Source organism: Miscanthus floridulus, chromosome 4 (assembly GCF_019320115.1).
Source record: "Miscanthus floridulus cultivar M001 chromosome 4, ASM1932011v1, whole genome shotgun sequence".
NCBI classification, from domain to species: domain Eukaryota; kingdom Viridiplantae; phylum Streptophyta; class Magnoliopsida; order Poales; family Poaceae; genus Miscanthus; species Miscanthus floridulus.
This window is the reverse complement of record NC_089583.1, coordinates 109024564-109096259: the sequence shown is the minus strand read 5'-3', so window position 1 is coordinate 109096259 and position 71696 is coordinate 109024564. Positions and strand designations below refer to the sequence as shown.

Sequence of the window (71696 nt, the reverse complement as noted above, 5' to 3'; positions counted from 1 at the left end):
TTTCCACGATTGAGAACTGAGAGTGGAAATAAATGGTTGATACCTCCATATCAATGACCGATTGCATGTACCCTGACATTTGTTACCTATCTGCATCGTATCATGCTTCATGCAAAAGAAACACACACCAAACTGCCACGAACATAGGAACCCTAGAGTATGAACCAATTAAATTGGAGGAGAAATCAGAGAAATCGAAAGTGAAATTAGAGGAGGTCCAAGTACCTGCGAGGCTGAGGGGGCGCCTGCCTCTGGAAAGGTCGTTGGGCTCAGTAAAGGACAGGGTGGAGGGAAGAAGATGCAGCTAGGGTTTCGCGGGGAACAGTAGCAGGCGCGAAACGGCGGGAGGAGGCAGCGCCGGGGGCGCAGGCTCGCCGGCGGCTACCAGCGGCGCCCGGACCGCGCGAGGTCGGCGACGGCGACAGCCGGCAGCTAGGGCCCGTGCTGCGGTGGCCCAGCCACGACAACGCGCCTCGCCAGCACCTCGCGTGATGAGCCGTCGGCGCTGGGAGAGGAGCGAGAGGGAGGAGATGTGGATTTGGAATGTGGAGCTAGGGTTTCAGCCGGTATATATTTGGCATGGGAAGAGCAGCAGCACCGTTGGATTGAGGATCTGACGCTCAGGAAAATTTTGAACGACGTGGCCACCTTGAGGCCACGCCGTGGCCACAACAAATTTACTCTTTAGATTGGGCTCCTCCCCGCTCGGACCGCTGCCGCCACGTCCGCGCCCCGTCGACCCGGTCGGCGGTCGCCCCTGCTCGCCACTTGTTTATTCCTCGTAGTGCGTGACCTAGCAGCTGGCATACGTCCTGCTGCACAAGTAAACAAGTCGCTCATAGCCAACCGCACAATTAATCCATGCACAAAGTCTAACCCAAACTATTAACAGAGGTCTACTCCATCCTCTAAACTATAAAACTGTATTTTATACCTTTAAACTTTCTAAAACCGGTCAAATAATCTCTAAATGGTTTTTAAAGGCGGTTTTGCTACAGTAACGGTGATTTTGTCTTTTTTTAATTTATTTTTGCTGAATCTTTGAAAAATCATAATAAATCATAAAAAATCATAAAATTAAAAATCTAATTTTGTTGGACTCGACATAAGTAGATCTACATAGTGAATATATAATATGGTATACTTTAGTACAAAGTTTTTGTTTTAGCTTTATATCTATGTTTTTCTATAATTAATTGGAATAATTCATAGCTGCAGCTTCTATGGTCTAATTGTGATGAAATTTTTATGGTGGGCTAATTATTATATGCTTCAATTGTAGTAAAAATTTTATACTTATTGGATCATGTATAACTTAGTTATAGATTTATTGAGGTTTATGCTTGTTAAATCTACGTTTTATCTATAACTAAGTTATACGTGATCCAATGAGTATAAAATTTTTACTACAATTCGAGCATACAATAATTAGCCCACCATAAAAATTTCACCATAATTGGACCATATAAGCTGCAGCTATGAATTATTTTATTTAAATACAAAAAATATAGATCTAAAACTATAATAAAAACTTTGTACTAAAGAATACCATATTATATGTTAACTGTGTAGATCTACTTTTGTGGAGTCCAACAAAATTAGATTTTCTATTTTATAATTTTTTTATGATTTATTATAATTTTTTAAAAAATTCAGCGGAAATAAATAAAAAAACAAAAAACAAAACCCCCGTCGCTGGGAGGTTATTCGATTGGTTTTGGAAAGTTCCAGGTAGAAAATCTGATTTTAAAGTTTGAGGGTGAAATAGTTCAGCTGATTACGTAGATTTTTTCTATTAATCCGTTAATCAATCCGGAGTCACAGTAATCCAGCAGCGCCAACGACCGGACCGCAACACCAGCGAGCGAAAAGCAACGGCGTGGCACGGGCAGCGCGTCGGGCGCTGAGCCACTCGCCTCCCTCTCCTGATCTCCTCCCGCGCCCGCCGTCCCCGACCCCGAGAGCAGCCCCCCAGTCGTCTTCTTTCTCCGTGACTCGGAGCTGTCTGCCTCACCCTCACTGCCTCTGCCTCTGCCTCTGCGTGCGTGCGCCACTGCCGTGCCGCTGCGCCCGCTCGCCCGCTCCCGCAATAAATAAACTTGCCTCTCTCTCTCTCTCCCTCTCCCTCTCTCTCTCTCTTCTCCGTTCTCGGGCCTGTTCGCTTGACTTTTCACGTTGCGTTTGAGAGGTGCGGCTGATCTGCGATTCCTCTTCTCTCCACTCCACACCTGACCTGACCACCCGAGAGGGAATCCTCCTCCCTCTTGCGCGCGGCGGCGGCGGCGGCGGCGGCGGCATCTTTGGTCTCCGTGCGGGTGTTTCTGTCCGGCGTTTACTTGCCGGGCCAGCGCGGCATTGGAGGAGGAGGAGGAGGGAGATCGGAGTCGTGATCGATGGGGAACTGCGCGGCGAGCGGGGGCACGACGACGGTCACGGCGGCATCTGCTGCAGGGGAGGACGGGAGGCGGCGGGGGAGGAGGTGGAAGGCGCCGCGGGAGCAGCAGCTCGGTTCGGTCCCCGGCCGGATCTTCTCCAACGACGGCCGCAGCCGCACCGCCGCCGTGTTCACGCAGCAGGGCCGGAAGGGGATCAATCAGGACGCCATGCTCGTCTGGGATGTAAGCCACCGAATCTCTCGCCCATCCTGTTCCTCCCGCCGTCAATTTGTTCCACCGAGGATGGTGGTGGTAATGGTGGTGGAGTGTCTGTCGCCTTGGCAGGGGTTCGGCGGGGAGGACGACGTCGTGCTGTGTGGGGTGTTCGACGGGCACGGCCCGCATGGCCACCTGGTGGCGCGCAGGGTCCGCGATGCGCTGCCGCTGAAGCTCATGTCCGCGGTGCGCGCGTCCAAGGCTGGCCTGGACATGCCCGCCACCGCGTGGAGAAAGGCCTTTGCGAGCGCCTACAAGGCCATGGACAAGGATCTTCGCTCCCACGCCATCCTAGATTGCTTCTGCAGTGGCAGCACCGCCGTCACCGTCCTCAAGCTCGTACGTGCCACCGGACTTGACGCGAGAAAGCTATCCATCGATTCATCCTTGCTCGCACAAACATGTCAAATCAAATTCTGTTGGGATGTATGCGTTCAGCTGTACACAGTCCACTGACGAGCGGTTTCTGCACGCAGGGCTCGGATCTCTACATGGCCAACATTGGTGACTCACGCGCCGTGCTAGGCTCGAGGGACTGTGGCGGTGGCGGCGGCATGGTAGCCGTGCAACTGACTGTTGACCTCAAACCGGATGTTCCCAGTAGGCCTCCATATTCTCCCTCCTCCATTATTTCAGATTTATGGATGTGGTGCCGTGTTAGGAATTTGAGTGTTAATGCTACCTACTGTCATTTCAGGCGAGGCAGAACGGATCAAGAAGTGCAGGGGCAGGGTATTTGCTCTGCAGGACGAACCGGAGGTGCCGCGGGTCTGGCTGCCGTTCGATGACGCCCCAGGCCTGGCAATGGCCCGGGCGTTTGGGGACTTCTGCCTCAAGGATTATGGTGTCATTTCGGTTCCAGAGTTCTTCCACTGGTCGCTCACGGAGAAGGACCAGTTCGTCATCCTTGCATCAGATGGGGTAATTTTCTCTACCAAATGCTCCACTTTATTGTTCTCTGTTCGTTCTGGATATTTGCACTTGCACAGATATGAATTTGAGAGTATCTCTGCCCCCAGCAAAATCTTGCCCTTAGCTTTCATCATAACATGATTAGTTGCAATGTAATGTCAATCTGCGGCACTTTCGCATTCGTGATCTAAGTAGCCGCACATGGTGGGCCTTCAGGGTCCAGGATGTCCCGTGCATTTCATAGAAGCTAAAAGAGAATTCGTGATCATACCTACAAGTGATCCAGTCTTTTGACTTCAAAATGTTTTAGCTTTTAGGGGTCGGTTGATAAACTGTCATCATGGCAGGTGCAAGGATAATAATTTCTGCTATGGGTCCCCTTCCTGCCTGCTGCATAGATAATGATTAGCCAGCTTAACGCCCTTCTCCATTGCACCGTCACGGCCTGTTGTTATCTGCTGTCCTTCAGCTGTTAAATCTTCTCCATGTTCAACTTGAGAGGACCAATTGGTTTAGCCATTTGTGCAGGTGCACCTTCCTACTTCAACAATTTGGACATAGTGCATGTGGCTAGGGACTCCTCATTGCATTAGATAAAATTAAAATTATCAAGGGCTCTTCAATGCATTAGGGGAAATTAAGATTCTCATTGTCTAGTAACTTGCTTCCCCGTTGATGACATTTGCATCTGAACGATGTGGATTTCTGAGTAGTAGACGTACCTTGCACAATTTGCTGTCATTGAAAGACTGATATTCTTTCTTTAGACAACTTATTTATCACAGGTCAGTATGTCACTGTTATAAAGTTCAGGGACCAATCAAAATTAAGAGTGAAGTAATTAACCATACCGGTTGTTTTAATGAAACTGATTATCACTTGCCAGTAATGTACTGGTTCAAAATTCTCCTTTTGATCCATACATCCTCGCTTGAACGCTCTTTTGATTAGTGGGCCCACACTACATTTGCCTAAATAACATATACTATCAAAAGTGAGATTTTGTCCTGGTAGAACTTTGAGCCCTTTTTTGAAATGATTGTGGTTGGTGTCACCTGTTCGTTTATGCTGAAATTTAGCTTATGCTGAAATGTTGTGAGAGGAAAACAATGTTCTATGGCTGAAAAGTAGCTCAAGCGAAATGGGGTAGTTTATTTTTCAATATGTAATGGACTTCTCTGTCGCTTTTCAAACATTCCTTTAATGGATGACCAGTTGGGTCGATTTTTAAGTCACTGTCTGCGTACTAGTTAATTTTACCTTTTGCCACTGTTTCTTATTGCAATTTTCAAGGCATGCTACTTTAGCCCCTTTTAGCATCCGTGTTTTTTAAGGAAAAAAGGTTAAAGAGCATTCGTGTGGAATCAGCAAGAGTGTTTTTATTGGTCCGCTTATGGATGCGTTTTTTAATCTTATATTTGTCCTTCCGTCTTCTCTTGTTTGGCTCAGTTCCCCTGTTTCTATGTAGTTGTACTTAATGAAATTATATAAGATGCGCTGCCACTTGGCAGAATTGTGCTTGTATATATCTAATGCTAGTACAAATCATGCAGGTGTGGGATGTCCTTAGCAACCAGGAGGCTGTTGACATTGTGGCATCGTCCCCAAACCGATCTAAGGCCGCAAAATCCCTAGTCGAGGCCGCTACTCGTGAATGGAAAACCAAGTACCTGACATCAAAGATCGACGACTGTGCAGTGGTTTGCCTATATTTGGACGGCAAAATGGACCATGAACGTGACTCGACGGTCTCCATGGACAACATCAGCCTCGACGAAGGTTCAGTCGCAGACCCAAATGAAGCCCAGGACCAGGAGCCTAGCGCTGACCCGCAACTTCACGGTTAGGACAGTAGCCGGAAGCGCCCATGAGAAGGCACTGTCGGGGGCGGTAGATGCGGTTGTTGCTGGCGCAGCCCACGATCAGAATTGGTTGGGCCTTGATGGAGTAACGCGGGTGAACTCGCTCGTCCAGCTTCCCAGGTTCTCCGAGGAGAAGGCAATTGGCTGATGAACTGCAATTCTTTGTTTTTTAATTAACTTATTTTCTCCTGTTTGAAAGTTTAGTTTAGTTGCCCGTTGTTTGAGAGGAAAGGTAGAAACGAAATATGGTCTTGTGATTTGCATCGGCGCGTAGCTTGTGTTTGAGCCACACTGTGGTTAGGGTGTGAGCTGCGACTTTCAACACAGCAAAATTGTGCTTTCTGAAGTACAAAGGGTTCATCCTGCCTTGTGTTCTACCTTCGGGTATGATAAGCATGCCGGAAAGGTGAAACAGCCAGGGCACCTTTTGTTCAGGGCTTGCAATTTTGCTGTGTTTAAACAAACAGCTCATGCTCCTAACCACAGTGGGCGCAAACGCATGGCTAGGCGCCAGTCATCTGGGATGATGACGCTGTCGGGTGTACCTGTAAATTCCACCACCGTCCACCGGCACTTGGCTTTGTAAAGAGATGCGTCTGTCTGGGCTTTTCCCGGGCGTAGCTTTTGGGCCTCTTTGGCCGGGCTCCTGCGTGCTCCGACTTCTGCGCAGTGTATGAACAGTGCTTTTGCAGCGGGAGCCGGAGTCGTCCGGAGCCCGGCCAAACAGGCTCTTTGTTGACAGGGCGCGGAGCGCTGTGTGTGTCGGCTTTACGGATCATCCGATCGATCTGCATCTGCATGGTGCTTGACATGGTATTATGGTTATGGCACCCTGAGGCCGAGTCCCCTAACCTTACTGCCTTGCCATTTTCGCCCTTCTCGGTAGCCGTACGCCCTGCACCATGTAACCTGCCGAAATGTGCTGTAGAGCTGTACTGTGCAGCAGCACAACTGCACAAGTATGGTATCCGTGCGAGGTTTCACGGATCTAATCGCTTGCACCAGATTTATCAATTCCTTAGGTGCCATCTCTGCACTCCCCTACTATGACTGTTATTGCACGGTACGAGCTGTACATGACACTGATGGTAGTAGATGATACTGTACTGTACTCGGGGTACTTGATTACTTGAATAGAACAGGAATGTTCGCTTGAACTACTTCAGCCGTCTTTTTCATCAGAACGAACGACGTTTTTCTCTCAAACCAAATTTTAGCGAAACCAACCCTGCGAGAATTCTCGGTGAGGCGTCTGCAGGCTAGTACACCTCCGTGGAGGACGACACTGCCACAGTGAAGTGGAGTAGCAGGCACTTGTTGTACGGTAGCAGTATCATGAAATTATGGTACGTGCACGATGCGACCGAATTATTTTGTTTTTTACTCAATTTTTAAAAGAAAATTCACAAATGTCTCTGAAGGTATGCTTTTAAAATTTGAACCCTTAGTTCAGGCGTCATCGTTGGTGACGCCGAGCTTACACGTCTCGGCGCCATAGATTTTGACGTCTAGGTCTTGGGCTCCGCGCAGACGTGGCGGTGACTTGGCAGGCACCTTGGCGCCATAGATCTTGGCTGCCAAGCTCAGCGTCGTTGTTATTGGCGTCGAGAACGGCGCCAAAATCTATGGCGCCGAGGTGGTGTTTTAACCCGACGTCCAACCTTCCTACTCGAGCCTTTTTCCTCTTCTTTCTCCTTCCCTCTCGGGTTTTTGTCTCTCCCAACTTCGTCTTACCTCACGAATCGGCATATTGGACCTTGGAAACTTTGATTTGATCCATAGATTTTCGAGAGCAAGGTATCCTTGCTCCCTCCTAGTTTTTCTTTCAAATCGATTCGGTATATATTAGTCGGATTTTTCAACATAAGAATCGTCAATACTTAGGGTTTCATGCAATTTTAATATTTATATTATACAACCGTATGATGTCAAGACGTGGAAAAGCTACCAAACCAAGGTAACCTCAACGCACGTTGTTATGATATGTGAAAGGATCAAGATGCCCAAGAGGGGGGGTGAATTGGGCTAATTCTAAATTTTCTTGCAATAATCAAATCCTACGGATAGCCCAATTAATCCCTTGTGCCTAGAAAAATGTTTCTATCAAATTAACGCACAAAAGACTTATAACCTATGTTATAAACTTACTCTAGCATGGCAATTCTATGAATGTAAAGACAAGTATTGAATTGCTCAAAGTAAATACTTAAAGTAAATGCTCAAAGTAAATGGAGAGAGGAACGCGGCGATGTTTTGCCGAGGTATCGGAGAGTCGCCACTCCCCACTAGTCCTCGTTGGAGCACCCGTGCGAGGGTGTAGCTCCCCCTTGATCCGCGCAAGGATCAAGTGCTCTCTACGGGTTGATTCTTCGACACTCCGTCGCGGCGAATCACCCAAAGCCGCTCACAACTTGAGTTGGGTCACCCACAAGCTCCGCCGGGTGAACACCAAGCTCCCAATCACCACCAAGTCGTCTAGGTGATGGCGATCACCAAGAGTAACAAGCACAAACTCTCACTTGACCACGCGAAGCCTAATGAGAAGATGGATGCACACTTGTCTACTCTTGATTCACTAATGAGGTTTCACTCTTGGATTCTCAAATCACAAACACCTCACTAGGACCTTGCTCTTCTTGGCACTCACAAACGTGTTTCTCAACTGTTGAAATGAGCAAAAGTGACTCCACACACGAGTGGAGCTTCTATTTATAAGGCAGCCTGAAAAACGAACCGTTATGAGCTTCTACGGGGTGATCGGACGCTCCGGTCGTGTTGACCGGACACTCCGGTCAGTTCAACCCGCAAACCAGTAAAAATGAGTTGACCGGACGCTGGCAGGGTCCGGTCAGCACTGACCGGACGCGTCCGGTCGCATAAGACCTTTACTGGACTCGACCGGACACTGAACCCTCACGGTCTGGTCAGTACTGACCGGACGCGTTCGGTCACAGATTTCCTTCTCTGGAACCTTACTGGAGTCGACCGAACGCTGCCTTTCAGCGTCCGGTCACTTAACCGATCCAGCGTCTGGTCACACCGAACACTGTCTGCTTGATCAAATGAACTGACCGAACCCTGCGGCCAGTGTCCAGGTCGCACCGGAGCCAGCGTCCGGTCAGTATTTGACCCTCCATTCACTTCCAACTCTCGAACATATGTGAATGAAGTTTGCTCCAAAGGATCTTGGGCATTCATAGGAGCTACCTAGAGCTAGTTTTAACAAGTGTGCACCACACCTAACTCACTAGGCTTAACTAGGTCAAGCTACCCGTTCATACCCCCCTTAATAGTACGGCCAAAGGAAAAACAAAGTCCTAAACTACTCTAAGTGTCTCTCCAACTCCAATCGACACTTAGAACTAGTCATCCTTAACCTTGTCGTCAATCCTTTGAAAATCGAAACGATTTCCATTGTAGGGGGCATGACAACTTTGATTGGCCAATCGATCTTTATTACCATGACCTAACTTAATTGCCTCTGCAAAACACACGTTAGTCATAGTAATCTTGTATTGTCATTAATCACCGAAACCCAACTAGGGGCCTAGATGCTTTCAATCTCCCCCTTTTTGGTGATTGATGACAATACCACCTCGAGTATGTGAAAGAGTGAGGTTTTTGACGGGCTTGGTTCATATAAGCTTTTGTTGATAAGAACAAAAGTGTTAGTCAAGCTTATATGACCCAAGTCAACACAATGTACTCAAAGGATGTGAATTAAGCATGAGTACGAGTAACAAAGCTCATTTGCTTCGAAGTATAAACGCGGAAGCAAAGGCAAATGAGCATTACACAAGTGATATGACATTTAAATAATGCAAAGTAGAAAGCACACATGTCATATATCACAATCACATAGATAACACTATCACATAGATAGAATAATATGCGTGAAAGTAAACACACGAATGCAAAAGTAATAGTGTATCATACAAATAAAACTCCAAATGTATATAATAAGCTAATACTATATAACTAGCTCTCCCTAAATGTAGCTCCCCCTGAGTCTACATACTCGAACCCTCTCTTCCTTTGGCGTCAAACACCAAAACCTAGGGGTCGGTCGGCGGGGCTGCAGCGGACGAGTCGGGCGCTGAGGTGCGAGGAGCAAGCTGGAACTGGGTGCCATCATCATCTGACCCTGAGCTCTAAACTGACTGGACCCTCTAGTGGTAGGTAGTGTCACTGAAGCGGTCTAGGTCTGAGCTAGGATAGGTGCTGCCTGTGAAGCTGCTGGTACATCTGTAGGATCTGATGATGCGACTGAGCTAGGAAGCCTCTGAGTAGTCACTGCGACTGGGGCTGCTGTAGAAGGACCGGCAGCATACATATGAGGTGGTGTGGGCATGCCAGTCAGCTCGCTGAAAGATGCTCCAAGACTCCTGGAGACTAATGTGTCAGGCACAAATAGCGAGGGTGACTGCTCCGGTGTGAAGCCCGTCTAAAGTGGAGTGAACTGCGGGGCTACCACGGGTGAGGCTAACCACTGGGACACCTGTACAAGAGGTGAAGCAAACTAAGCTAGAGGTTGTCCCTGACTCTGGAGCCCACTGGGCTATACTACTGGAGTCGTCGAAGTGGTAGCAGGCTGAGCAAGCTGGGGCGAAGGCTGTGGCTGTGGGGTCCCAAGAGCTGTCACTACATGCTGCATGAAACCCATAAGCTGCTGCTGCAAGAGTATCTGCTGCTGATGCATCTACTGCTGCTACTACATGATCTGCTGCTGCCTCTGGAACTTGTCCTATCGAGCCTAAAACTGGGCAAAAGTAGCAGCTGTCTCCTGTGCCTGTCTATCCTGTGTCTGCTACATCCGCTCAAGAATAGCAATGAGAGCGGGGTCTGTCTGCGGAGCAGGTGGAGCAGAACTGGAGCTACCAGCCTCTGCATCGTGTCTACATGGAGGCATCTGAGGAATAGGCTGATAGTCATCATCAGAGCTGTCACTATACTCACTCACCTCCTGCTATGCCTCTAGCTCCTCCTCCTTAGTGGCTGCAATCCCTCTAATAATCTCATCCTGCTGAGCTGCGGACTCTGGCACGTCGGGACGACGGCTAAGCTATCTGGGTGCCTGAGGAGTGCTGTGTCTGATCCTTTGTGACAAGTTGTAAGTTGGGAACTCTGTGGTGGCACATGTATACTCATCCATCATACCTGGGGGCTTATCAAGCACTACTCTATGGATGAGAAACGTGATCCAGTGAGCATAGGGAAGCTGCCTGTGACCCTTGAATCCCTCAGCTATTGTATCCTCCATCTCTAAAAGAAGGAAGTCCCAGATATCAAATACTGTCTGCTACATCAGAGCATTGAAAAGCCAGAGCTATAAGCGAGTCAGGCCCTCCCTATATCCTAACCTGGGAAGCAGTGTCCTCCTGATAATGGCCTCTAGCACTCTCGCTGTAGGAGTCAAGTCACTGGGGTTCTTGCTCGACCCCTCACCAAAGGGCTCCTTGAAGCAATGTCGCACTAAATCTGTAGGGGGTACCAACCCTCCATGAGGACACCTAGGAGGCTCCTGTTGTCCATAACAAACCTCATGCATCCTGACAAGCTGATCCTATAGCCTCAGTATCTCTCTAGCCCTCCCACTCGTCACTCTGTAGTCTCTGCCTCTGAAAGCAAAGTGAATAAACCTGTGATGTGGATCGATGAAGAGTGAAGCATAAAATTGACGAACCCAAGATGGTACATATATTCCCGTCCGTCCAATCAAATCTGTCAACCCTGGCAAATATGATAAGTAAGGCCGAATGTGCTCTTCGGCTGCTGCCATAATAGACTCTATGCGGCAGACTCTCTGAGATCTGAACACTGCCCCACTGTTGAGATAAGCATTGTAGAAATCTTCCTGCAGTGGCGTGTAGAAACCCTCAGCTGCTCTCTCATCCCTCCTCGGAGGAAATCAAACCTCAAACTCTACAAATCGCAACTGCTGAACCTGTCTAGCCGTGGCGGCCCTCAAGTCGAGATGCACCACTAGAGGTGGACCCTGTGGTCTAGGTGGTGGATGTGATCCCCTCCGTTGTGTCGGTGGCCTCAGCGAGACTAGTACACGGGTCCGTCTAGAGTGGCGAAGCTGGGGTGCCGACTCTGTCCCCTCGGCCTCCTGGGTCTGCTATGCCTGCTCGCCCTCCTAAATCTGCTGAACTGGCTCCTGCTCTGCTGACTGACCCTCCTCAATGGCAACCCGTCGTCCTGCAAACATGGCAGTCCTAGCTAGACTACTGTGATGACGCTCAACCTCCTCAAGCGCAGCTCTCACTGCTGGTGAAATCAGCTGATCTGCAATGACAACTCCGCTATGGGCACCACCTCTCTCGGCATGGTCTGCTGCCTCTGCAACTACTGCTGCTCTGGCTGTCTCTCTATCTGGGTACTTCCTCTTCTTAGATGTAGTCTTCTTTGTTGCCTTGCCTTTTGGATCTATAGACCGGCGAGGCAGGGGCCTCCAATCATCGTCGCCTAGACCACCTCTGACATTCTTGGTGCAAGCCATTTGATATGATAAGATCATGAGCTGTCACTGACCAAGATTAACTGTCAAACTGCCGCTTTCGAGGCTTGGCCTCGGTCCATACTCGCGAGCTTGGCCCCACGTTATCTAACAACTGTCACACGAAACTCAACGACGCGACACGCTGCACGATAGAATAGATGGATATACAAATGAATACAATATATCTAATAGATACAAAACCCTAATAGAGAAAGCAATGTAGATACGAACTTGAATTGAATGGCTTTCTACCTGACGAACGGCGATCCGAGAAAAGATGAGATGTCACGCGGGGGATCCTCGGAACCGAGCTAGGGTTAGGGTAAGCAGTGAATCAATGGCCCTAACATAATGTGAAATCAATGCTTGATGAACTCAATCTAGGTCATGGGCAACTTAATGCGGGTTCAAAGGCACGTCCTTACCGAAGAAAACGACAGCGAGGAAGGCACTGCCTGGTGGTGACCTGGAGAGGCGGCGCTCTGCTCGGGCTAGGGCACGACGACTCTGACAAGAGGCGGAGTAGGGGAGTGGACAGGGCAGTGCAGCGGCGCAGAGGGCGCGGAGCTGCGGTGGCACGGTGGCGCGCGGGGAGGCTCGGGCGGAGCTTGCTGCGCGGCGACTGGCAGTGGAGGCAGGTGCTCGGCGCGGGCTGTGCGGTGGCGAGCTGTGGAGGCGCAGGAGGCGGCGGCAATGGCAGCTTGGGCAAGGTCACGGGGAAACAGGCATGGTACGGCCAAAATAAATAGATCCCCTGATGCGATAGAGAAGGAAACGGAAAAAAGAAAGAGTCCTGAAGCCGCGCGAGATCCACTGACCGGACGCTCCGGTGGTAGCGACCGGACGCTACCACCCAGTGTCCGATCGATTCTAGAGAGGTCCAAATCCTCTAGAATTGGGACCGGACGCGTTCGGTGGTCCATGACCGGACGCAGGCAGGGTCCGGTCAGTACAGCCTAATCTTCCTTCGATCGACCAGACGCTGGATCCCCTCCTGACCGGACACACAGACACAACGTCCGGTCACTCCTTCGGCAGCAGTTCACCTCCTATGAACTGACCGGACGCTGGACAGCAACGTCCGGTGCAGCATCCGGTGCACCTTTTCTAGCAAATCTTCAAGGTTCCTTTGCGCTGCCTGTTCCCAATCAAGTCCCAACTTGAATAAGATCCAAATAAGCACCGATTGGGACTGATGTGAGTGACCTCTCTCAAACCCTCATATTTTTCAAAATATTTTGCCTTAGGCTATAATTCTTTTTAAGAAAATAGGCAACAAGAGGGCAAATGGAACAAAATGACAGAACAACATTCATGCATATGCAATACTTGTAAGTAAATCTAGTTGCTTGTCAAGTTTGATCCAAGGTTAAGCTTCTTCACACGCTTTTCAGTGGGTATCTTAACCATGTTAGACAAGCCCTATATGCATTGCCGAAAATTAAGCATGTTGTATATTACAATGAATGCATGAGACAACACAAGCTCAATTTTTTTGTAAAGTTGCTAAAGTTAAGCACATTGAGCTCATTCCGCAATCTACAAAATGTAGCTTCATCTAGCGGTTTAGTGAAGATATCCACCAATTGATCTTCGGATCTTATACCTTCTAGTGATATATCATTTTTAGCAACATGATCTCTTAGAAAGTGATGGCGGATATCTATGTGCTTGGTGTGAGAGTGTTGAACCGGATTATTTGCAAGTTTTACTGCACTTTCATTGTCGCACAAAAGAGGTACCTTTTCTAGAACTACACCGTAGTCTAGCAAAGTTTGTTTCATATATAGTATTTGTGCACAACAAGCACCCATGGCAATGTATTCCGCTTCAGCGGTGGACAAAGCCACACTATTTTGTTTCTTAGAGGACCAAGACACAAGTGATCTACCAAGCAAATGGCACCCTCCGGATGTGCTCTTTCTATCAACTTTGCATCCGGCGTAATCCGAATCGAAATAGCCAATTAATTCAAATAAAGCTCCTTTGGGATACCAAAGGCCAATGCTTGGTGTGTGCTTAAGATACCTAAGGATTCTTTTTACAACAATTAAATGTGTTTCCTTAGGACTAGCTTGAAATCTAGCACACATACACACACTAAACATGATGTCGGGCCTAGATGTGGTTAAATATAACAAGCTACCAATCATAGAACGGTAGAAAGTTTGATCAACCGGGTTACCTCCCTCATCTAGGTCGAGATGTCTATTTGTAGGCATTGGTGTCTTGATTGGCTTACATTCATCCATCTTGAATCTCTTGAGAAGATCTTTTGTATATTTCTCTTGAGAGATGAAGATGCCTTCTTTCATTTGCTTGACTTGAAAACCAAGAAAGAATGTAAGCTCACTAATCATTGACATCTCAAACTCCTTCGATATCAATTCACCAAATTCTTTGCATGAGTCTTCATTTGATGATCCAAAGATGATATCATCAACATATACTTAACAAATGAAGATATGCCCATCAAGCTTCTTGGTGAATAGTGTAGTGTCGACCTTCCCAATGGTGAAGCCCTTCTCAATAAGAAAGTCCCGAAGGCGCTCATACCAAGCTCTTGGGGCTTGCTTAAGCCCATATAGTGCCTTGGACAACCTATAAACATGATTAGGATATCTAGGGTCTTCAAACCTAAGAGGTTGATCAACATAGACTAGTTCATTAATAAAGCCATTTAAAAATGCACTTTTCACATCCATTTGATATAGTTTCATTTCATGATGTGATGCATATGCAAGTAGGATACGAATGGCTTCTAATCTTGCAACCGGTGCAAAGGTCTCTCCAAAATCCAAGCCTTCAACTTGAGAGAACCCCTTTGCAACTAGTCTTGCCTTGTTCCTCACAACAACACCTTGATCATCTTGCTTGTTGCGAAACACCCACTTTGTTCCAATAACTCTTGCACCTTTTGGTCGCTCTTCAAGAGTCCAAACTTCATTGCGAGTGAAGTTGTTCAACTCTTCATGCATAGCATTGATCCAATCTGGATCTTTGAGCGCTTCTTCTACCTTGGTAGGCTCATAGCAAGAGACAAAAGAGTGATAAGCAATAAATGAAGCAAGTTTTTGAGATCTAGTCATCACTCCCTTTGATGGACTCCCTATGATGAGATCTTGTGGATGATCTTGTAGTAGAAGTGTATTTCTTCTATTGACCACTTGAGGAGGAGGTTGTGGAGCATCAACATCTTGTGCTTGTACCACTATTTGATCATGAGAGACATAAATATCTTCATTTTCTACTCTCCCATCTTTTTCATCATCTTGTGGCATGCTTGATGAAGAAGGTTGATCAATGACTTGTACATCATCTTCATCATCTTTAGGCTTGATGTCTCCCTTCGGAATGTTCTTCATAGCCTCCCTCAATGGTTCATCACCTACATCATCAAGATTCTCATGTGCTCCTTGGGAGCCGTTAGATTCATCAAATTCCACATCATATGTTTCTTCAACCAAGCCAGTGGCATGATTAAATACTCTATATGCTTTGGACTTTGATGAGTAACCAACAAGAAAACTAATATCACAATGTCTTTGGAACTTCCCTAGGTGTTGCCGCTTCTTGTAGATGTAGCATTTGCAACCAAACACCCTAAAGAAGGAGACGTCCGGCTTCTTCTCATTGAGCAACTCATAAGGTGTCTTGCTAAGGAACTTTTGGAGGAATAAGCAGTTTGATGCATAGCATGCGGTGTTGATTGCTTCCGCCCATAGAGCTTCGAAGGTGTTGTACTCATCTAGCATTGTCCTTGCAAGAGTGATCAAAGTTCGGTTCTTCCTCTCAACTACACCATTTTTTTGAGGAGTATAAGTTGCGGAGACTTCATGCTTAATCCCAACTTCATCATAATAGGCTTCAATGTTTGTGTTGTCAAATTCTTTGTCATTGTCACTTCTTATCTTCTTGAGCTTCACTTCAAATTCATTTTGAGCTCTCTTGGCAAACTTCTTGAAACAAGATGCAACTTCAAATTTATCATGAAGAAAGAATACCCATGTATACCTTGAATAGTCATCAACAATCACAAGACAATAGAGATTTCCTCCCAAACTCTTGTATGTTGTTGGTCCAAATAAATCCATGTGTAGGAGCTCTAGCACTCTTGTGGTTGACATGAAAGCTTTGGTTGGATGAGTATTTGCAACTTGCTTGCCAGCTTGACATGCACTACAAAGCTTGTCCTTCTCAAACTTCACATCCTTCAACTCTCTCACCAAGTTATTCTTCATAAGCTTCTTGAGTGAGCTCATCCCAACATGAGCAAGTCTTCTATGCCATAGCCACCCAAGTGTTGTTTTGGTGAATAGGCAAGTCTTCAAATTTGCATCTTCGGAGGTGAAGTCCACTAGATATAGGTTGTTGTATCTAAATCCATTGAATATCACTTGATTATCATCTACCTTGGATACAACAACCTCCTTCTCGGTGAACAAGCATTGGAAGCCAAGATCACACAATTGTCCAACGGATAGCAAGTTGAAGCTCAATGAAGCAACATAGAGCACATTGGAGATGGAATGATCATTTGATATTGCCACTTTGCCCAATCCTTTAACCTTGCCCTTTGAATTATCTCCAAATGTTATTTTCTCTTGTCCATCTACCTCTTCATCTAGTAAGGTGAACATACGAGGATCACCGGTCATATGTTGAGTGCAACCACTATCAATAACCCAATGACTTCTACCGGTCTTATAGTTCACCTACACACATGAGATTCAAACTTTAGGAATCCAAACTTGTTGAGGGCCCTTCACCTTCTCAACAAGTGACTTAGCCACCCAAATCTTCTTAGGCCTACTCTTGTTGGAGGGTCCTAAGAACATGACTTTCATCTTTCCACTAGAATCTTTTCTAAGCATGTAGTGAGCATTGAAAGCAAAGGGTCTACCATGCTTGGGCAAGGGTTGCGGTGGTGGAGTTTGACACTCATAAGCAAAGTGGCCTTCTTGTCCATACTCAAAACATCTCTTTGGCTTTGGCTTTGGCTTTGATTGTTGGTGTTGAGCTTGGGCCTTCTTCTTCTCTACACTTGCCATATATCCAATGACACTTCTATCCATCTTCATGACGGTATTCATAAGTAGCTCACTTTGGAGATGCTTGCCTCTAGCAAACTTGCTCAATCCCACCTTGAGATGCTCTTTCTCCATCTTGAGCTTCTTGTTCTCTTCCTTGAGAATATCATTGTTCTTCTCTTCCTTGAGTTTCTTGTTTTCTTCTTTGAGCTTTTCATTCTCAAGGATCAACTCTTTGTCATGATCAAGAGTTTCTAGCACAATGGTGTTGTGACTTTTCATCTCTTCAAGATCTTTCATGAGCTTCTCATTGTCACTCTTGAGCTTGACATACTCATCATAGTCATTGCACTCAACCACTTGCTTGCCTTTGCTACTAGATCCATGCTCAATGCTTTCATCAATTAAATCATCACATGAAGTAGCTATATCAATCTTAACAACATGGTTAGTAGCATCATGTGGCTCATTTGGTAAAAATTCTTGAGCAATAACAAGAGTATCATGATTAATCTTAAGAGTAGTGTATTCATCTTTTAGCTTGTTGTGGCTAGTGATGAGTTCATTATGCACCCACTCAAGTTTATCATGTTTATCTTTAAGCTCTTTCTTGGAGGATTTGAGCTCCTTGAGTTTGGATGATATAGCATCATTAGTTTCTCAAAGCTCATCATTAGCCTTTTCCAATGTATCACACTTAGCTAAGAGTGAATAATTTTTAGCATCAAGCTTTTCATTTGTAGCTCTACTCTTTCTAATGATCTTAGTGTATTTTCTTAATATTTTGACAAGATCATCATATGTAGGTGAGTCATCATCATCGCTATCGCTATCATCATCACTAGCATGTTCATCATCACTACTATCATCACTCTTAGTTACCTTGCGTTCACCTTTGGCTATAAGGCATAGGTGTGTAGAGGATGATGGCAATGATGGAGGTGAAGATGCAAGATCAATAGCAATGGCGGCCACCTTTTCATCGTCACTATCATCATTGGATGATCCACTTGATGAATCAATGTTCGTGAGCCAATCACCAATAATGTAGGCCTTTCCACCTTTCTTCTTCTTGTAGAAGTCCCTCTTTTTGCCATCTCTCTTCTTGTATGGCTTGTTCTTTTTCTTCTCATCTTCATCTTCATTGCTTGAGTCATCTTTCTTGTCCTTGTTCTTATTCTTGAACTTGTCTTTCTTGAGCTTTGTACATTGATGAGCTAGATAGCCAAGTTCGCCACAATTGTAGCAATCCATCTCGGAGATTGGCTTTCTTCTTGAGCTAGTGAAGAACTTCTTCTTCTTGCCGTCAAACTTGATGCCACTCTTGTTTAGCCTTTTTAGCATCTTGGCGGTCTTCTTCACCATAAGAGCAAGGCTTTCTTCATCATCTTCATCACTTGAGCTCTCATACTCAAGTCTTGCTTTGCCCTTATCTTGGCTAACTTTGAATGCTAAGTCCTTCTCTTTCTTCTTTGTAGAGGATGAGCCATCTTGTGGGGTGATGTGCATGTACATCTCATGAGCATTGATCTTTCCCAAGATTTGTGTCGGTGTAGCGGTGGAAAGATCACCTTGGTGTAGCATGGTCACAATATGGCCATATTTGTCAATGAGGAGGACACTCAAGATCTTTCTCACAACATCGGATGGCGACATTTGAGTAAGTCCAAGGCCATTGACTTCCTCTACAAGAATATTCAAACGTGAATACATCTCATTAGCACATTCTTTGGGAAGCATCTCAAATGAATTTAGCTTTTTAATCACAAGACGATAGCGTTCCTCACGCTCACTCTTAGTTCCCTCATGGAGCGCACAAATGTCCGACCATAGTGCATGGGCGTCTTTGTGGTTCCTTACGTGGTTGAACACATCTTTGCAAAGACCTCTAAAGATGGTGTTGCGAGCCTTTGCATTCCATTTTTCATAGTTCACTTCATCGCCTTGAAGTTGTGCGGGATTCTTAGGTGTTGGGAACCCTTGAGAGGCGGCTCTAAGTATTCCAATGTCTAGAGCTTCTAGGTATGCCTCCATGCAAATTTTCCAATATGGAAAATCATCCCCCTCGAAGATAGGAGTAGGTCCATCCCCGTGAGACATCTTACTCTAAGCGGTTAAGCTTAAAAACGTGAGCACGTGGCTCTGATACCAATTGAAAGGATCAAGATGCCCAAGAGGGGGGGTGAATTGGGCTAATTCTAAATTTTCTTGCAATAATCAAATCCTACGGATAGCCCAATTAACCCCTTGTGCCTAGAAAAATGTTTCTATCAAATTAACGCACAAAAGACTTACAACCTATGTTCCAAACTTACTCTAGCATGGCAATTCTATGAATGTAAAGACAAGTATTGAATTGCTCAAAGTAAATACTTAAAGTAAATGCTCAAAGTAAATGGAGAGAGGAACGCGGCGATATTTTGCCGAGGTATCAGAGAGTCGCCACTCCCCACTAGTCCTCGTTGGAGCACCCGCGCGAGGGTGTAGCTCCCCCTTGATCCGCGCAAGGATCAAGTGCTCTCTATGGGTTGATTCTTCGACACTCCATCGCGGCGAATCACCCAAAGCCGCTCACAACTTGAGTTGGGTCACCCACAAGCTCCGCCGGGTGAACACCAAGCTCCCAATCACCACCAAGCCATCTAGGTGATGGCGATCACCAAGAGTAACAAGCACGAACTCTCACTTGACCACGCGAAGCCTAAAGAGAAGATGGATGCACACTTGTCTACTCTTGATTCACTAATGAGGTTTCACTCTTGGATTCTCAAATCACAAACACCTCACTAGGACCTTGCTCTTCTTGGCACTCACAAACGTGTTTCTCAGCTGTTGAAATGAGCAAAAGTGACTCCACACACGAGTGGAGCTTCTATTTATAAGGCAGCCTGAAAAACGAACCGTTATGAGCTTCTGCGGGGTGACCGGATGCTCCGGTCGTGTTGACCGGACGCTCCGGTCAGTTCAACCCGTGAACTAGTAAAAATGAGTTGACTGGATGCTGGCAGGGTCCGGTCAGCACTGACCAAACGCGTCCGGTCGCATAAGACCTTTACTAGACCCTTACTGGACTCGACCAGACGCTAAACCCTCAAGGTCCGGTCAGTACTGACCGGACGCATCCGGTCACAGATTCCCTTCTCTGGAACCTTACTGGAGTCGATCGGATGCTGCCTTTCAGTGTCCGGTCACTTAACCGATCTAGCATCCGATCACACTGAACACTATCTGCTTGATCAAATGAACTGACCGGACCCTGCGGCCAGCGTCCGGTCACACTAGAGCCAGCGTCCGGTCAGTATTTGACCCTCCATTCACTTCCAACTCTCGAACATATGTGAATGAAGTTTGCTCCAAAGGATCTTGGGCATTCATAGGAGCTACCTAGAGCTAGTTTTAACAAGTGTGCACCACACCTAACTCACTAAGCTTAACTAGGTCAAGCTACCCGTTCATACCCCCTTAATAGTATGGCCAAAGGAAAAACAAAGTCCTAAACTACTCTAAGTGTCTCTCGAACTCCAATCGACACTTAGAACTAGTCATCCTTAACCTTGTCGTCAATCCTTTGAAAACCAAAACGATTTTCATCATAGGGGGCATGACAACCTTGATTGGCCAATCGATCTTCATTACCATGATCTAACTTAATTGCCTCTGCAAAACACACATTAGTCATAGTAATCTTGTATTGTCATTAATCACCGAAACCCAACTAGGGGCCTAGATGCTTTCAATATGGGTTCATCGTTGTGGATCAAATGGGAAACCCTAGGTGTAGAGTTTAATATTAATTGTTTTCGGTTCTTAGAACAAAAATGACTAAATTGTAGTTATGGTCAGATAACCAGAAATGCCTTTGACCCATTGCCTCTGCCTAGTGGTGTTCCAGTGCCCATGAGCTTTTGCGGCGATCCTTGCAAGGTAGCCAAGTCCGATGAAGAGGACACGCATAGGCAGAGGTATTGGACGTGTTCCAATTTTGTGTTTGAGCCTACACTTCGTCAGCGCCGCATTAACAAGATGGTGAGGAATTGATGTTTGTGTCATATGACATTTTGCATGATTTTTTTATTTTGTAACAATTGCATTTTTTGTAGACCCCTCCACCGCTCTATGATTTTGAGCAGTGGATCGACACTGAGATCAAGCCTGAAGATAAAGAATGGATGCAGAAACTATTGCGGTGTGAGGCAGAGGATAAGGAGATGATGGAGAAGAGACGCGGAGAGGAGGCTGCAAAAAAGGAGCACAAGGAAGAGGAGGAAAGGAGGCATGTTGCTGTGTACAGGGAGGAGAGGGAGAAGAAGCTTGAGCGTGCACGCCGAGCGAAAGCAGCGATGGAGGAGAATCCCGATGCCCTAAGAAAGGAAAAGTTGTCTCGTTGCACTCAGTAGTCTCCATTACTTGCTAGTTCTATGATTTATTCATGAACAATGTTGTCTACTGTTTAACTTTTGATTGTGTTGTCATGTAATGCACTTTAAGTATGGGCATGCTTAGGTCTTGTACCGCGTTATTTAGTTTATCGGCACATACTTCTAGTATTATTGTGTTGCTTTAATGTGTCATAGTGTCGGTGCAGAAAGTGACCAACAAGTAAATATTTGTAGTTTTGCCGTATGTTGTGATCGGAGGTGGCCTAGCACTCAATGACACAGGGTTTATACTAGTTCAGGCAACGTGCCCTATGTCTAGTTTGAGTCGGTCGGTGACTTTATTCCTGAGCCCTAGGTGCTCAAAGTTTGTAGTGGGGTTACAAACGAGAAGGAGAAAGATGGAGATACAAGAGATCTGGTTGGCTCCGGTCATAAGGGCTGAGAGTGACAGGAGCTCCACTATGAGCTAAGTGTTCAAGCGTGTGCTTAAGGTCTGAACCTAGCGGTTATGTGGTTGTGAGCTAGTGAACTTGATCGATCTGATGAATCTAGAAGCACTTGAATCGACCTGGATTAACTAAGTCTCTTGGGAGAGAGTGCATCCCCTTTTATAGACAAAGGGGATGGCCTTACAAGTGAGAGGAAGAGAGTACGTACACTTCTAAACCTTGCTGCCCACGCCGGCAGGTGTAGGATGATGGTAGGCGCCCACAACACTATTAGATGTCGGATGCACGTGGGAGGTTGCGTCGTTTTGTTTGGGTATGGCAGATGTTGTTACCTGCTATACTGTTGATGCCCAGAGGCATATGAGAGGTTTTACCATGTTCACTCGGTATGGTAAATGTCGACGCCCACAACACTGTCGATGCCTAGAGGCATATGGGGGAGCCTTACCGTATGGGAGTTAATGGCACCCACAATACTGTAGGGAAAAATATCAGCGCCTACAATACTGTTTGGGCTCTGTTGCGCTAGGGAGGCTGCAAGTGTATAGGGTATGGTTCATGGTATCATAGTTTGACTTGTGCGCCCTGCCTTACTTTCTCCGTCTGTTCCCTGGTCCCTACCGAGTGGGCGTCCCCGGTCGGTTGGCCCTAGTCAGCACTGATTGCGCCAGTCGAAGAAGAGCGGTGAGCAGGGCTTTTGCGTACCCCGGTTGGAGACGTAAGGTCAGAGTTAGAAGTAGTGTTTTGGCCAGGCCTTCTAGGTCGGAGAGGCCGTCCGGAGGCGGCTGGAGATCAAAGTGAGCGCTTCGGTCGGAGAGGAGGGCCGGAGTCAAAAAATGGGCACCGTTTCTTCTTGGCCAGGTCTTCCGGTCGGTGATTAGATCGCCCTCCTAGCCTGTCGTTCTAATACTTGGGCCGACCCAAGAGTTGCGTGTTGTCTGCTTAGGGCCGAGCCTTTGTTGGGAAGCCGGTCCGTGAGGGACCCCGGATTTATGAACCTGACAGGAGCCCCCGAGCCCTCGGGCGATTCGGGTAGAATCGTCTGGGGGATTTTTTGTCTTGATGGTGGGTGCGCACGAGCGTACCCGTGGGTGTAGCCCCTGAGCCCTCGGGTGATTCGGGCAGAATGGTCTAGGGGGGGTTTTGTGTTGCCAGCGGGGGAGGTTTTTTGTTTTGTCAGCGGGTGCGCGCTGAGCGCACCCGCAGGTGTAGCCCTCGAGCCCCCGGGTGATTCGGGCAGAATCATCTAGGGGTGTTTGTTAGCGGGCATGCATGCGTGTTTTTAGTTGAGACGGAATTGTCAACCAAGGCGTCGTTGCGCAGCCATGACGTTTAGTTTTTTAGGGATCGGGTGAGACGAAACTCGCGGATCCTAGCGTCAATGCGCGCCATGGGATCGGGCGAGGTAGTTATTCAAGGGATTGGACAAGACGGAGCTCGTGGGTCTTGGTGTTGGTGCTGCCTGTGTAGTTGAGGCGGTTTTAGTATAGGGATCGGACGAGACAGAGCTCATTGATCCTAGCGTCGGTGCGCGCCGTGGGATTGAATGAGTTAGAGTCGTGAATCCTGGCCTCGGTGCAGTCTGTGCAGCTGAGGTAGTTAGTTAGTTAGTTTAGGGATCGGTTGAGACAGAGCTCGCTAATCCTAGCGTCGGTGCACGCCGTGGGATCAGGCGAGTTGGAGTCGTGGATCCTGATGGGGCGAGTTTGAGGTCGTAGACCTAGGAAGTGTTGGAGTGTAGTCAAAGCATAGCCGAATGGGGCGAGTTTGGGGTCGTAGACCCAGGTAGTTTTGGAGTGCAGTCAAAGCGTAGCTGGATAGGGTAAGTTCAGGGTCGTAGACCTAGGTAGTTTTGGAGTGCAGTGGAAGCGTAGCCGGATGGGGTGAGTTTGGGGTCATAAAGCCAGGCGTTTTGTGTCTTGAGCCCCCGAGCCCCGTTGGGCTTTAGTAGGGGTTAGCTTGAGTTGTGTGTGTTATCCCGTCCTTGGTTCCTCACAACCGGAGGGGGTGAGTTTTGTCGCTTGTCCTGATTGCTTGAGCTCAAGTGACGCGCTTGGTGAGTTTGCTAACGGATATGATCAAGTGGAACCCGGGTCCTGTCATTCATGATAGGGTTGGCATAGCCCTCTTATGACATTTCACTGCTTCTTTACCTGCAACTCGACAGATGCCTAGGTCATTTCGGAGACCGACCTAGGTGGCCTAATGGCCTCCCCTCGATGGAGATTCTGTGGGCTTGGTAGAGGCTTAGGATTGAACGAGAAGGTTGAGATGACCCTGTCTGCCAGACTGGGCGAGGGCCGCACTGGGGCTCATCTACGTTTTTCTCCCCTGGCTCTATTTTACATGGGGCGGCCTCGAACCCTTCAGTGGGCCGGCCTTCGAACTCCGGTCGGTCATTGCTTATGTCGAATGAGGCAACTGCCGCTTCGTGATGCAACACAGAGCATTGTGATGCATTTTGCTACATGTGCGATGCTTAGTTCTCGAGCCCCTGGGCGGTTCAGGGCCCGAATCATCCGGAGGGCATGGGTGTATGGAATAAATGTGCGTATGGATGTATGAAATGATTTATAAAGAAATAGAGGGGGTCGGTAGTGTTACCTTGATGACTCGAGTGACGGGGTTTAAAGAGCTCCGGTCAAAAATGTTCGATCGGGGCCCGTGCTCATCAGTTCAAGATGGAGTCAGCATGGCCTACATGGGGCATCCCTTCGCTCCATACCTGTCTCTCGGTGTGTTTTTCTAAGCCGTTTGATCGACTTAGGAAGCCTGATGGTCTCTCCCGGTGGAGATCCTATTTTGGGCTTTTCCAAGTCCCACCTAGGGATGCGGAGAGCTTCCTGCATGTGGTGACGCTTCGGTTTTCATGCTTGGTCGTGCGATAGTGGAGGGCCATACCCAGGCCATGTCTCGTCTCACCAGGTGGCGTTTCGTCTGACTAGGTGTCATTCCGTCGGTCAACATGCGTCCCATCGGTCAGGGTGTGTCCCATCGTTTTCCATCCGCATTGAATGGGGGAAAGGGCGAGAGTTTTTTGCTCTGATCTTTTGCCCCTCTTCGGCTGCTACGTTTCTTTCTTAAATAGGGGGAGGGAGAGGGCTCTCTGTCGTAGTCCTTTGCCTATTCTCCAACTATCATCTTTCCTCCTTCTTCCTCACCAAGAGTGCATGCATGTCATGGCGGTTCCTAAGTGAGAAAGGGGGTGAGCGAGGGAGAGGACTTACAGATCCTTTTGTGAATCTAGAGCATGATGTCAAGCTAGAGGCTACCTAGGGCGGTGTTGGTCGTCTTTGCCTGAGAAGGGGCAGCTTCCGCCGAAGGGGGTGGCATGCTAGATTCATCTGCAAGGCCTTCTTCGGGATGGAGCCATGTGTGGACTTTCTCTGATGGATCTTCACTGGGCAAGCCTTGTTAGAGGGGAAGTTGCTCAGGATCATGCTGGTGGAGGGTTCCACGCATGTAGCTGCTCAGGTTGGCTAGTTCATAAAGTTTGATGAGATCTCTTCTAGCCATGGCGACCATACCTTGGTAGCGGCGTCCCTACCCACGAGCTACCTCGACTGCATGAGAAGGTCAGAAGCTCCATGCTCTTCTACTGAGCATCTATGGGTGCGACGCCCTTGAGGTACCCATTGCATTCGTCGAAGTCGAGGGGATAGAACCGGGCGGGTCCCTTGAGGTACCCGTTGTGCTCACCGAAGTCGAGGGAACGAAACCAGGTGGGTCCCTATAGTGTTGGCCATGTCTGGCAGCGTGTGTCGTGGTCTCTCCTTTGGCGTCCAGGCGATGTTGTCAAGCGACCGTAGTAGTGTTTGGAGTACTAGAAGAAAATGTAATAGTTGAGTTCATGGGTGAGTCCCCGTGTGAATAGTTTTTTGAATTAATGAATACATCAGTGCTGCTTTTGTGATAGAATCACTATCCGTTCCTTGTTTTTATCCTAGCATAGCTATTGTTTCTATCCTTTCTTTTTCATACCTGCCTGTTAGTTCCGTAGGCTATAGCTTTTTTAAGAACCTGGGCATGGCCCGTGGGGCTTGGCTGCTTGTAACCGTAGGTCATGGTAGGGTGCGTTCGGTTAGGAGTAAGAACAAAGTTACGTAGGAAAATCAAAGAAAAAGGAAAGTGCTTCTGTTTGGGGATGAAGTTGTTTACCATGTGACAGTAAAAAAGAGAGGCAATATTTAGTATTTGTACCCTCATGGAGCCCCCAAGCGATCTAGGCTAAAAGTGTTTCAGGCTGGGGTGCTTTATAGGGGCAAGTGTTGACTAAAAACGGTAAGGCCAAATTTAGGGTAAAAACGACATAGTTGTTTAATGTTTCAAGTGTTGGTGAGAACATTGCTGTTGTTGTCCTCTAGTCGGTAGGTGCTCGGTCGGATTACTTCGGTCACCGTATAGGGCCCTTCCCATGGTGGAGAGAGTTTATGTTGTTCCTTTGTTGATTGGGTCCTCCGGAGTACGAGATTGCCGACTTCGAGTATCCTCCCCCTAATCTTTCTTTTGTGGTACCTGCGTAGGGTTTGTTGGTAGCAGGGTGGAACGGATGATGGTCATCTCGTGGGCCTTCTTTGAATAGGTCGATCATGTCTTACTGAGCCTCCGTGGCTCGGTCATGGTCAAAAGCCTTCACTCTTGGGACACTGTGGTCAAGGTCGGAGGGCATGACTGCCTCAGCTCCATAGGCTAGGAAGAAGGGTGTGAACCCTATGGATTGATTTGGGGTCATTCTCAAACTCTAGAGGATCACTAGGACCTCTGCAACCCATCGCCCAATGTACTTGTTGAGTCAGTCGAAGATGCATGACTTAAGTCCTTGGAGGACCATGCCATTGGCATGATCGACCTGACCGTTAGTTCACGGATGTCCGACCGAGGCCCAGTCGATCCTGATGCTATATCCATCACTGAAGTCTAGGAATTTCTTTCTGGTGAAGTTAGTCCCATGGTCGATGATGATACAGTTAGAAACGCCGAACTAGTAAATGATGTCGAGGAAGAATTTGACTGCCTCTTCTGAGCAGGATGTTGATGATGGGCTTGGCCTCTATCCACTTGGTGAACTTGTTGACTGCTACGAGTAGGTGAGTGAAACCGTCTGGGCCCTTTTTGAGGGGTCCCACCATGTAGAGGCCCTAGACCATGAAGGGCCGAGTGATAGGGATGGTTTGGATCTCCTATGCCAACAAATGGGTTTGTCGAGCATAGAACTGGCATCCTTCACACCTGTGGATGACGTCCTCTGCATCTCATAGCGCGATGGGCCAGTAAAAACCTTGGTGAAAGGCTTTTCCGACCAGCAACCTTGGGGTCACGTGATGTCTGTAGATCCTGGCATGGACCTCGAAGAGGAGCTGCTTCCCCTAGTTGGTGGGGATTCACTTCATGAGTACTCCCGATGAACTTTGTTTGTAGAGTTTGTCACCGAGCGCAATGATGGTCTTAGCGCGTCGAGTGATTCGTCGAGCTTCGGTCCTTTCAGGTGGGAGAACCTCCTCGACGAGGTAGGCGAGTAGCGGTGCTCACCAGTTGGTTTGATCGAGTGCCCATACGACTGATGTTGGCGGGTGATGTCGTCATAGAGGTATTGGGATCGGAGCCCCCGAGCGCTGGCTTAGAGTCAGGGTCAGAGCCCCCAAGCACCGGCTAGGTGTTGAGGTGTGTCTGGACTGGACCTTCTAGGACGTGGGTGGATGGCTCATGGACATCGTTGATGAAGACCCCGCTTGGGGATGGATCTCGCCTGGTGGCAAATTTCACAAGAAAATCGGTGGCGTCGTTGTCCTTTTGGGGGATGTGATACAGCTCGATCCCCTGGAATTTGTCCTCGAGCTTGCGCACCTCTTGGTAGTATGCTGCCATGAGGGGGCTTTTGTAGGAGGACTCCTTCATGACCTGATCAACGATTAGCTCTGAGTCGCCGCGAATGTAGAGTCGCGCAGCACCCAGCTCGATGGCGATGCGTAGTCCGTTGATGAGGGCCTCATACATCGTGGTGTTGTTTGAGGCTAAAAAGTGGAGGTGGATGGCATAGCGGAGCCTACTCCCATTTAGGGAGATCAGAACCACTCCAGCCCCCGAGCTGAGCGCCATTATGGACCCATCAAAGTACAATGTCTAGTACTCATGGGTGACATCTGGGGTCGATAGCTGCACCTCTGTCCATTCGGCGACAAAATCCACGAGAGCCTGAGATTTAATTGCAATACGAGGGATGTACGTCATTTTGTGGCCCATGAGTTCAAGTGCCTACTTAGAGATCTATCCCATGGCATCATGGTTACAGATGATGTCCCCGAGCAGGTATGAAGTGACGATCGTGACTTCATGGTTGGTGAAGTAGTGTAGGAGCTTCTGGGTCGCCATTAGCACGGCATATAGGAGTTTCTGCACCTGGGGGTACCAGACCTTAGGGTCGGTGAGTACTTCCCCAACAAAGCATACGGGCCGTTGGACCTTAAGTTGGTGTCCCAGCTCCTCCCTTTCGACGACCAACGCGGTGCTTACCACATGGTTGCTGGCGGCGATGTAGAGGAGAAGGGGTTCTCCCCGTTCATGAGCGACAAGGATCGGGGCTCATGTCAGGGACGTTTTGAGGCTCTCCAGGGCCTACTGAGCTTCCTTAGTCCAGACGAAAGTGTTCATCTTTTTGAGGAGCTTGTAAAGTGACATCCCCCGTTTGTTGAGTCGGGAGATGAATCGACTTAGAGTAGCCTAGGTAGCCGGTGAGCCTTTGTATGCCCTTAACATTGCGTATGGGACCCATGTTGGAGATGGCCGTGATTTTTTAGGGTTGGCCTCGATGTTGTGCTCAGACACAATGTATCCTAGCAGCTTCCCCTTTGGAACCCCAAAAACACAATTTTTAGGATTCAGCCTAATGTTGAATCTTTTTAGGTTTGTGAATGTTGCGGCCAAGTTTGCGATCAGGTCACAGGCTTGAGTTGTTTTGACCACTATGTCATCAACATATACGGCGATCATTGGTCTTGGCCGCTCGGCTTGATCAGGCTGATCGAGCAGGTCGATTTGGTTAGTGAAGCATGCTGCATGCACCTTTGGTAGGTGGTGCCAATGTTCTTCAAGCTAAATGGCATGGTTACATAGCAGTATGAACCATACGGGGTGATGAATGAGGATTGCGAGTTGATCGAACTCTTTCATCGCGGTCTGGTGATAGCCCAACTAGGCATCCAGAAAGGAGAGGATCTCGCAACCCGAGGTGGAATCAACTATCTGGTCTATGCGCGGCAAAGGGAAGTGATCCTTTGGGCACACTTTGTTGAGGCCTAGTATAATCAACGCACATTCTCCATTTCCCAGTCTTCTTTTTAACAAGAACGGGATTGGCATGCCAGTCGAAGTGGAATACCTCTCTGATAAATCTGGCTGCTAGGAGTTTAGCGATCTCTTCGCCTATGGCCCTGCGCCTTTCATCATTGAAATGGCGTAGGCATTGCTTGGTGGGCTTTGAGCCTAGGATAAGGCATAGTGCGTGCTTGGCGACCTCCCACGGTATGCCTAGCATGTCAAAGGGCTACCAAGCGAAGACATCGTGATTGGCGCATAGGAAGTCGATGAGCTTGCATTCCTATTTGGCCGGGAGCTAGGTCCCGATCCGCACCATCTTGGCTAGGATCGGTGGGGTTGACCCCCACCGCCTTGGTTTCCTTGAGCGGATGGAAGGCCATCGAGGAGGTTGGCTTGTTGCAGTCTAGGACTACCAGGATCGACGATTCCCTAAGCCACGGGAGCTCGGTCGAGTTGACAACTGTAGTGGCGAGCTCGTAGTGCTCGTGGTCGCACGTGAAGGCGTGTGAGAAGGCACTGCTCACGGTGATGACGCCATTTCAGTCCCAGCATCTTTAGCTTGAGGTAGGTGTAGTTGGGGATAGCCATGAATTTAGCGTAGGCATGGCTGCCCCAAGATGGCATGGTAGGACCCTAGAAAGTCCACCACTTCGAAGGTGAGGACCTTCGAGCAGAAGTTGGCTCGGTTGCTAAACAAGACGGGCAGGTCGATCTGCCCAAGCGGGTGTGCCTACGCTCCTAGGATCACCCTGTGGAAGGGAGAGCCCGCTAGGTGGAGCTCTGATCGGGGGATGTGCATGGTGTCGAGAGTGTCGACATAGAGGATGTTGAGGCCACTGCCTCTGTCCATCAGCACCCTGGTGAGGCGCTTCTTTTGGATGATGGGATCGACGACGAGTGGGTAGCATCCTAGTCTCGCGACGTGGGAGGGATGGTCCCTCTGATCGAAGGTGATTGGAGATTCTAACTAGCTGAGGAAGGAAGGGACGGCCATCTCAGCGATGCATGCCTCCCTGTAGCATACCTTGTGCTGGCGCCTGGACCAGATGACGTTGGATCCACTGAAGATCATGATGCATTCGTTAGTGTTGGGGAAACCATCTCCGTCCTTGCCCGCCGCATCTCCTTTCTTGGCTGCCGCCTCTTTATCGTCCCCTTCTTTTCGGCCCGTCGGCCTATCGTAGGAAATGTTTGAGGAGCTCACAGTCCTTGCAGAGGTACTTGATGGGGTAGGTGTGGTTGGTGCATGGGCTATCCATGAGTTTGTTGAAGTGGTCAGGCAGGCCCTGTTGGGGCTGCTTGCCCGTGCAGTCAGTTACAGCGACCAACGCGGTGTTGTTCAGTCGACGCTGATCCTTTTTGTTCTTCTTGCCCCTCTATGTGGAGGGGCCCTCGTCTTGGTCTGTGCGCTTGGCCTTGCCTTTGTCCCAGGCCCCCATTGAAGACCGCTCCGACCTGCTTCCTTAGTGGAGGCATGGTTAGTGGCGACGTCAAGCAGGTCATGTGTGGATCAGGGACTCATAGGTCTTCCCGGAGAGGAATGCGCTGATGAGTCCGCATCGATGACATCAGGGAGGGAGTTGGATCATTGGGAGAACTAGTGGATGTAGTCCCGCAGGGACTCGCTGGGCTCCTACTGGCAACTCTTGAGGTCCTAGGAGTTTCCAGGGCGAACATATGTCCCATAGAAATTACCGACGAAGACCCTCTTGAGGTCCGCTTAGTCACTGGATGCTTGTCAGTGTGGGAGGAATTCAAGCCATGCTCGAACATGTTCCCCCACGCAGATGGGGAGATACTGAATGATGAAAAAGTCATCATCCACCCCTTTGGCTCGGCAGGTGAGCCAGAAATCTTTGAGCCAAATACCAAGGTTTGTCTCTCCGGTGTACTTGGTGATGTTGGTGGACGGTCGAAAGCGCTATGGGAATGGCGCTCTCTGGATACGCTGGTCAAAGGCTCAGTGGTCCCGAGCCCTCAGGGCTAGGACTTTGGTCGTTCGGGCGGCGACCGTGTCTGGGGCGCGTTTCATCCGCTCCCCTTGATGGTTCAGCCAGGATCTGTGTCGCCTGCTCTCACTACCAACTAATGGACGTCATCATCATGTCGGGCAGTGATGCTAGTTGCTGATGACGCTATGAGCAGTCCTGGTGCAGACCGGGCCGCTCGTGTACCGATGGTCGGTGCAGAGCAGGCGCCAGGTCAGACCAAGGCGCAGTTGCTGCCTCCCGAGCCGTACCTGGTGGCCATAGCAGCGAGCGGATAGAGCGATCCAGTCCTGTGCATCCCCTGCTCCCCCGGTGGGGAGAGATGGAACGTGTTGGAGCCACGATGCGAAGCTTTCTGCATGTTGTATGGCGGTGGCTTCTAATAGAACCCAGAGGTTTCGGTAGACCACCCGCTCATAGGGGTCGACGGGCTCAGGTATGCCGCACAAAAGCATTGCTGCAACAGCGATGTTCTGGCTAGCTCGAGTGAACTATGGGAGGCCATTCCATCATTCATGATGTTGTGTTGGACCTAGAAGGCGCGACCCCAGGCGCCGCCCGTCGAGTCATGCGCATGGGCCACAACGTGCTGCACCGAGCTTGCCGACATAGGCGATGGCTGGCTCTATCGCCGTTGTCATAGTTCCTCGGCGTGCCCTTGTGAAACATGAGGGCCCCCGCACGTAGGTCCGGAGGGGTGTGAGTTTGCACAGACTCCTCAACGACTGGCGGCTGCCCTAGAGCGTTCGCCATAGCGCACTCCTAGGATAGACGGTGGCTAGATGCCATGTCGCCGATGCTGGAGCCGATGCTCTCACCCTCATCATCTAGGAGTTCGTGGAAAGTGGTAGGAGCATAGCTCGCCATTCCTATGAATTCGGATCTGAGGGGGGATGGCGATAGCATTCCTCAGAGCCCCCAAGCGCACACGTCTACGGGGGACATGAGGCCGTAGGGAAACCGATCGTATGGTGTTTGTGGTGCGGTAAATACGGTCCCTCCAGATAATCAGCGGGAGATAGTAAATAGAGAGTAAATAACAGTATGCATATTACTCACAGCGGGGTTTGAGCAGAGAGTTTGCTCGGAATCAAGCACAGATGCCATGTCGTTGAAGTTGTCGTGCAGTCCCGAAGCTGATGGAGGGCGCCCCTCCAATGGGCGCAGGAATGAGAGCCTCCTCGTGGAGGTGTAGTATGCTGAGCCGATCGGCGACAAAGTCCAGGCTTCTAAAGAGGAAGGCCTGGGATGGCTCGAAGACAGGTGGAACCCGCATCCCAACCGAGGCGAGAGCAAGAAACTTGAGTGAGCCAAAGCGAATCATATCGCCTGCGTCCGCCATGGCGAAGGTGGTGGAAAAGTGGGCCATCCGATGACCAAAAAATATTGAATGTACAACGTCTTCCCTACGGATAGCGCTAACTGTTGGTGCAGAAAGTAACCAACAAGTAAATATTTATAGTTTTGCCGTATGTTGTGATCGGAGGTGGCCTAGCACTCAATGACATAGGGTTTATACTGGTTCAGGCAACAGTGCCCTATGTCCAGTTTAAGTCGGTTGGTGACTTTATTCCTAAGCCTAGGTGCTCAAAGTTTGTAGTGGGGTTACAAATGAGAAGGAGAAAGATGGGGGTACAAGAGGTCCGATTGGCTCTGGTCAGGAAGGGCTGAGAGCGACAGGAGCTTTGCCATGAGCTAAGTGTTCAAGCGTGTGCTTGAGGTCCGAACCTGGCGATTTTGTGGTTGTGAGCTAGTGAACTTGATCGATCTGATAAATCTGGAAGCACTTGAATCGACCTAGATTAACTGAGTCTCTTGGAAGAGAGCGCATTCCCTTTTATAGATGAATGAGGATAGTCTTACAAGTGAGAGGGAGAGAGTACGTACGCTTCTAAACCTTGCTGCCCACGTCGGCGGGCACATGATGATGGTAGGCGCCCACAACAGTGTTGGATGTCAGATGCACGTGGGAGGCAGTGTTGTTTTGTTTGGGTATGGCAGATGTCGGTATCTGCTACACTGTTGATGCCTAGAGGCATGTGAGGGATTTTACCATGTTCACTCAGTGTAGCACCCGGTTTTAAAGACAAAACCAGATACACACTATATGTGAGCTCAGGAAGTCAAATCTCACATATAGCCACTAAATAAGGATAATATCAAAAGACAATACTTATTACATAACGTATTAGTAAAAGAAAAGTACCCTCAGAGTATAGACAGTGAAAAGTTGACTCCGATCTTCTAGCGAAGACTCCAAATTCACAAGGACGACTGACTGGTTGACCACAAGCCTTACTCCTCTAGACTGGCAATCTAGGTACCCATCCGGGATTTTTATCCAATGTATAGAAAATAAAACAAGTGTAAGTACATGTCGTACTTAACAACTATATCATGGGGTTCATGAGGCTCAAAAGGGCTGACACTAGTTTAACTACAATTAGCTTTAATAGATCATCTTTTTAGCAATTGGCTGGCAACAAGTTTATGCATAAGCCCATAAACTCATGATCAAGTAAACATGAATAATGTATAGCATAAACGATTAAATATTAGCATCATCATCCATTAGTGATCATCTCTATTCCATAAGGGTCCAAGGTCGCTCGTGTCCGTGAGCACGGTTGTTATAACAGTTTTATACTCTGCAGAGTTTGTACATGTTCACTGTGAGTTGTGATTTACCCTTTCGCCCGAGGTAGCTATTCTCTTGACCCACTTCCAAGGAAGGTCGACAGGGTTCACTATAAAGCATTTCAAAGAATTTATCTAACATGTTAGGGCCGCTAGGCGTATGTGGCCCATCTCTAGGAGTGGCATGTGTGGGCATCACAGCACAGTACACACTTCCTAGCAGCAAAGGAAACATACCCTGCGCCTCAAAGGTAACCACTAACAAGCTAGAAAAGATCCTCATACTGAGCTAAAGCTAGAGCCATATGGCCCTCACAGCTGTACTGTAAGTCCCGAATGATCGCTTATAGATAAGTCCTTAGGGAGAGGAATCTAAAGCATATAAACACTTCAACCCCCTGGTTCCATGTTACTAAAAAGTCATGTTTTAATGTTTATTGCATATATCATTAGTCAAGTTACAAGATCATGGTTTAGTTAAGCACTAGCAAAAACTATCCCAATACAATTACCCAAAGGTGTTAAGGAATCCAGGATATCAATTAGCTAGGGAATTTACTACAGTTGCCAAGGTAGACACATGCAATATGAATTAAGTGTTTAAATGTGAATAGGTAACAAGGATAATCCCATGTTATACTTGCCTTACACACCGATCCTTCGGTAAGCTTTATTCTTTGATGTCTTTCTTCTTCTTCTTGGATCACCATGTGTATCTCACCGACTGGACAATCATAGAACACCACACAAACATCCATACACATACATGCATAGCATATAGTTGCATCTATATCAGAACAGTACAACAATCATAGAAAAATTAAGTAAAAGAGGTTGATATACGATTCTACGTATCACTACGAACACACAGTCGCGAGAAGCACGCTAATCGAAGCTACGGTTGAAAAGTTACAACTACCGAGAGATTTGCTTAATACGTGGAAAAGAAACTATAGGCTTCATTTATGTTAACTATATGAATTCATGTACAAAAGATATTTTATAGACAATATAGATTAAATTAAGTCAATTTTAGATTTGAATTATAAAACAAAAGTAAAACAAATCATATTTTATGTATAAAACCCAGTTGCATAATTATTAATCAAGATATGATTTTTATGAAATAGTAATATAGTAAACAACATTACTAATGCGTAAATCTCGTCGTTACGAAACAAACGCAACTTGAACGGACTATTTCGGAGTTTAAATAAATAAGTTATGATTTAAACAAGTTTTCCTTTAATTGAATAATAGATTAAATCTACTCATAAATTTCAAGTGTTGAAAACATGCCAAATAGTTGTATAAACATGTAGAAAATGTAAATACGGTCCTAACGCAATTCGAACGGATGAAATCGGACTTAAAACGTAAAAGTTACGCATGAAATACGATTCAGTGGCATTCCTGTAAATATTTGAACTCAAATTTGAATTAAAACAATTAAAAATCTGAATTTAAATGTATTTTGGACTGGGCATACTATTTCTAGAATTTACAGGGTCCTAAACGAATAAAAACAGGACTGATTTGTATTTATTTTGAACTGCTACGGACTAGTGGGTTAATTCTACAAAAATAGGAGGGCTTTTCTACAAAAGAGCGCGGCTGACTCGGGGGGTTGACCGCGTCGGCTGACCGTGCGCCACACGGCTAGCCGCTGGTTGGCGCGGTGTGCCACGCGTTCGGTGGACGCGGTGCGCTGGCGCCATGGACCACGTCCACGAGTCCGTGGTGGACCGACTACTGACCGAAACTGGTATGATCAAATCGGGGCCGTCCACGCTTGATCTAACGGTGCCAGTGCAATGGAGTGTTTCCCCGCCGCTGCACAACACCGCCAGCGAGCCCGCCATGGCCTGCGGCGAGGCGAGCACGGCGGCAAACGTCGGTACGACGTTTTGGTGCACCCCGATCGATTCCAAACCCACTGACGCATAGAACATGACCCCGCGGACTCAACGGAGCACAAAACAATGGCGGGGTACGCGTCGGGGTACCGAGCCCACGGCGGCGCCATGGCCGGCGGGTCGGGTGTTTGGTGCTACGGCATTCCTGGTGCGTGATTCGACAAATGGAGGGCAGAGGAGGGACGAGGAGCTCACCGCGAGTTGATGGAAACAGAGCGTGGCGTCCGAGACAGGCTCTAGAGGCGAGGTCGACGGCGGTAGTGGTGGCTGGAGAGACGAATGGAGAAAGGAGAAAGGGAAGGCGCTCGGTTGGGGGCTTTATAGGCTTGGGGTGCTGCGTGGATGGAAGGGGAGCGGGGCTGATTGGCCGCTTGCCAAACAGGCGCGGGCGACATGCCTTGTAGGAGCGTCGGCGCGACGGATTTCCATACAGGGCGTGCGTCATTGGCGGTGAGGAAGGAAGGAAGGCGTCGGGGGAGAAAGGAAAGGAAGAGGAGGCGCTGACACGCGGGACCGGCAACGCAGTGAGGGAGAAGGGAAACAAGGGCGCTGACGAGTGGGGACGGCTTGCAGCGAGAGGGAGAAGCGACGCGTGCGGGCGCTTGCTGCGGGCGTCTGACGGCGTGGGACCAGGAGCGCAGTGAGGGGGAGAGAGAGGAGCGAACGGCGCGTGCAGTGAAGAGCTGGTTGCAGCGTCGAGCTGGGCCGCGCGGAGTGGGCCAATGCGGTGCAGGCCGGAGCGCGGGAGAAGGAAGAAGGGCTGGGTGGGCCACCGAGCGGGCCGAGCGCGTGAGGGAGGGGAGAAAGGCTGCTGGGCAGGTTTCGAGGTTGGGCCAAAAAGGGCAGAAAAGAATATTTTTCAAATAAAAATCCTTTTCTATTTCTGAATTCTATTTCTTAATTCAAAACCATTTCAAATATGAACCAAATCAAGCATAAATATGATTTCAATGTACTTTATAATTCCAACATAGATGAACCAATTTTTGGTAAGTTTCCAAAAATAACTTTTTAAGTTCTTACATTTTCCAATTCCTTTTCTTTTTCTAATCTTCCAATTCTAAGCTAAATTCAAATTCCAATTCGAGTATGGTTTCAAAAATACTTTCCCATTCAATAAAAATGGACAATTCTATTAGGATTTCCAAGATAAATTTTACACTTTTATTTTCTAATTTTCTTTTCTTTCTTTTCTTTTATTTCAAAGCCATTTTCAAACTCTTTTTCAAAAGCATTTTAACCATTTTGACTTTTAAACTAAAACCACTCAACCAATAAAATTAAATGCAATAGCATGTATGCATCAAACATATTGCTACCTTATAATGTATTTTAAATTAATGAAAAATTTTATTTTCCTATATTTCATATGCATAAAAATTCATAAATAAATCATTTGAACTCTATTTCAAAAGAGGCAATTTTTAGGGTGTTACAACTCGGTATGGTAAATGCCGGCCGCCCACAACACTGTCGATGTCCAGAGGCATGTGGGGGGAGCCTTACTGTATGGGAGTTAATGGCGCCCACAATACTGTAGGAAAAAAATGTCGACGCCTACAATATTGTTTGGGCTTTGTTGCGCCAGGGAGGCTGCAGGTGTACATGGTACGGTTCATGGTATCGTGGTTTGACTTGTGCGTCCTGCCTTACTTTCTTCATCCGTTCCCTAGTCCCTACCGAGCGGACGTCCCCGGTCGGTTGGCTCTAGTCGGCACTGATTGCGCCAGTCGGAGGATAGCGGTGAGTAGGGCTTTTGCGTACCCCGGTCGGAAACGTGAGGTCAGGAGTCAGAAGTAGTGTTTTGACCAGGCCTTCCAGCCAGAGAGGTCGTCCGAAGGCGGCTGGAGATCGAAGTGAGCGCTCTGGTCGGAGAGGAGGGCCAGAGTCGGAAAATGGACGTCGTTCCTCCTCGGCCAGGTCTTTTGGTTGGTGATTGGATCACCCTCCTGACCAGTCGTTTCGATACTTGGGCCGGCCCATGAGTTACGTGTTGTCTGCTTGGGTCGAGCCTTTGTTGGGAAGCTGGTTCGTGAGAGACCCCGGGTTTATGAATCCGACACATAGTATTAGACTTTTCATTATGTAGTTGTTTTTGTTATTTATGGTCATAATATTCAGTTTGATATTACGGACGTAGTGAATTGTGATTACTTGCTGCAAACAAAACCTAACGAAATAGGGCATTATATAATTCAACACACAAAACACATGAAAATGGACATGTGAACATGTACTGAACTTAGGTACAGAGATCCTGAACTAAACCTAACATGTCTTAGATAATTAAAGCGAATAATGTACCGAACGCGGGTCGGGAGGGGCGGCGTGGGACGGCCGGCGCTCAGTGCGGCGAGGCGGCGCAAGCGGGCTGGGGCCACGGGCGGCCAGCACGGCGGGGGCCGGCGCGAGCGCAGGCACGGCCGGGGCTACGCGCTGCGACAGTCGCGGCGGTGCAGCAGCGCTGGCGGCGCCCTAGCTCAGGAGCAGTAGAGAGAGGAAGAGAGAAAGGAAGGGAGGGCCCATACATAAGACTGGGCTTGGCGGCAATAACAACGGCGTCAAGATCTACGGCGCCAAGGTGCATGCCAAGTCACCGCCACGTCTGCATCGAGCCTAAGACCTAGACGCCAAAATCTATAGCGCCGAGACGTATAAGCTTGACGCCACCAACAATGACGTCAAGTTAAGAGTCTGATCTTGAAAGCATACCTCTAAGGTATATTTGTGAATTTTTTTTTGAAAACAGAGAGTTAAAAAACAAAAAATGCGACTGATGCGTGGTGGACAAGACGCGACCCTTCCAGTGGTGGCCAGGAGGACAGGACCGGCACCTAGCAGGCACCGTAGCAGTACAGACGGGTACCCGTCACGTGATCTGGATCTCGCATCCAATCTGTCCTGACCAGCGACATGACATAGGCCATGTCTAGAACACGGGAATGTTTTTCTATTCTTATATATTTTCTCTGGACTAGGTCCTATAAAATTTCTACTTAATTCCTATGAAATTCTTATGTTCTAACCGTTCTAAACAGGCCCTTGCATTGTCGATTGCTCTGGGATCAGGATGTCTGAACAGGAGACTAATTGAATGCTCGTGCCTCATGTGTAGAAAGAGACGGACGGATCTCGGCGTGATATGGTGGAAAAAAGGATGGGAAAATTCGAATGGTCGAAATGTGAGCCTTGGTGTCTCCGTGTTGGTAACTTCGTTTTCTGTTAGGACTGCTACTTCTATGTCGGCTGTCCCTGGGACCGTGCTGGACGAGCTACAGGAGGGCCAGCTGTTGCATCCTCATGGAGAAAGAGTCAAGCGGGCCAAGGCCAGAAGCAGCCGGGTGTTTGGGCCTGATTGGGTCAACGTGTGAAGCCCAGCTGGAGATATGTGTGAGAGTCATTTGTTATAAATAGGATAGCACCTGCTTGGAGGAGGGGTATAAACTATCTGTAATAAACCTTACCTGAATCGCCTAAGAACTCGTCTGTCCTCGCCCCTTGCTATGCTTTCCCTGTCCTCTCCGATTCCTCCCTTCCCCTTCCTAGTGCTGCTGCTAACAAATTGGTACCGGAGCCACCCTTCCTCAGAACGTGATCCCCAACGGTAGGTTGATCGCCGCTCTTCGCCTTGTACGTGGAGCGTGTGATTCCGTAGGTCTGTGTCGAGGTTGTTTTGATAGGTGACGAGTGTAGCGAGTAATCTGTGCCACTACCCTAGAGCCGCTCCAAAGTGATCACGCCCACTACACCAGATTCCGCCGCTAGCTTGGGGCCATGGACCCGAACACCAAAATGCTTGTCGATGAGATGAAGGCAATGCGCTCGGCCTTGGAGGGCCGCATCGGAGGCGTTGAATCGTCATTGGGCAAGGTGGAGTCCTCGCTGGGCTGGCATATCGGGTTGGTGGAGAGCTTCATCTCCGAGCGATTCGCCAAGCTGGAGGATGCAGCCCAGGTGTTCGACACTTGGAAGCCGTCGATCAACATGTCGGTGAAGTAGCCGCGTCTCGAGATGGGTGCGATCCGCAAGTCCGAGGAGACCATGGAGAGTAATTTTTGTAGCCCTAAGATAGCTTGTTTATTAGGGTAGCTAAATATCCATTAAACCTTTAATATGAATAAAAGAAGAATATTAACTTATGAAATAAAGCACTTGTTATCGTGAGCTTGACACTTGATTTGATAGAGCCGATGGTTAGCTTAGTATCTTAGTCCATTAGAGCTAGCTTGTTAGTATATCCTATGTGTTCTTATTTTAAGAGTTGTTGTTTAAATATTAAATTATTGCATCATCATCGCATGCATATAGAGAATGAGTTAGCGGAGATTGTGACCACCGGCGAGCACGAGTTCGAGGAGATCGTCGATGAGTACGAGGAGGTCCCGAAGCCGCCACTAACTGACGCAGTTAACACCACGCCTGCCCAAGGCAAGCTCCGGTGCATAACCTCTATTTTTCATATCCACCGCGCGCGCGCGTGTGTATATATATATAATATATATATAAGTTGTATATTTACGTTGAAGGAATTTTATGGAAACCACATGCATATATATATCTACCCTATGAGTCCTACTAGTGCAGGTTCAAGTAGCTGATATGCTTAAGTTGTCGGTAGCGTGAGTAACCTGCCGTTACTCACAATAGGTGATTATTATTACTCTCATAATAAAACGATAAAAAGAAAATGGAGACCGGACAGGGATATGGTATGGGTATTGGTGAGTGTAACAAGTTGTGTCACACGATCACAGGGCTTAGCTTGGTTATACTATTTTCCCTGTCCGTGTCAATTGAGGACCGTCCATTGCCGTGGATGGTAGTCAGGTCACAAACTTATTATCCTGAGCACATACTTGCTTATGGGAGCGGGAAGGCTCGTTGCGCTCTTGTAGTTGGTTCTGGCTCTTTCCTGGACCGACTGATTGGAGGCGGGGAAAGGTAGAGGTCTAAGCACCATACTGAGATTGGGTCTGGGCTTGGAGTCCAAGTTTGGACGGGGACCTAGACCCCTCGATAGGAGTGGAATAGGACGGTCTCGTTTGTGCCTGGGGTGCAAACGGGGCGTGTGTTTCGAGGTACCCAGCTGGGATACATTGGTTCACGAATCACCGTTTCTGTGAGATGGTACGACTTGACTATGGTCTAGCACTGTAGTAAAAACTGGAAGATAAAAGATGGTAAAATAATTCTGATTGCTCAACTCTTGCTTGAAGGTAGAACATGTGCTTACCTAGAATGGTTAGCTAATAAAGTAATTATGACTGCTAATAAAACTTGACACTAAGGACGTACGGTTAGTAATGCTTTTCGCAAGCAAAAGAAAACAACAAACCATATTGCCTATTATATCTTTGAGATTCGAGAAAATATTCCCAGGGTTTATTTTACCCTGTTGCAGGTGCAGCTTGAGGAATTAGCTCTTGTGTGGATGATTCTTCTGGTGGGCATAGATGGATCCGTGTATCGTTTCTGCTAGATAATTATTACATTCCGCTATTTAATTATTATACTCTGAACTCTGGTATTGTAATAAATAATTTTTAAGACTCTATGTTGTATGAAATAGACTAAATACTATAAGCTCGTACTCGTTATTGGATTCTGGGTAAAAAACGTGGATTGTTTCAAGTTCTCCCTTGGGGTGTGCTCGACGGAACTGCCCGTTTTAGTCTATTTTGGAGCGCTTAGTATCTAGTGGAAGATGAACGCCTCCGAAAGTGTGTTATTCCAGATGGTTCTGCCACAAGGAGTATGCAGACCATTTCACCAAGTTGGTAGATTAGTTGTTGGCCTATGGCAAGAACACTGACCCTCTGTTCTATGCCATGAATGGAAGTTTGTTGATGGTCTTCTAGATGATATTCGTTCTGCAGTTCAAATGCAGCGCCCTACTTCTGTCGATACTGTTGTGGTTTTGGCTCTGTTATAGGAGGAACTGGTGGATCATCCATCCAAGCACCGTGATGGAAGGCAGCCAGACGGCTACAGCTTTCCAAAGCTGCAACCAAAGGGGTCAATGCCATTGCCTACCCCTCCTTTGGTGGACAAGAGTGGCTGGGTACCAGCTGGTGCTGCAGCCTCTGATGATCGGTGTTCGCCCATTGTGGATGCTAAGCTAGCCACGCTGAGGGACTACCGTCGTGCCCGGGGCCTCTGCTTCCACTACTGGCGAGAAGTGGTCTCGTGATCACTGTTGTCCTGAGAAGATTCAAGTACATGTGTTGCAAGAGGTATGGGATCTTTGTCATGATGATGATAGCGATGACGGTTGTGATGACAACACTGGTGGGGTTTAGTCCCACATCGTGTAGCGATGGTGGGGGAGCACAACATATAAGGCGGGAGAATCCTCACCTATCAGGCTAGTTTTTTGGGTTGAGTAAGCCCAATGCCTTATATATTGTAGCTCCGGTGGACCTGGGACCTGTGGGAGCGCATGCTCGTGGTAACGAGCCGGGCCGGCTGTAAGCCAGCTCCAAGATCGTGAACTCGGTGGTCACCACCGGTTTCAACAATTGGTATCGGAGCCCATGGTCAAAAAAAGCTAAACCCGATAAAAAAAATCTTGAGCGTCACACATATGGCGGGGGCACCCCGATGTGTGACTAAGGGGGAGATTGTTGGGGTTTAGTCCCACATCGTGTAGCGATGGTGGGGGAGCGCAACATATAAGACGGAAGAAGCCCCCACCTATCAGGCTAGTCTTTTGAGTTGAGAAGGCCCAAAGGCCTTATATGTTGTCAGCTTCGGTGGACCTGGGACCTGTGGGAGCGCAGGCTCGTGGTAACGAGCCGGGCCGGCTGTAAGCCAGCTTCAAGATCGTGAACTCGGTGGTCACCACCGGTTCCAACAATTGGTATCAGAGACGTCCTATGGTCAAAAAAGCTAAAGCCAATAAAAAAAATCTCGAGCGTCACACATATGGCGGGGTACTCACCTATCAGGCTAGTCTTTTGGGTTGAGTAAGCCCAATGTCCTTATATGTTGTAGCTCCGGTGGACCTGGGACCTGTGGGAGCGCAGGCTCGTGGTAACGAGCCGGGCCGGCTGTAAGCCAGCTCCAAGATCGAGAACTCGGTGATCACCACCGGTTCCAACAAACACTGTTCAGGACCCGTGGAGGTACTTGCAGCGACCACAGGTTAGCCCCCAGCTCGGACCATCTTATTCAGTGGTACGGTTCAAGGGCGATCAGTCACTATTCTTATGGATTCTGGTAGCCCTTGTTCATTTCTCAGTGAGTCCTTGGCAGTTCATCTTTCTAGAAGCTCTTAGCTGACAAATGCACCGAAGGTTCATATTGCAGATGGCATTTTGGTTCCTTGCTCTCTGGGGTTTCGGGCTTTGCAGTGGGAAGTGCAGGATACTATGTTTTAGTCTGACTTTCTTGTGATGCCTTTACCATTCAATGATATGATTTTGGGCATGGACTGGTTAGCTTCTTATAGTCCGATGTAGATTAACTGGGAGCATAAGTGGTTGATTTTGCCATGTGGTCAATCTTCTGTGCGTCTGCAGGGCCAGTTAACTAAATTGCCAGTGGGATCAGCCATTCAGGTAGCGACCGTGTACCCTGATTCTGATAGTCCTTCCACACTAGCGTTGCCACCTTAAGTGTCCCAGCTACTTGATGAGTATTAGTCAATTTTCGCTCCACCTGCTCATTAGTTCGATCATCCTATTCCGTTGATCCCGGGCGCAACTCCAGTTCAGGTGCATCCTTACCGCTATTCCCCCTCGGTTAAGGATGATATTGAGCGTCAGGTGGCTGAAATGCTTTAATCAGGCATCATTCAACCCAGCACTAGCCCCTTTTCTTCTGTGGTATTGTTGGTCAAGAAGAAAGATGGCACGTTTCATTTCTGTGTCGATTTCAGGCACCTAAATGCCATAACTGCTAAATCTAAGTACCTAGTGCCGATTATTGAGGAGTTGCTTGATGAACTCACTGGTGCATCTTGGTTCACATGCTTGGATTTGACTACTGGGTATCACTAGAAACATTTACAAGAGGGAGAGGAGCCCAAGACTGCTTTTCAGACCCATTCAGGCCGATATGAGTTTCGGGTAATGGCTTTTGGCTTGACTGGCGTGCCGCCACCTTTCAGAAGTCAATGAATACAACTCTGGCACTGTTACTTCGGAAGGGAGTCCTGGTCTTCTTTGACGACATCCTGATTTATAGTCGCTCCTTTGAAGAGCACATCGCTCTTTTGCGTCAGGTCCTAGAATTGTTACAGAGAGACCAATGGCAAGTGAAGCTGTCCAAATGTGTTTTTGCTCAGCGACAGTTGAAGTATTTGGGGCACATGATCTCTGAGCAGGGTGTGGTGACAAAACCAGAGAAAGTGCAGGCAGTCTCCCAATGGCCAGTTCCTACATCTGTCAAGGACTTGCGTAGTTTCTTGAGGCTGGCTGGTTACTACCGCCATTTTGTGAAGCATTTTGGTATATGTTGGTATAAATTAATGCACACAGAATAATCTATAAGTGCACAGATATTAACCGATGTAGCACTTCATTGAGAGTACCCAATTTTATATCGAACTCGAGGAAATGTGTGTGAGAATAACCAAATCTAACTTATTCCAACTTCACAATCAAGGCTAGATAATAGGAGCGTAGAGGAGACTGTTAAGGTCTTCTAGTTCTAACTTCAGTAACACGATGCTCGTGACATGATTTAGTAGTTGGTTTAGGACGTAACACCGAGGGTGTTACAGAAAGCTACAGCGGTATCCGTGCACTTGCGGATTTATCTGTGTGCGTTAAATATACCAACACATGGCACAAGGATGGTGTCTAACTGGGCCGAGGTGACTGTTGTCCCCTTAGTCCTTGCGAGATTAGTATGGCATGCTCGCTCCTGTCAGAGCGGGCGCACCGGGCAGGGCTCGACCTCTTTTGTCCCTCCTAGGGGCCGTGACAAGGAAGAGGTCGTGTGTGAGCGTCGTGCGGTCAAGGCTAGGGGAGGGGTCGTGGTCAACCTTACCCTTGATGCATTCGGCTTAGTTGGGCCTCGGTTGTTCGGGCCTTCACTGACTGACGAGTTGTAGGCCGTGTGGCGTGCTAACTAATTGGTGCCCTGAAATACCCCGGGGTTACAACCCCGAGAGTGCTGCTGATGTTCTTTCTTGGCTGTCATCTTCTCATTGCGTGGCAATATCTGTTGCTCAGCCACAATGGCTTTCAGAGGTTCTCCACTTGTATGCTGCTGGCAGTCATGTTCAGGAGCTCATTACCAAGTTAGCAGTCGACCCAAATGCAGTTCCTCACTATACCTTGCGGGATGGTTTGCTTCGTTATAAGCAGCGAGTTTGGGTTGGTCAGGATCAGGAGCTGCAGAAGAAGATCATTTTGGCTATGCATTCTAACGCCGTGGGTGGTCATTCTGGCATTCCTGTCACTTACCGCCGTCTTAAACAGTTCTTTGCCTGGTCCAGCATGAAATCTTCAGTTCACAAGTTTGTCCAAGCTTGTATTACCTGCCAGCAAGCCAAGCCGACTGCCAGGACTGTTGCAACCTTTGCCGGTGCCAGACCGTGCTTGGAAGGTAATCACCATGGATTTCATGGAAGGCCTACCATTGTCTGGTGGTTTGAATTGCATTTTGGTGGTTGTTGATACCTGCTCTAAATATGCTCATTTCGTGTCATCCAGGCGCGCAAGGGGGAGGGGATGTTAGGACTGCTACCTCTACGTCGGCTGTCCCTGGGACCGTGCCAGACGAGCTACAGGAGGGCCAGCTACTGCATCCTGGTGGAGAAAGAGTCAAGCAGATCGAGGCCAGAAGCCCAGCTGGAGATGTGTGTGTGCGTGAGTCATTTGTTATAAATAGGATAGCACCTGCTTGGAGGAGGGGTATGAACTATCTGTAATGAACCTTACCTGAATCGCCTAAGAACTCGTCTGTCCTCGCCCCTTGCTATTTTTCCCTGTCCTTTTCCGATTCCTCCCTTCCCCTTCCTAGTGCTGCTGCTAACATTTTCATGCCTCTTTTTGTTTCCTCCATGGTACTGCACTGCACCTGTAATTTTCAGAAATACTGTGTGCTTGGCTTTGTGGGTGCAAGTGTGGCAAATTATCTTCGCGGGGCTTTGGTGTGCTAGAAGAGAGACGATATTTTAGATGTTTTCCGGCGATTGTAGTCATACTTGAAAAGAATTTATTAGCTAGCTAAAATCCGTCTTCACAAAGTTTCAGGACGTGCCCTATTGGCTGTTGCCTGCACGGTTGAACCACGGAGAAATGTCGCGTGCAGAGTTGCAGGCACCCGTACGTGATCAGGACGATTGGTCAATTCCCGAACCGATGCCGACGCCGAAGACACCGAGGAATGGTCAAATCTGAAAAGGCACCACGCACCTATACATGGCCAACCGGACCGCACGGCACGGCACTATGCGACACGGCAGCTTAACCGTGCCATGCCTGTTAGGCCGTGGCCCATGCACGGCAAGGTTAGCCGTGCCGTGCTCCTAGACACGGCAGCCCGCGTGTGCCCATGCCGGCCCGCAGCCGAGCCCCGCGCTCGAGGCCGTCGCGCCGCCACCATAGCAGCCGTGCTTTGCGTGAGGACGTTGCGCCGCCGTAGCAGTGCCTCCGCCGAACGCCGCCGCGCCGCCGCAACGCCTTGCCACGCCGTCGCGCAGTCGTCGTAGCCACATCTGGAGGGGAGAAGACGTAGGGAGCAGGGGAGAGAGTGGCCTGGGACCTGCGGCCGCTGGCCTAGCGAAGTAGCGAGTTAGAGGCGGAGAGGGTTCAGTCGGACTCGGAGAAGGAGCGAGCGAGACAGAAACTGCAGCGGGGAGGGAGGAAAATGAGGATGGAGGTAGCTTTTATACCTAGGTTTTCTATCGAGATATATATTTAATGGTAAAAAAATGCTTGAAGTTGATCCAACGACTGACAACAACCGGACCGTTATCGTGCCGACCTATTAGTCATGCCGTGCCTGGACCGGCACTACGGGCCGATATGGCGGCCCAGGCACGGCACTACGACTAGACCGTGCCAGGCACGGACATGAAGGGGGCCGGGCCATGCCATGTCTAGCCGTGCTTTTCAGTGCTGTGCCCTGGATCGGCCCAGCGGGCCTGCCCAGCTGGCCAAGTATACACGCACCACTTGCACCTGCCCTGCCTACGAGTATTCCAATAGCTAGCTGCACCCAGCTGTCTGGAGCTTGACGACCAAATCCCTTCCCCCTTCCGGTTGCCGCGACGCGACAGGCAGGTGCCTTCCAGCCAGCGCGCACTCGCACGCCACGACGCGGCACCCAAGTCCTCGGGCCACTGCCCGCCGGGCCCCCTGCCTTTGGTGCCTGGTCCGCGCTGCGCTCGCCGTGCTCGACCCGACCACGACAGCGTCCACTTCGCGCCCGCGACCAGCCAATCCGCCGAGGCCAGGCCAGGCCCGCGAAAGGGTCAGAAAAATCCGGGAAACGCGACTGGTCGGGCCGGGCTCGGCTGGTTGTGGTGGTCAAAACCACGATCGAGTCGTCGAGCACGCGCGAAAGCTGTAAAGCTTCTTCCCCTGCGGCTTCTTCGGTTCCAGCTCGGCTCACGGCCGCGGCGTGAGCGTGTGCGTGTGGCATACATATATAAAGAGGAAACGGCGACTAGGAGAACGGGGACGGGAGCAGCGCGGCGGCGGCGGCGGGGCCTAGCACGTCGAGCTTTGCCATGGCGTCGATGATGATGAGTTCTCGCACGGCGTCGGCCGGAGCAGAACATCGCCGTCAGCACGTCACCGTGGCGTGCGGTGGGCTGCCGCGGCCCATCAGGCCCGTGCCGGGCACGGCAGGCCCACGGCCTGGAACGCCGAGGCCGGTGGGTCCGTCGCCGTCGGGGCGAGCGGGGCCGGAGTGCAACTGGTGGGGCGCTGGCGCGCGGCAGCAGGTGACGGCCGCGGTGGCGCCGAGGCGACCGAGGAGCAGCAGGGGCGCATCATGCGCGCGCGTGCCCACGGGGAAGGGGAACCGGGAGCTGGTGAGGCGGGCGCTCGCGCCGCCCGCCGCGCGCGGCCGGGGACGCAGCAGAGCCGTCCTGATGAGGAGGTGGAGCTTCCGGCCCGCGCCCAGCCGGCTGCGCAACGCGTCGGCGTCGTCACTCTCCTCGCCGTCCCCTGCCTCGCCGCGGCCACGTCCGTCGTGATCGATCGTCGCGACCGAATTCTTTGATTCGTCGTTAGTGGAAAAGTAAAACCTTTGATCTGTACAGCACTTCGTAATTTTTTTAAACGCAGTTCACAATTTTGACCAGCTGTATATGTTCTCCGAATGTTTAGTGGAATGGTCGAAGGTACCTAGCAATCGTTTTATGCAAATGATTCGATTCGGATCATAAGACCCACGTTGCTATTGTGATCTGAACCTCATAGTGACATGATTAGTATTAGTAATCCAAATGTCCATTTTAAAAGTTTAGAAACCTAGTATTTTACTCATTAAAACTTATAATATTGTCAGATCAGTATAGACCAGGATCGTCCTTATTGCTTTTACACATCTTCAAACAATTGATTGTTCGATAATCCTGGCCAACAGAGGTCCGTGCCGTCCGGATGCGGCTCATTCTCATCTATTCATCAGCTCTCTCTCTCTCTCTCAAAGAACAATACACACGCACAGGGGTTTATGTCCGGAAATTTCCCAAATCAACCTCGAGCCAGCCCATCTGCATGTATGCCTGTCTCCACTTCCTCTTCCTCTACCTCCCTCCAGCTCCATTGCTCCGTTCCGCTCGACCTTGGCGTGCGGTGCTCGCTGCGGCTCGATCTGGCGGAAGGACAACATGTCGGCCTCGGCGCCGTCGCCACCGGCTGGCGAGGAGAAGTAGGAGGCGGCGCCCGTCAGGCACTACAATGGCGTCAACCACCTCGACAAGTTCATGCTCCGCGAGGTCCGGGGTAGCTCGGTAGAGGTACCCATCTGCCACTCCCATGAGCCACCGAGCATGTTCCGGCTGCCGGATTCTAGCGTAGATCCGCGACGCTTGCCATGGTGCTCTTCGAAGCCCGATTTCTCGGTTGTTGCCCCGGCCTTCTCCTCCCCTATGTTGCATATGTATGTCTCCAATGTTTCAAACATTTCAGATGTATGTTGCAGTTGTTTCATCTCGATGTTGCAAAAGGTAGATCGGGGGATGTTGCACATATTGCATATGTTGCAAGTGTTTTAGAAGCATATTACAAGCATTTGTTCAAAATATTTCATCTGTTTTCATACGTCTGTTGCAATCATTTTTTATCTGGATGTTGCATATGTTCCACACATATGTTGCAACAGTATATTATAAATGTTGTAGTTGTTTCAGTCTCATGCTGTAGCAAGTAGTTTCATGTTGCAAATTGTAATTTTGGATGTTTCATGTGTTTCACACATGCCGCAAGTTGCAATTTTAGATGTTTCATGTGTTTCACACACATGTTGCAAGTGCATTTTAGTTTTTTCAAACGTAAATATTTTTCATATTGCAAGTGTTTTATGTTGTTCGGCCAGGGACGAACTGAGGGCGAGCAAGCTGGGCGCGCGGTGTGCCGGGGGGGGGGGGGGGGGGGCGGATGGTGGTGCTACGGTCGGGGAACGCTAGGGGCGTGCTCGTCCTCAACTGCTCATCCCGGCTCCTGAGTACCGCCCGTGGAGAGAGGGGGGGGGGGATAGGGACGACCGGTAGGCGCAGAGACGGGGCAAAGTGCGCACATGGGACGGGGTGAAGGCTAACAAGATCAGGGCGAAGGATGACGGAGGCAGGCTGCGTGGACGTCCGGACGTCAGGGCGTTAGACACGACCTTGATTGTTCCATAATGTTCTTGAAAAAGCATCATTCCTTGAAAGGAAAACTTCAATGACACCCTCAATCTCCATTCTAAATCATACCTCGATGCCTTCTTCGATAGGAACCTGACGGACCAAGACGTCGAGGCCGTGGACGAACTCTTCCCGGCAACGAAAACGAGAGCCGGTCGAATGAGTCGCCGGCCTCTCGCCGCGGCGGCGTAAGTGTAGGCCACTGACTCAACTGGTTGTCCCTAATCCATGGATAACACAATCATCTTGTCCTGCAATGTGCGCGGTCTCAACGCGCGAGCGTGGCGGGACACGGTCCGCACGCTAGTCGACGACATTAGGCCCCTGCATTGTGTGCCTACAAGAAACCAAGCTCGATGTAATCCCCCAGACAATCGTGTTCTCTATGTTGGGCACTGCGTTCTCGCAGTTCGTGTACTTACCGGCGTCCGACACTCGTGGCGGCATCCTCATCGTAGGGCGCCAACCTGATGTACACTTCTCTGAAGTTCTAGTCGGCTGCTACTCGATCACTGTCTCGGTCGAACTTCCCAGTATTGCAGCAGATGGACCGAATAGATGGTGGCTAACCTCCGTGTATGGGCCACAGGAAGACGCTGACAAGGTCCTCTTCCTTGAGGAGCTCGAAGCCATCAGAGATGAATGCCAGGGACCATGGGCGATAAACGGGGACTTCAACTTAATCTTGAATGAAGCTGACAAGAGCAACGAGCGGATCGACAGAGCCAACTTGCGCAGGTTCAGAAGAACGGTGGCAGCACTGGAGCTGCAAGACCTCCACAGCAACGAACGAGAACATCCGACGCTGGCCCGCCTAGACAGAGTAGTAGTCTCCATTGATTGGGACAGCTTGTTCCCCAATGCGCACCTACGCGGGTTGAGTCCTGATGCATCGGACCATTGCGCCTTACTGTTGCAAACGAACATGGGCCAAATGAGCAAGGCCCGGTTCCATTTCGAGCTCTTCTGGCCCAAGTTCGATGACTACATTGACACGTCGTCTTCGAGACCTGGAAGCGACCGGCAAACGTACATGACACTTTCATTTGCAGAGATGGTCGGCGGCAAGAATTGGCGAGATCAAAGCACAGCTCCTCATGGCCACAGAGCTGGTACTACGGCTGGATTCTGCCCAGGAACGGCGCCAACTCTCTGAGGCGGAGAACGGGCTCAGGAAACGACTCAAGATGACATGCCTAGGGTTATCGTCTTCTAGTTTATTTATATTCAGAATAGTAAACCTGTGAACTCACAAATAGCACATGTACTCCCTGCGTTCCAAATCATGTCATTTTGTTACTTTTGTGCTAAAGTCATATTCGTCCAGCTTTGATCAAGTTTTTAGACTATTTTATAAAAAATAAATGCCATATCAAGATATATTTGATGAAAAGAATAATAAAACTAATTAGAAGCTGTAGAAGTTGATGCGTTTTCCTAACTTAACCAAAGTTTAAAAAAAAGGTTGAATTAATAATACAGCTGAAGTGGCACTGTAGTTTAGAACAGAGGGAACAGGTTGTAGCGTCCTATGATAGGTACAGGCATACAGCCACTTCTTGAAGCACACAACCCTACAAAGAATTGGTGCGAAAGCAAGACATTGGCAATACTGATCCATATGCCGTACTCATAATGTTTACAATACTGGTTTCCGACCTGCTAATGTTCACAGGAATCATAATGGAAGTGGCCTCCAAAATTGAACAAAACAAAATAAAACTAGAGCGGCCTAAGACTTTGGATCTGCAGTAACGCAACGACAGGACTACCAACAAACTCATATTTTCTCTTTGGCACTCACGAGTTCAGCTCACGTCTGAGTATGACGCTTTAGAGCGGGCAGGGATGGTACGTCAAGTGTTGTACCAGCTTGGATCTGGCCCCATCCAATGAGGCGCCAATGCTTCTCAACGCGACGGCTCAGAGCAACCTTCTCTCCTCGGCTCGTGCAGACAGGTGCGGTGAGCTGTAGCTTGGCAAGATCATTCTTAACAGCGAGCACACGTGCGCCTGTGGACATGGACCCTATGTTAAGCATGAGGATCTCGCCCTTGGTGAGCTTCGACACCTTCCCTGCCTTCTCTGTACCTTTCGTCCTCACACCCAACAGCCTCCGGAGTAGGAAGAAATTGATCTGCAAAGCAAATGTTCAATGACATAATTAAGTTTAGCAACTATTTCTGTCCATCTAAAATCATGAAGGAGCAAAGATTTTACAAACCTCAAGCTCTACATAAACATCAGGTAGTGAACCAACTTCACCAAGAACCTGGCCAACCAGCCTATCAGCACGCGTTAGAGTTGGGTCCATGGTTGTTCCCACACCAATAAGCCCTCCTGGGACAGCAAATTGGAGTTCATTCTGCTCAGCATAGAGTGAAACAATCCTTGAGTAGATTGGGGTGCACTTAATGTTTCCAGTCTCATCTTTCATGACAATGCCAGGGCGAACTTCAATCTTCTGGTTCACCCTCAGAACTCCCTGTAAAAAAACCATTGCTATTTTGTTCATATTAACACAATGGAAAACAGAATGGTAGCACCATGACTAAAAGGTACATACCCTGAGGATACTGCCACCAGCTACACCACCCCTAATTTCATCAACCTCTGAACCAGGCTTGTTAACATCAAAGGAGCGAATAACAATCATGTTGGGAGGCGAGGTAAAGTTCCTTTCAGGGATGGGGATTTTCTTCACAATGTATTCACAGATAACATCAATGTTGTATTTCAGCTGGGCAGATATAGGCACCACAGGCGCACCTTCAGCTATTGTCCCCTGGTCAAATGAGCAAAAAAAGGATCAGACCATGAAAGAGAAGACACTGTAACAGGAGAGATGGTGATAAGTATTGGATGGTGCCGTGAAGGCACACTGAGTATTGACCTGGATGAATTTTTGGATTGCTTCATGCTGATTCATCGCTGCACTTTCCTGGATAAGATCAATCTTGTTCTGCAGAATGATGATATGTTGAAGACGCATGATTTCAACAGCAGCAAGATGTTCAGACGTCTGGGGCTGTGGACAACTTTCATTTGCTGCGATCAAAAGAAGAGCTCCATCCATGATAGCTGCTCCATTAAGCATTGTAGCCATGAGAATGTCGTGTCCCTATTCAAGGAGATAGGTATTGTTGAAACATACGATTATTTCCTATATCATAATCAATCAATAAAAAAGGGCAGACCCAGTGCCGGAGGCTCCCACATGAGTGGGGTCTGAGGAAGGGAAAAACCGAGGCAAGCCTTCCCCCCCGCAAAATCTGCGGAGAGGCTGCTTCGAACCCGCGACCTGGCGACTCCGTGAGACAGCTCTCACCACTGCACCAGGCCTGCCCTTCATCATAATCAATCAATAGCAAAGGAAATGTCAAAGAAATTAAGATAACCAGTTTTTTAACCATATCCCTTTTAGCTGTAACATAACATCATTAACCATTAAAAGCTTAATGCAAATACAACTCCATGATCAAAACTGACATAATAGGGCGTACCCAGTGCAGAGAGCTCCAGCTCTGTGCGGGGTCTGGGGAAGGGTGTCAGTGGCAAGCCTTACCCTCACCTGTGCAATGCGAGGAGACCGCGACTCGAACCCGGGACCTTCCGGTCACAGCGGTAAGACTCTACCGCTTGCACCAGGCCCGCCCTTCTAAAACTAACATAATGCAAAACAAAATATAACTATATGCAGCATAGTATAAAGCTTATCACTTGTTCGCTTGCATGCAACGATGTTAATAAGGACTTAGGGTGGCACAATATAATTAGGCCTGGAATATTTCAAAACTAGTACAACAGAATAATGCTAGGAGAAAAGTGGTAAAGATTTTATCTTACCGGGCAATCAACAAAAGAAACATGTCTCAGGAGCTTCATTCTAGTGTTTTCAAATCCAGGCACATCACATAGAGGGCTATCTTCTTTTCCGCTTCCATAGGCCCTTAATTTAAATGAAACAAAGTCAACACATGGTGCACAAGGGCTTCATGACACAGCATATAATTCTTCACATTTGATCAGCAAGTTCTAAATAATATATAATACATTTTTTGCACAATCAGTCATTTGAGAGTTCGAGCATGATCTTTGAAACGTATAAACCAGTAAATGAATTGTATGAACAGAAAAGATTCAGCATAGGCCAAAGCTTAGAACAATCATGCTGTGTTCTTCATTATTAACAAGTGACGGAATAGAAAGATATTATGTTAATAGAGAACTCTGACATTTAGTGTATGATAAGCATACTTGTAGCACATTGGTCGCGGACATCTATCATCCTCACATTTGTAGATTTTTGCATTAGCGTAACCCAGCTTTATAGTAATGTTACGTTCCAGCTCATTCTTGAACCGAACAGTCTACAAAGCCAAAGTTAAGCCATCAGAGTATTTGTAGAAAACAAATAACATACCAAGCACAAACATGGTTAAAAACGATTGAGACTAAAAAAAAAATCAGTTGCTAACCAGTCTATGCAGATGCTGAGAAACAAAAAGCACAAACCACAGCAGTCCCTTACTAAGGAATATAATCCATATTTTTATGTCATAGTAATATAATCAAATAAATCCCAGAAAGTTCCCTGAGCTATATATTTAACAAAATTGTACATGTATTCCTAGCATGAATTTCAAACCTTCCAGAGCAGTTTGCTAACTAATGTACCAAATTCTAAAATCTGTGTTTAATCATCACATGTCAGAGTAACATGGTGAACACATAAGCATATGCAGAAAGATGACACGTAAAACTGACACCAAATATATAACTCGGATTCAATGCTTGAAAACAAATATTATACTGGAATATGTGAATCACACCTGAACTCCAGATATAGCTTTCACAACAGTAGACTTTCCATGAGCCACATGGCCAATGGTACCTGAGATATTTGTAGAAAGAATATTATGCTACCGCAGGAGGCCTCATTTCGCATAAAATTTGAATACATATACAGGCCATTTCCGAATTCATCAGAAGCCAAAAAAAAAGTAACTGATTGTTCACAAATCAAAGTTTTTTTTTGTATTTCTATACATTATAGAATGCACCACGTACATCTTTATTAGGCACAAATTATCATATAAAAAGTAGACAGATATCTTACTAGTAAAAATAGTAAAAATAGTGATGTGGGTCAACAACAAACAACAATTGTTTATCGCAATATTAGGTGAACATGAGATTTCAGTCTGATATAAATGGCTTAAGCAGATGCATCCAGAGGAGAGAGGATGGCTCCAACATTTTAAGTATCAGAAAATAAGTAATAGCATACACATGAAACTGAAGAATTATTATGCTTTATGCATGAAGTACAGGGCTGCAAGAAATGTAGGATGAAGAACCACCGTGGAGTTCATTGCATGGTGCCACACAAAGAGCTCAATGCTAGTGACAGATGGCTGAATCATTATTCTAGAAATCAGAATAGTTTTTGTACATAAGAAAACTTCAAAGAAACTAAATAAAGCAATAGATCAGGTGTGCTGACACCAAATCAGAGAACAGTACAACCACGGTAAAGGGATTGCATCCATACCAATATTGATTGTTGCTTGGCGTGAGATAACTTCAGGTGACAGTGGGTGAAGCTTCGTCACATCCAGTTTGCTTAAGTCCTGTTCCATCAATCCACGACGAGCCATCTTGGAAACTGCACAGTGGTAACTGGAAAGATAAACCTAGTGTCTTGTTCAGCACTTACTGACTCAATATCAACTACATAAACAACATCATTAAGCATTCTTCCTCTCTAGCGTAGCATCGCCCATCGAGAACACAGGCAGGCAGGACCAGCGATTAGCACAAATTACATAATATACAAGGACACAGATGCATCAAGTCCTAACTCCTAATCGCTACTCAACCAGGTGCGAACTTAGCGTTGGATGGGCGTTCAACTGAACATCAAATCTATTGCCCGTTCTGGGAAATTCGGATCCGATAGCTCGCAGCAGAGCTGGTAAGAACAAATTGCGTCCAAGCAGGTAATGGTTCCTTAAGAATCAGGGACGGGCCCAGTAAAGGACATGGGTGTACACATGTACACCCGATCAGATCCGAACACAAATAGCCGAACAGCTTAAGGTAGGGTTTGGGTGCTCGGTTTCGCGCAGCACGGAGGGAAGAGAAGGGGTAGGCATACCTGGCGGGTGCTCGTCGCCGGCAGGAGCCCGACGCAGACCTGGGGGCACCTGGGGTAGGGTTTAGTGCGGCGGCGGGGGTCGCCCAGTCGTCGCTACTGGAGAGAAAGAGAGCAAGCTGAACCGTAAACGGGAGAAGAAAAGGCGACGAGGGCCGGGCCTGCCTGATATAAGTGATAAGGCATAGGAACTGTGTTGGACTGACCACCCTGGCGCTGTGTTGGGCTAGATACGCGGCCCATGTTGAGACACTGTAGCTGCACTCGCGGGGAAAAAAACGAAAAAGTCCTCCTGAACCTCCTCAGCTATTGGGTAGCCGGATTTACCTCCTTAACTAGAAAAAAATAGATGTTTGCGCTCCCCAAACTATTGAAACAGTCCAATTTACTTTCTTGAATGGTTCTAAAAGTTGGTTGACATGGTGCCACGTAAACCATCCTATGCGGCGTCACGTCAGTCACAAAGAAGATAAATTGGATTTTTGCGATAGTTTAGACATAGGTCAATTAGACTATATAAAAAAGCTATAGAAAAGATTTTTCAAAAATATCTAAATATTTTTTATGAAATAAGTGTACATGTAAAAATACTAAAATATTATTTAATGTTAGAAAATTCATCGAATTGGTAAGATGTTAGTATTTTAAAATGTACATTTATTTCAGAAAATGGATATTTTACGAAAAATATATTTCTACAACCTTTTTTTTATAAAGTCTAATTGGCCTCTGTCGACGAAATATGGTCGGCAGTCTACCTAGGTGTATGCACAAGGTAGTAGATTATCGGTAGACAGATGCGCAAGCTACAAACAAGATGGTGACGCAAGACAGACATGAGGTTTTATCCAGGTTCGGCCGCTGTGAAGGCGTAATACCTACGTCATGTGTCTGATTGTATTGTTGTATGTCAATGAGAGATGTTTTGAGAGGGGTACCCTGTCCGTCTTATATAGTCTGGGGAGCAGGGTTACAAATCTGGAAACTAATCCTAACCAGTTACAATTACCATAAGTGGCCGGATAAGGATTCCTATTCTAACCGACCAGGATCTTATTTGATCTCTAAGTCTGCCTTGATTCCTTGCGCGGGACTTCGGGCAGATTGGCCGGGTTGCACGTCGTCTTCTAGTGGGCCAGACCCCGTGGTCCAGGCCGGCCCAAGCCTAGCCGTAAGGGTATAGGGGTTAATACCCCCACAGCTAGTCCCTGAGCACCATGTATTATGCTGCGACACGCCGTTCGATCTCCTTCGGCTAATGCGATCCGTCTTCATGTCATCTTCAACTGATTGAAACATTGACCAAGCGAATGTACCAGTATTCTAGTCAGAATAGAGAGCAGTAGACCACGATTATAGCCGAAGATTCTGGTTGTCCGAAGAATGCATGGTGCTCAAAAGAAAAAAGAAAAAGATTTCTTTCCTGATCAAGTGTGCCCACTTGTATTTCTGAAGAGAAATGTAAGTGACCCTTGCACAGTAGTAGTTATGACCAACAGTCAGAGCGTAGGGGTCGATAAAATAAGCACATTCATCGTAAGGTGAAGTGTGCCCACTTAGTCCCCGAGCCTGGTAGTAGATGACGTAGGCACGTGATGCCAGAGTCTAAAAAGAATTCCCAATTAAGTTGAGAATCCAATCGTCGTACAAGCGATACGAGATGTACCGGCAGGTGCATCATACCGATATAGTCCCCAAGCTTGCTGGAAGGTGAGGTATCAGCCTTGTAGCAAGGTCTAAGTAAGAAAAAATAAATGCCTCTCAACTGTATATGAGTACAAATCACATGTAGCCGAGGAGAGCGGTCTCCGAGCAATAGTCGGAGAGTTGTCGGGGCAGTCCCCTAGCACGAGAGTGGTCGGAGCAGTCCCCGAGCATGATGGTGGTCTGGACAGTTCCCGAGCACGATGATGGTCTGGACAGTGCCCGAGCACGATAGTGGTCTGGACAGTCCCTGAGCACGATTGTGGTCTGGACAGTCCCCGAGCACGATGGTGGTCTGGACAATCCCCGAGCACAAAAAGTGTGGCAAAAAAACTATATGCCACTTGTACTATTATTTTATGTATTTATTTATTTACTTCTTCTGTCAAGTCCAGTCTGACACATCTGGTCAAAAAAATAGACGGGTATAGCACATCATACTGCCTTTTTGTCTTGTCAAGCAAACAGTTACGTGACACCTGTCTATAGGTGCGACAGCGTGGGCCCCCCCCCCCCCCGCACTGGCAACGAAGAGGCGCATATATTGGCGTAGATCTCGAGGGTGTGAAAACAACCGTCTGCGACGTGTGCGCACGTCCCCCAAGAATCCTGGGAAGACGAAGCGGCATAACTCTTGGGTTAAATATGGTATATGATAGGCCAGTTACTATTTACCGAACCCCATTGTCATTCGCAACCGCAGCTTTCGTCTTTCTTTCGCCAACCCTAATACATCTGAAATCACCACCAATCAATCCACCGTCATTTCCCCATTCACCTACAAGGCCAGACTCATAGCGAAAGGTGATGCGCAGAAGAAAGCAGGGGTCATAGCGAAGGAGTGGTGGAAATCGAAAAGCAATGAGCAGACCATTGAAGACCTCATCACCATGGGGGTACTCCACAACAAGGAGCTCGTAGGATGGCGTACGCCAGAGGGCAAGGGGTACCCCGATCCACAACCAGGTGAGATCATGGTGTTCGAGGATTTCTTTAAACGGGGATTTGGGGTTCTAGTACATCCGTTTTTTCAGGGGCTGTGTCTTTACTATGAGATTAGGATTTGTAATCTACATCTCAACTCAATCCTCCTTGTCGCCACTTTCATACATCTCTACAAAGCATATGGCGGCTTCTAGCCCCATTTTGATTTTTCCGCCATCTTTTTGGTCTGTGGAAGAAAGGAAGCGGCGGTTCGAAGATAGCCGGGGGTGTGTACCTCAACCTCTGTGATGGCATGAAAGTCCAGTACCTACACTACCCATGAAACACGTCACTAGACGACTGGTACAAGAAATGGTTCTACATCCACGAAAGAGCCAAACACGATCACGCTATGCGATGTGGGGTACATTCCAGAGAAGAGGACAAGCTGGTCAGAGAAGCCCGAGCACCTAGAACAGATTCTAGAAATATTTGGAATAATCCCGTGGAAAAAACTAGATGGTCCGAGTGTGGTCGAGAGCTTCATCAGCCAACGGATCCAGCCCTGCCAGAGGAGGGTACATCATGGCTATGAGTATCAAGGTAGCGCGGACCCGACGAGGACGAGGCAAGGGGCGCTTGACAAAATTGAAGTCAAAGCCAGAATTGGCGAGCTATTTAACTTAGCCGATCCAAATTATGCCAGATTGAGTGACATCGAGCATGCTTTCAAGCTTGCCCGACCTCACCCAAAGGTAACTCGTCTTGCCTTGTACCCATAGTCTTATATTGTGGTAGGATAAGTGGAAACTTACTATGTTCACTCATTTTTGTTACCTAGGTTAATGGTCGGGATAGAGCGACAGTGTTTGTGTCACCACCCCCTAGAGTGGAGTGGCCACAAGGAGCTAGTCCCACCACCCAGACCAGCGTCGAGATCAAGGATGAGGACGTCGACTAGGCGGTGCTCGGAGCTGGAGAGGAGGCAGCGGCCCTAGCCGCTGGTAAGCGACCGACTGCCCCCAAACAGTCAAAGAAGAGATCAGCAACCACCCTGCTCACCGGGGGGTCGCTAAATATCAATGAGCTTGAGGGGGGCCCAGAGGAGAAACCGACCAGCAAGCGTCGACAGGCGATTTTTTCTTGGTTGGACGATGACACAGAGGAGGGAGAGGATGCAGACACCTTTCGACTTGTCCCTCGAAAGAGGAGGAAGCAACTGGAGTCGATGGAGCAAGGTGTCTCTTCCACGCCTATGGGACCCACATCACCGATGGTGGTGAAAGATGCAGCCGGGTCGACCTTGGGAGTACCTGGGCAAGGAACGCGACCGGCGATGAAAGCAACAACTCGACCGAGCACACCACCGACCACTGCATCGTTGAAGGGTCGAGATGACGACTAGAGGGGGAGTGAATAGTCTTTTCTAAAACTTAATCGTGTCGGCTAACCGATACAAATGCGGAATTTAAACTAACAGTCTAGCCAAGACTACACCCCACTATATATGTTCACTAGCACCTTGCAAAGATAACAATTAAGCAATAAAGGTGCCGGGCTAGCTAGAGCTCTCCTAAATAATTCTAGAAGCAAGGTTACACAAACCTATGCCACTAGTACTTTAAGTGACAAGGAAGCTCCTACACATGCTAGTAAGCAAAAGCACAAAGCTAACTAAGCTCACTAGCAATACTCAATAACAAGGCAACCAATACCTAATTAGAGAGCGCAAATACTTAGCTACACAAACTAAGCAATGTGACTAACAAGGTTACTAAAACCAAATTAGCCACGCAAGGGAGCTACTTCTATGCTACACAAGCAAGAAGGTAATTAGCAAGCTACACAAGCTATCTAATTACAAGAGCAACTACACAAGCTTAATATGTATAAAAGTAATTGCAAGCTTGTGTAACGGGGATGCAAACCAACGGGAAGAATAAGGTTGACACGATGATTTTTCTCCCAAGGTTCACGTGTTTGCCAACACGCTAGTCCCCGTTGTGTCGACCGCTCACTTAGTGGTTCGGCGGCTAATTAGCATCACCCGCTAAGCCCACATGTCGGGCGCCGCAAGAACCTACCCCTTGAGTGAGGGTAGCTCAATGACACGCTTTACTAGAGTTGCTCTTCGTGGCTCCCGCGGGGCGAGCACAATGCCCCTCACAAGCACTTCTCTGGAGCGCCGCACAAGCTTCTTACGCACTTCGATGGAGACCACCACCAAGCCGTCTAGGAGGTGGCAACCTCCAAGAGTAACAAGCTCCACTGGCTTGCAACTCGATCACCTAGTGTCACTCGATGCAACCTCATGATGCAATCGCACTAGAATCGCTCACTCATACAATCAAATGATTACTATCAAGTATATGTGTGATGGAGGGCTCCCAAGCACTCACAAGCATGGACACTAAGTCCCTTGAGGTGCTCCACACCAGCCATGGCCGAAGGCCACTTCTATTTATAGCCCCAAGGGCTAAACTAGCCGTTACCCCTTCACTGGGCAACGGTCGGGCCGACCGGACGCTCCGGTCGTGTTGACCGGACACTGGACCTCAGCGTCCGGTCGCCCACAGACGACCACATGTCCCGGTTCCAACGGTCACTTGACCTGACCGGACGCTCTAGCTTCAACTGACCGGACGCTGGACCCTCAGCGCCCGGTCGTTTCTAGTAAGCTCCCGAGCATGACCGGACGCGTCCGGTCGAACGCGATCGGACGCAGCCAGCGTCCGGTCACTCTCCAGCTACTGCGTCACCGTACGTCAGCCTGACCGGACGCAGCCTTCCAGCGTCCGGTGCATTCAGATCCAGCGTCCGGTCAGTTGACCGACGCCGGCATCTTCGTGACCAACTCGTTTTCACTTCTAACTTCTTCACCCTTGCTCCAATGTGCTAACCACTAAGAACTTGCATCCGGTGCAATAGAAAATAGGCATTCCATTTTCCCGAAAGCGCCGAATCCCGCCGAGCTTGTTCCAATGTGCTAACCTCCTTTGTAAATGTGCCAACACCACCAAGTGTATGTGTGTTAGCTTTTCACAATCATTTCCCAAAGGATGTTAGCCACTCAACTTGCCACGCCACTCGATCCTAGCGACAATGCAAAGTTAGATCACTCGAGTGGCACTAGATGACCGATATGCAAACAAGTTTGCCCCTCTTGATAGTACGGCCATCTATCCTAAACCCGGTCATAAACTTCTCTACACACCTATGACCGGTGAAATGAAATGCCCTAGGTTATACCTTTGCCTTGCGCATTCCATTCCATCTCCTCCAATGTTGATGCAACACATGCACCAACACGATCAATAATGATATGATCCACTTCATATCATCACATGATCATATTGGTTCATCGATCTTGACTCTACTTGCTCTTCACCGTTGCCATCGTCCATCGGCGCCAAGTCTTGCTCAAGCTTCACCGCCACGCGGTCCATCACTCCAAAGCCTTCGACTTGCCCTTCATGCTTGCAACCGGTCCATCAAGCCAAGTCTTATCTTGATCTTCTCCACCTTGATCACATGACTCAATGTCATGTCTCATGTGCAATAAGCTCCTTCATCATCACATGTGTGAGCTTTGCAACATCTCCAAGCCATTTTCACCTCCATGGCATATGTTGCTCACACACATGTACTTGTGGACTAATCACCTGTGTATCTCACATAAACATAATTAGTCCACCTAAGTTGTCACTCAATTACCAAAACCAAACAAGGACCTTTCAATCGTGAAGGACAAGTGGCGGAGGGGTCGAGCACCAAGGCCCAACGACAGTGCTAGATGTAGAAAGAGGCCAGGAGTCACCCGCACAGCACGTGGAGCAAGTACGGTCAAAGAGACGCGCCTTCTCCACATCATTCCGCGTTTCCAACATGTAAGTATTTGTAACCTTATTATAAGTTAGCAATTTGCATTTAATATGGTTGCTTTCTAAACTTATCTCAGATGTACTAGCTCGGCGTCCACCGAAAGTCTAGACTAGCTAGCCGAAAGTGGCGTGGCACCGCCAATAAGTGCGGAGCAGACTGCCTAGTGGCCAACCATCGAGGAACCCATAGTAGAAGATCCGTTGGGGCCTCAACAAGCAAACAGTCAGACAACAGTCCCCGAGCAGGTAGTCGAGGGAAGAGTCGAGCCAGGCACGAGTGCTCCAAGCACTAAACCTGCTGAGGGCAACACCTCAGCGTTGAGGGTAACAGAGCAGACCGAGGAGTAGCAGCTGGAGGTGATAGCACAGACCACATTTATTGACGCTGCAGCCCGTGGGAAGGCTGTGGTGATCACAGATGCTGCTGACGCCAGACCATCACCGGGACCCAAAGAAGAGCCCGAAGAGGACGAAGTGGAGGAGGTCCTGGGCCATCCACAAGACAAGCGATAACATGTGTATGTGTCGTGTTGGCGTCATGACCAATGGGTTGTCCATGAGGAAATCCCAGAGGTCAAAGACCCCTAGAAAGTTGAACGAGCGGCGAAACGGCTTGTGACGGAGGTGCAGGTAAGCTTCACTTCACCCCCTGATCTTACTGTCTAGTCGTAGCTATCTTACTTAGCTATCTACACATAGGACTTAATGAAGACCACAAGGTACCACAAGAAATGCTTCGACCAGATTGAGGGGATCGCTGCAAGCAATAAGGAGTTGACAGTGAAGGTAGAATGCTTGCGCCAGTGACTTGAAGCCACCAATCATGAAAAGACATTACAAGAGTCCTAGAACAAGAACCTAGTCATCTAGCTCAGTAATAAAGAGCAGGAAGAACAAGTAGCCATTTTATCATACCTACTACGGACAAGTGCTGTTGTGTTGTTGGTAGTAACAGCTGTAGTGCAGGCTTAGAAGCTGAAGTGATCCATCTCTGAGAGGCAAACAGTCATGTGGTCGGGGAGTGTGATCACCTAAACAAGGACAACAACAAACTAGCGCAAGACCAGTCGTAGCTTCGAGACCACTCGACCAAGATGACAGAGGAGCTGAAAGGTAAGTTGTCCAACCACCTTTGCTCATCTTTGTTGCCTACCATAGTTTGGCATAGTATAGCGTCTTAACAGCATTTGCGGTTTGTAGTTATAAAAATCAATGCAAAGAAGCATCTGGAGGCCGTGATGAAAGACCATGATGGCTAGAAGGAGCAATGCTAAGAGATCACCAAAGACCGTGACACCTGGAGAAACCGGTGCTAGGAGGTGGCAAAGGGCATTTTATCGGTCCTTAACCTCATCGATCCGGCGCTAGCAGAAGATGTGCCAAGAACACCACAGCTGGGATTGATCAAGAGATGCCAAAAGGCATAGGGATGGTTCCAGGAGTTCGTGAAGGAGGCAGAAGAGTACGTAGGTGCACATGTGCTGAGCATGGTACGTGCTCACTACCCCTTGATCAACCTCAAGCGTTTGGAGGATAGATACCCGAAGGAGGTAGATCCAGACAAGGCCGAGGAGCTACGGATGACCCAGCTAGACTTGTCGACAAAAATAATTGGCGATATTAACTTGTGTGTAGGTGCGACACCACCCGTACAAGGTGTGCCGTCAATAAGTCAGCTGAGAGCACCGTCATCTTTAAGCCAACCGGTGAAGCCTATGGTCTCGACCAGCCAGGCATCGGCGGGGCCATCTTCTTTAGCTCGATCAGTGCTAGAGTCTCCAAGACCCTTGCACGATGTCAGGCTTGGCGAGCAGCAGGTGCCGCGTGCCCCGACCAGCCAATAGTATAGGCTATAGCTATAGAAGAAGATGTAGTTGTGTTATTGTAAACTTGGACCTTTTTAGGCAAGCTTGTAACAACGTAACTGTATATCAACATAAGCTTGTTTGTTTTGCAGAAAACGTGTTTAAGCTCGGACATCGTGTTGATGTAACTAAGTTAGAACGTGTTGGCGTTCTATTTAGTTGTACCAGTTTAGTCGACACGTCATCCTGAAAGGTTTGTATGGCCCTGGTTTGTCTTGTGGTCAGAGTGTAAGGTGCGTAGCTTGTGCACACGTAGAAACACACAAGTCAAACTAGAGAGCACCTACCGATCACCCTAGCATAGAGAGTGGATCCCGTGCACGCGTTGGGAGAAACCGGAGACAGGGCTTGCTCCGAGAACCCAAGAAGGAATGGTGGTCGGTTTTAACTGGTAGAGTTAGAATAACAAAAGACTTCAAAGTGACACATTAGAGTGGTCGGAGAAATCATAATAGCTTTATTAAAATAAATTGAAAGTACAAGAGGGGTACATATCTTAGTAGTTAAGCATAGAAATGCCTAAGCTTGTCGATGTGCCATAAATTGGGTACGTCTGTACCGTCTAGGTGAGCTAACCTATAAGATATAGGGCGTGTAACCTCCTTGATCATGAAGGGCCCTTCCCATGGGGTTGCGAGTTTGTGGATGCCAGCCTGATTTATCTTCCACTTCAGGACCAGGTCCCCAACGACAAAGAAACGCTCCTTGATGTTCTTGTTGTAGTACCTGCGCAACACAGCAAGATATTTGGCTGTACGTACACAAGAATTGAGTTGCTTCTCTTCTACACTATTCACTTCTAGCTTCCGTACTTCATTGGCCTTGTCTTCATCAAAGTTCTCTACCTGTGCTGATCTGAAGGCTATATCTGCTGGGAGCACTACCTCAGCGCCATAAACCATAAAGTATGGTGATACGCCGGTATTGCGACTGGGGTGGGTTCTCAGACCCCAGACCATGGCTGGTAACTCTTTGAGCCATCTTTTAGGAGCTTTGTCATTCTCTCTGTACATCCTCTTCTTAAGTGCGTCTAGGATCATACCATTTGCCCGCTCGACCTGTCCATTAGCTCTAAGGTGTGCCACCGAGACGTATTTTACTACTATGCTCCTTTCATCGCAGAAGTCCCAAAAAATATTCCCGGTGAACTGAGTACCCAAATCAGTGATGTTGCTGTTGGGTATGCCAAAGCGATGGATGACCTGGTCGAGGAACGCGACAGCCTTTTCTGAAGATGCCTTGACTAGGGGCATGTACTCTATCCACTTGGAGAATTTGTCGATCAGCACAAAGATGCATGTGAATTTCCCAGGGGCTGGTTTGAAAGGCCCGATCATATCTAGCCCCCAGCATGCGAAGGGCCAAGAGGCTGGCATAGTCTGAATCTCGTGTGCTTGTACGTGGATTCTCTTGGCGAAGAACTGACAACCTCCACAATGGCGGACTAGCCTCTCTGCATCGGCTACAGCTGACGGCCAATAGAACCCTGCTCGGAAAGCCTTGCCCACCAGTGTTCTCGAGGCCACATGATTGCCGTAGGAGCTAGAGTGGATTTTGTCTAGGAGATGTTCACCATCCTCCTGGGTTATACACTTTATCAAGATTTCCTCCTTCACATTCTTGCACCACTATTTGCCATCGACGAGCAGATACTGCTTACTGCGACGCATCAGGCGTTCGTTTTCTGTCCGGTCGGTGTAACCGCTGCCATCTATTAGGTATTTGATGAAAGGTGCTCTCCAGTCAGGCTCCTTAGTGGTCGGAGGTGATTTGGTGGTGTTTAACACTAGAACCGTAGCCACCAATAGCTGATCTGGAGGCTTGTCGACCGCAGGATCCTCTTCTTTAATGGAGGGTGTGAGCAGGTCTCGAACAAATACACTATGTGGTACTTTGGCTCGGGATGATCCTAACTTTGATAGCGCATCTGCTGCTTGGTTTTTGTCCCAGACCACATGTGTGTACTTGATGTCATAGAACCTACCTTCCAGCTTTCTGATCGCTTTACAGTATGTGTCTATCTTTTCACTAGTCGTATCCTAGTCCTTGTTGAGTTGGTTGATAACTAGAGCCAAGTCTCCATAGACATAGAGACGTTTGACACCAAGCTCGACCATAATGCGCAGACCGTGTAGGCATGCTTCGTACTCAGCGACATTATTAGACGTCGAGAAATGAATCCTGAGGACATATTGGAGCTGCTCCTTGGATGGTGATACGAAAAGGACTCCTACTCCTACACTGTCGATGTTGAGAGAGCCATCAAAGTACATTTTCCAATACTCAGTGGGCCCTTGAGAGGTAGGTGTGCTTAAGTCTGTCCACTCAACGATGAAATCGATAAGTGCCTGAGACTTGATTGTAGTGCGGCTTGCAAATTCCAAGGAGAAAGGGCATAGCTCCATTGCCCATTTGACGATGCGCCCGTTTGCATCCTTGTTGCGAATGATGTCTCCCAGAGGGTACTCAGTCATGACCACCACATGATATCCGTCGAAGTAGTGTTTCAACTTTTAGAATGTAATTAGTATGGTGTATATCAGTTTCTGAATCTATGGGTACCTAGTCTTGGATTCATTGAGCACCTTACTGATGAAATAAATTGGTCGTTGTACCTTGTAAATGTGATTGGGCTCGTCATGCTCGACCACTATGGTAGTGGAGACCACTCGATTAGTTGCCATAATGTAAAGCAGGAGGGTTTTGTCTTCTTTGGGAGCAGTGAGGATCGAAGGTGATGTAAGGAATTGTTTCAGCTGTGTAAAGGCAGCGTCTGCTTCCTCCAACCACTCAAACTTCTCGGATGCTTTGAGCAGCTTGAAAAATGGTAGTCCTTTTTCGCCTAATCTTGATATGAAACGACTGAGGGCAGCCATGCATCCAGTAAGCTTCTGAACATCCTTCACCTTTTTGGGCGGCTTCATGTCCAAGACAGCTTTTACCTTCTCTAGGTTAGGGCATATGCCGTCGTGACTGACGACGTTGCCGAGCAATATACCAGATGGAACACCAAAGATGCACTTCCTTGGGTTTAATTTCCATTAGAATGTGTTAAGGGCTGCAAAGGTACGTTCCAAGTTGTCAACAAGGGTGTATGCTTCCATGGTTTTAACAACTACATCATCAACATAAGCCTCGATGAGGTCGTCTTTTATCTCGTCTTTAAGGCAGGCCTGTATGGTGCGTTGGTAAGTAGCCCTGGCGTTCTTGAGCCCAAACGACATGGTCGTGTAGCAGTAGGCACCGAAGGGCGTGATGAAGGATGTCTTGATCTGGTCGTCCTTTTTGAGAGCGATCTGGTGATAACTAGAGTAGTAATCGAGAAAGGAAAGCAACTCACAACCGGTAGTTGAATCTATGACCTCGTCTATGCGAGGTAAGCCAAAGGGGTCTTTAGGGTAGTATTTGTTGAGATCAGTGTAATCAACGCACATTCTCCATTCATTATTCTTTTTGCGTATAAGAACCAGGTTGGCTAACCACTCTGGATGATATACTTTTTTGATAAATCCGGCTGTCAAAAGCCATGTAACTTCTACCCTAATAGCCTCCTTTTTGTCGTGAGCGAGCCATCGTTGCTTCTGCTTGATAGGTTTGACCTTGCCATCGACATTTAAGGAGTGCTCGATCAAGTTCCGAGGTACACCGGGCATGTCAGCAGGTTTCCATACAAACACACTCATGTTACTCCTCAAGAACCTGACGAGCACGTCTTCCTATTTAGGATCCAGGTTGGCCCCGATAAGGGCCATTTTGCTGGGATCACCGTCAACCAGCTAGAGCGCTTTGTGCTCTTTGGACTTGATGTTCTTGCATGGGGCCTCGAGCTCTGGGATCTCTAGGTGGTCGGCTAGGGTCTTCTTAGCGTCGATCATGGTCTCGGCCATGCGAATAGAGAGGTCATGAGGCTCTGCTATTTTGAAGCTGTCATCCTCATAGGTGTAAGCTGCGTATACATTGCCCCTGAGAGTTAGAACCCTCTTCTCAGTAGGCATCTTGAGCACCAAATACCTGTAGTGAGGTATGGCCATGAACTTGGTGAATACTGGTCGGCCAAGGATAGCATGGTAGGTGCCTTCAAAGTCAGCGACCATGAAGTTGACATAGTTGGTGCGGAAGTGGTCTGGGGTACCAAATTGCACAGGTAGCGTGATCTGCCCGAGAGGTGTGGAGCTCTGTCCGGGGAGAACACCCTAGAACTGTGCCTCGTATGGCTTGAGATCAGCCTAGGTTATCTTCAAGGCTGACAAACTATTCTTGAACAGTATATCGATAGAACTGCCATCGTCAATCAGCACTCTATCAAACTGAACCTTGTTGATACAAGAATCGAGAACCAGAGGAAAACACCCTGGCTCAGGTATTGCAGCCCATTGGTCCTTTCTACTGAAGGAGATCTTGCGGTGAGACCAAGGAGGGAGCCATGGATCGGCGATGAGGTTGTTGGCATTTGCCACATTCAAGCAAGCGTGGGCGAGCAGCTTGCATTCTTGTTTGGTCTCGATGGACACTTTGCCCCCAATGATGGTGTGGACGCGGTCGGTTGGCTTGATGTACTTGTGATGGGGATCTGCGTCTTCATCATCATTGTCCTCGTTACGCTGCTCCCCTGCATCGTTAGGCTTGTCGGATGTATCTAGAGCCTGTTGGCGCATGTAGATAGATTTGAGAACACGATAATTCTCCATGGTATGGTTTGACTTGGGATGGAGCTGGCAGGGTCCTTTCAATGCTTTGGCATAGTCTTCTTCGTAGTTGCAACGTCCGCCACCTTTTTTAACGGTGTTGACTTTGCCGTCATCTTCCTGAGCACGCTTGCCCCTGTAATCGTCACGGCGATTACACTACTGATTACACTGGTCGCGGTGGTCGCGGGAATCGTTGCGCTGGTTGCGGCGATTAAAATTGTCGTTCCGACCACGGTTGTCGCGGTAGTCGTCGTGGTGTGAGGGCTGGTCGGAGCGTGGAACCCTTGCTGCTTCTTCGATGATTATCTTTTTAGCATCATCGGCATCTGCATATTTTTTAGCAGTGGCTAGGAGTGCTGTGACCGATTTAGGTCTTTTACGGAGGAGCTTGTCCCTTAGGGGGTCGTGGAAGCGGAGACCAGTGATGAAAGCTTCGATTGCCTCATTGTCGGAGATTGACAAGACCTTGATGCATATCTCCGAGAAGCGTCGGACGTACTCGCGCAGTGGTTCATCTTTGCGATCTCAAATCCGCTGCAGATCATATTTGTTGTTGGGTTGTTCGTAAGTAGCAATGAAGTTGTCGATGAATGCTTGCTTGAGCTCTTGCTAAGAATCAAAGTAGTTCGCTGGCAAGCTGACTAGCCATTGGTGGCCTGCATGGCCGACGGTGACTAGGAAGTAATTAGACATGACGTGCTCGTCAGCCATGGCTGATCTGCACTTGGTTTCGTAGAGCATGACCCATAACTCAGGGTTTTCCTTGCCGTCGTACTTCTAGAGTTTTTCAAGCTTGAAGTTTTTGGGCCATATGACTTGGCGCAGGTGAGGAGTAAACTGCTTCAAACCCGAAGAGCCATGGGTAGTATCATATTCCATACGGTGATAGCTTTCATGGGATGCACGATCGTTGGCTCTTTGGTTAATGCAATCGCGTAGATCACGTTCTCCGAGGGAATGGCGGAGATCATTATTGCCGTCATGGTGATCCTGATTGCCACATTGGTTGACCCTGCGACCGTGATTATCACGACGATTGTCGCGGTTGTCTCATCAATTGTCATCCCGGTAGTTGCGGTGGTTGTCATCCTGACCACCGTTTCTGCCTTGATAGTTGTCTGATGGGTTGTTGTTGCGCGAGCCACGTTGGTTGGGTGACTATGGGCGACTTGAGTACTGGCGACTATGACTTGATTCGACTGAGACGGACGGAGCCCGGGCTTGGTTTGTAATCTCTGCGGTCTGGGCCATAGCAGCCGTCAGGCAAGCTTGTATATCATCACGAACTGCCTAGATTTCTAGGGTATTGGGTAGTCGTTGCATTGTTGTCATAGCAACAGCTACGTTGGCGCTTGGAGTCCTAAAGACCTGCTTGTCCCCTACCCTATCAAAGGCATTGTTAAGATCACGTGGCTGGACCCTTATGCGTCATGCCTCCTCTTCTGCCTCGGCTTCGGCTTATCGCCGATTAAACCGGTCAATATTGCGTGCTTCGCGTGCTAGCCTTTCTTGTTCTATTTCGCCAACTGCCGGTGGCTCGTCATTACTGACGACATTGATCAAGTCTCCTCGCCTTGGTGGGAAGGATGAGAATCATGGGAACCCTGGGGTATGGTCTGGGATATCTAGATCGTATTCAACTCCTTCATTGTAGTGATGCTGGAGCTCGGTGTGGACGGAGCCATTAGATGCGATGCCGAACGGGGGGCTTGAGCCACCCTCTTGAACTGTGTGGACTGATCCTTCTTGATACTCCTCAATCCGGACCATGTTGACGAAGTTGCGCAGGCCGTAGGGCTGAGCCTGGTAGTTCTCCATCGAGGCTTCGCACTCGGAGAGCCGGAGACCCGTCGCGAGGCTGGTCGACGATGCACGGAGCGCCCTTTAGGAGTAGACGTGACCACGAGATCCATACCGAGTCGTGCAGGACGACTGGCCTGAGCTGGTCGGGTAGATCTATTGTGGGTACTGGTTACCTGCTCATTAGGTTGATTTTGAATCGAACTTACCAGAGCTAGGGTTTCAGCAAGCTTGGTGCCGACCCGATCGATGGAGTCGAGCAGGTCGGTGTTGTCGATCTGCCTCCCTTTGTAGCGAGGAAGCGGACGACGGGTTGTCGGCGTGGCTAAAGACGATGCTGGTGTGGCCGGAGCCAGATCCACCATGGTCGGAGCTGTAGCCGATGCAGGTGAAGCAGTGGTCGACACAGATTGAATCCGCGCCTCCTCCGTGGTCATGGCGATGAAGTTGTCGAAGCCAGTGGTCTAGGTGATCTGGCCGATGGTGAACGTGAGGCCGTTCGGCGTAGCCATGGAACCGGGGATGATGACCATCTTGTTCGTCTAGAGAGCAGTACGCACACCCCCCTACCTGGCGTGCCACTGTCGATGAAATATGGTCGGCAGTCTACCTAAGGGTATGCCCAAGGTAGTAGATTATCGGTAGACATATGCGCAAGCTACAAACAAGATGGTGACACAAGACAGACACGAGGTTTTATCTAGGTTCGGCCGCCATGAAGGCGTAATACCTATGTCATGCGTCTGATTGTATTGTTACATGTCAATGAGAGATGTTTTGAGCGGGGTCCCCTGCCCGCCTTATATAGTCTGGGGAGTGGGGTTACAAATCTGGAAACTAATCCTAACCAGTTACAATTGCCATAAGTGGCCGGATAAGGATTCATATTCTAACCAACCAGGATCTTACTTGATCTTCAAGTCTGCCTTGATTCCTTGCGCGGGACTCCGAGCAGATTGGCCGGGCCGCGCGTCGTCTTCTAGTGGGCCAGACCCCGTGGTCCAGGCCGGCCCAAGCCTAGCCGTAAGGGTATAGGGGTTAATACCCCCACAGCCTCCCTAGACTATCATGAAAGTTCAATTTACCGTTCAGTCCAAACCGCTTCCAAAACTGTTCAAGGAGGTAATCAGAAAGTAAATTGGAAAAAGTCCCCATTTGGAAAAAGTCATCCTTACCTTTCTCAACTATTGTCGTGGAAGGCGTCAGTTGTTGGTTCTATCCTAC

At 48.4% G+C, this 71696-nt stretch overlaps 2 protein-coding genes and 1 pseudogene across 2 annotated transcripts; 2 read left to right on the top strand and 1 right to left on the bottom strand.

The window, feature by feature from the left end:
- Positions 1–1931: 1931 nt before the first annotated feature.
- On the top strand, positions 1932–5669 carry LOC136552561 (probable protein phosphatase 2C 64; annotated as a pseudogene).
- A 41497-nt stretch (positions 5670–47166) lies between these two features.
- Positions 47167–47955, top strand: LOC136552560 (uncharacterized). The gene has a single exon (XM_066544119.1). It carries the CDS (start codon positions 47327–47329, stop codon positions 47795–47797), a length of 471 nt encoding a protein of 156 aa, XP_066400216.1. The 5' UTR covers positions 47167–47326; the 3' UTR covers positions 47798–47955.
- A 2997-nt stretch (positions 47956–50952) lies between these two features.
- LOC136552558 (eukaryotic translation initiation factor 2 subunit gamma-like) lies at positions 50953–55748 on the bottom strand. Its single transcript, XM_066544118.1, has 9 exons — positions 55614–55748; positions 55008–55121; positions 54286–54347; positions 53711–53823; positions 53300–53402; positions 52347–52574; positions 52020–52238; positions 51678–51938; positions 50953–51590 (listed from the first exon to the last, which is right to left on the bottom strand). Exons 2-9 carry the CDS (start codon positions 55111–55113, stop codon positions 51267–51269), a joined length of 1416 nt encoding a protein of 471 aa, XP_066400215.1. The 5' UTR covers positions 55114–55121; positions 55614–55748; the 3' UTR covers positions 50953–51266.
- Between the last annotated feature and the right edge of the window lie 15948 nt (positions 55749–71696).

Bases quoted from the DNA above. Each gene is read 5' to 3' on its own strand.
- LOC136552560 (XM_066544119.1), top strand. From the start codon at position 47,327: ATGGCGTCGATGATGATGAGTTCTCGCACGGCGTCGGCCGGAGCAGAA.
- LOC136552558 (XM_066544118.1), bottom strand. From the start codon at position 55,113: ATGGCTCGTCGTGGATTGATGGAACAGGACTTAAGCAAACTGGATGTG. The intron at 53,824-54,285 runs GTGTGATTCACA...TTGGCTTTGTAG, and splicing joins AAGCTATATCTGGAGTTCAG to ACTGTTCGGTTCAAGAATGA. The intron at 52,239-52,346 runs GTCAATACTCAG...TCATTTGACCAG, and splicing joins CAATCCAAAAATTCATCCAG to GGGACAATAGCTGAAGGTGC.